Source organism: Salvelinus sp. IW2-2015, linkage group LG17, assembly GCF_002910315.2.
Source record: "Salvelinus sp. IW2-2015 linkage group LG17, ASM291031v2, whole genome shotgun sequence".
In the NCBI taxonomy this organism is placed as follows: domain Eukaryota; kingdom Metazoa; phylum Chordata; class Actinopteri; order Salmoniformes; family Salmonidae; genus Salvelinus; species Salvelinus sp. IW2-2015.
In genome coordinates, this window is record NC_036857.1 from 26095204 (window position 1) to 26167292 (window position 72089).

At 40.9% G+C, this 72089-nt stretch overlaps 3 protein-coding genes across 7 annotated transcripts in view; all 3 read left to right on the top strand.

The window, feature by feature from the left end:
- Positions 1-3923: 3923 nt before the first annotated feature.
- Positions 3924-23679, top strand: LOC111976279 (uncharacterized). Of its 3 annotated transcripts, XM_070448027.1 has the most exons (9): positions 10215-10785; positions 17406-17502; positions 18466-18567; positions 19191-19265; positions 19474-19647; positions 19891-20048; positions 20252-20425; positions 20826-21366; positions 21920-23679. In XM_070448027.1, the coding sequence occupies exons 2-9, from the start codon at positions 17482-17484 to the stop codon at positions 22091-22093; spliced, it is 1419 nt and encodes a 472-aa protein (XP_070304128.1). In that variant the 5' UTR covers positions 10215-10785; positions 17406-17481; the 3' UTR covers positions 22094-23679. The 3 variants fall into 3 exon arrangements, with proteins under 3 accessions (XP_023860834.1, XP_070304128.1, XP_023860835.1); XM_024005066.3 differs by lacking the exons at positions 10215-10785; positions 17406-17502 and adding an exon at positions 3924-4002; XM_024005067.3 differs by lacking the exon at positions 17406-17502.
- Positions 23680-28145: 4466 nt separating this feature from the next.
- Positions 28146-57836, top strand: LOC111976359 (formin-A-like). Of its 3 annotated transcripts, none has more exons than XM_024005143.2 (8): positions 28146-30567; positions 33497-33583; positions 42070-42222; positions 44245-44374; positions 44481-44513; positions 45162-45259; positions 45689-45769; positions 56888-57836. In XM_024005143.2, the coding sequence occupies exons 2-8, from the start codon at positions 33497-33499 to the stop codon at positions 56987-56989; spliced, it is 684 nt and encodes a 227-aa protein (XP_023860911.1). In that variant the 5' UTR covers positions 28146-30567; the 3' UTR covers positions 56990-57836. The 3 variants fall into 3 exon arrangements, with proteins under 3 accessions (XP_023860911.1, XP_070304130.1, XP_023860910.1); XM_070448029.1 differs by lacking the exon at positions 28146-30567 and adding an exon at positions 32492-33336; XM_024005142.2 differs by lacking the exon at positions 28146-30567 and having other exon boundaries at positions 32492-33583.
- An 11007-nt stretch (positions 57837-68843) lies between these two features.
- Positions 68844-72089, top strand: part of LOC111976479 (cerebellin-4-like) — an 8364-nt gene continuing 5118 nt past the window's right edge. The window contains exon 1 of the mRNA XM_024005325.1: positions 68844-69522. Coding sequence (XP_023861093.1) covers positions 69226-69522 — 297 coding nt within the window. The 5' untranslated portion in view covers positions 68844-69225. The remainder of the gene's footprint in view (positions 69523-72089) is intronic.

The following is a 72089-nucleotide window of genomic DNA, read 5'->3' on the forward strand; positions in this document are numbered from 1 at the left end:
ATATGATTCTCAATCAGAGGAGATGAAAACCACCTGCCTCTAATTGAGAACCATATCAGGTACCCATTAAACCAACATAGAAACACAAAACATAGACTGCCCACCCAAACTCACGTCCTGACCAACTAACACATACAAAACTAACAGAAAACAGGTCAGGAACGTGACAACATTTCTGTTAGTCATATGTCTGTAGAACTTGTTCAGTTTATGTATCAGTTGTTGAATCTTGTTATGTTCATACAAATATGTACACATTCCAGCCGGTGTCTATTCCACAAGTCACCACCGGCTAAATCTATGAGGTTGAAATGCCTATTTACTATGTTCCGTCTCACTGCGCAATCCACTGTCTCATCAACCCTGCCAGGAAATGTATAAACTGGGTCCAGTGGACCCAAACACCACATATGCAATTTAAATGTGTTGGGGGGTGCACAGTGTGCACTCAATGAAAATTTATTATTTTACATGTTCTTCACAGAAAATGAGCGAAGGCCAATGAGTCTCAGGTTGAAAATATTATGTATCATTTTTCTTTTAGTAATCATCGAAAATGTGTCCCACAATAATACCAAAACAATATCAGCATGTAACGTAGCTAGTTAGCTGTAACATCGCCTAAACAAACTGCACCATCAATTTAGGAGTCTACAATCTCACAGTGTTAAACCTGCAGATTGATGTGCCTCACAGAGTGGAGTCTAACATTCGTAACGGCAGATATATATTTGAGGAGATGGGAAACGTTGTCTATGCTATGTCAATGGGCCGCACGGTCCATTCTGCACGATTCTGTAACAAGGAACTCTCTCCTTCAAGGATTGAATTGGCATCTATTGGGTGCTAGCTCAAAAACACAACATTAGCACAAATTTCATCAACAAGGAATATAACATTACAAATCTTTTCCGAGATGTAAGATAATTAACTTGCTATCTGCTGTATCGTATAGCTTTGGAATCGTGACATTGCGTACTTTCGAGGAAAGGTACACTGACATTAAAAAGGGATTGCGTGACGATTTGCTTAGGAACCAAGTGACGTAGCATGCCAACTTGAACGTGATTGGTCATCAGCCTGCTGGGTGGGGCGTTATACGTTCCTTCTTTCATTGGATTCATAGCTATCTCCATTCTATAATATCTCTGGCAACTGCACCATGCAATGCACCCTGGATAAGTTGTAGACCACACTATCTACCTAGAGAGTTTATCTGTATTTTTCGTAGCTGTCTACATACCACCACAGACCAATGCTGGCACTAAGACCACACTCAGTGAGCTGTATTCCGCCATACGCAAACAGGAAAATGCTCATCCAGAGGCGGCCTCCTAGTGGTCAAGGGTCTTTAATGCAGGGAAACTTAAATCCGTTTTACCAAATTTCTACCAGCATGTTAAATGTGCAATCAGAAGGAAACAAACTCTAGACCACCTTTACTCCACACACAGAGACGTGTACAAAGTTCTCCCTCGCCATCCATTTGGCTAATATTTCCATAATTATATCCTCCAGCATCCTGACTGGTTGCATCACTGCCTGGTATGGCACTGCTCGGCCTCCGACCGCAAGGCACTACAGAGTGTAGTGCATACGGCCCAGTACATCACTGGGGCCAAGCTTCCTGCCGTCCAGGACCTCTATACCAGGCGGTGTCAGAGGAAGGCCCTACAAATTGTCAAAGACTCCAGCCACCCTAGTCATAGACTGTTCTCTTTGCTACCGCATGGCAAGTGGTACCGGAGCGCCAAGTCTAGGTCCAAGAGCCTTCTAAACAGCTTCAACCCCCAAGCCATAAGACACCTGAAAATCTAATCAAATGGCTAGCCAAACTATTTACATTTTTTTGTGGCTCATGTCTCTTTATTTTCATATAGCCTAGGACAGGGGTACTCAACTCTTACAATACGATGTCTGGAGCCTCCTGGTTTTCTGTTCTACCTGATGATTAATTGCACACACCTGGTGTCCCAGGTCTAAATCAGTCTCTGATTAGAGGGGAACAATGAAAAAAAGTAGTGGAACTGGCTTCAAGGTCCAGAGTTGAGTTTGAGGGGCCTTGGGGCTATGTACAGAATACCAAGAGTTTGCAAAGCTGTCATCAAGGCAAAGGGTGGCTATTTGAAGAATCTCAAATACAAAATATATTTTGATTTGTTTAACACTTTTTTGGTTACAACATGATTCCATATGTGTTATTTCATAGTTTCGATGTCTTCACTATTATTCTACAATGTAGAACATAGTAAAATATAAAGAAAAACTCTTGAATGAGTAGATGTTCTAACATTTTTGACTGGTAGTGTATGTGAATAAGGTATTTCAGTTTTTCTTTTTAATACATTTGCAAAAATCTTTACCATTATTGGGTAAATTCCTGCTGAGGATTTTTTATTTATTTAACCAGTTTTAGAATAAAGCTAAAACGTAACAAAATGTGAAAAAAGTCAAGGGGTCTGAATACTTTCCGAACTTTCCGCACTGTACTTTCTTTGGATGGTCTTAAACTGCAGTAATTTATGTCTGCAATTATATGAACATGATGGGGCATTCAAACCTATCTGTAAACATTCATCATCATCAATAGTCTCCCAGGTCTTTCTCACATTTTTGTTTGACTCTTTTTGTTTGATCGGGAAAAGCCCCTGTCAACCATTGATACGGTTTGAGCTCAGATGAGGCATGACAAATAATTAGGTTGGGTTTGTTCCAATCCTGTCCACATGCCCACAGCTGGCAGCACACAATTAATAATACATTCTGAGTGCAGCTTCACAAGACCAGATCGTAATGCCTGTGGTAAATTTGGGTTGACATTGGATTTCCCTATGAGTCTAGTTAGGGACCATTGGCAAATTACACAATGTACATCGGAAAATATGTAAAAATTCCAATAGTTCTAAATTTCTATGACTTAAAAACCCCAAACCAACTATAAATTGTAGAAATTCATATACAAGAATGTAAAGAATTTAATGAGAAAGCTAAAAGTTGTGCAACATAAATATTGTCTCATTTATATTGTGTAATTTATTCAAGACTGCATCCTGAACATGCGTTCCTACTTTTACAGGTAGGCTGATCAATGGTATCAGAGGACATCCATGCAAACACATAAATGCATTTTTTTAATGTGCTTTCTCATAAACTATACCATTTCCAATGTCTGGTAATTTAAGGCAAGTTAGAATATAATACGTCTGGGTATGGACTGACTCTAGGACTTTGATCTCATGAAGGTTTTTATATTTAGTTATATAAAATAAACTATATATTTTTATTTAAAAAAAAATCACTAAATGTTATGGTTTTATATATTTAGCTCCTTTATAAGCCTATTCTTTTGGACAAAACCACAAAATGAAAGAATGACTACCGGGCAAAAACTAATTGCAAAAGCACAGGTCTGTCACGACTTCCGCCGAAGTCGGTCCCTCTCTTTGTTCGGGTGACATTCGGCGGTCGATGTCATCGGCTTTCTAGCCATCGCCGATCCACTTTTCATTTTCCATTTGTTTTGTCTTTGTTTTACACACCTGGTTTCAATCCCCCAATTACTTGTTCATTATTTAACCCTCTGTTCCCCCATGGTTGTTTGTGAGTGAACGTTTGTCTTGTATACGGTCCGTTATTATGGGGTCGGTATATTGTGTTGTATTTGTGTATTCTTGAGTAAATACGTTGATTACTCATATCTGCTGTCCTGCGCCTGACTCTCTACACCAGCTACACACAGGCCCGATTACAAGGTCACAACATGAACTGATGCAAGATCTGACATGCAACGTTTGTTGAGCGTTGTAAACAATAGACCAGAGAGAAGTGAAATCTGACAAGTGGGCGGTGCATAGAGCCAGGTAAATCATTTTTCTTCCCCTTACCTCTTAGATGGCTTTTAAAGGAAGTGTTACTGTACATGACAAAAAAAACATGCATTCTAGACTGGAAAGTTTTGCTGAGATTTAGTTTGACAAAAAAGGTTCAATGGACGTGCCACAGGTAAGATTCTATCATTTCAGCGTGTGTACCAATCAAACTCATCCTCATTCCAAGCAATTGCATTATGATGAATGCTGTTATTTCAATGAAAAGGCAAATTCTCTGGTGTATTCTATGCTCTTTCTTGAACTCTTGATGACATGTTGACTGTAGTGTTGCTGTCATGTTTTGTAGAAATAGGTGTCATTCAATAGGCGTCTGTATGACTAATAGCATAGTCCTACAGTACTATACTAATACTGAAACAACTTGTGTGGGTGTTTTCGTCTGGGGATTCTACTTCCTCAATTCCAGAAATGCAGCCCTGCTATTCTCTCACTAAAGAGGAACTAAGATCATCATACATATATCAAGGGCTCGATTCAATCAGATTCGCTTCAGCCAACATCCGCATAGCAGTTGTTTTGGCTGTGTCGGAGAACTGTGTTAGAGCTGTCAAATCCACTAAGTGGCTCCCGGCTTTAAGAGAAATCCAATGCAGCCTTGTTTACAGTGGCATCATTGGGCCTGGGTTTCTGGGGCCTAACACTAACCTTGAATTAAGACCAAAAAGCTATTTTATTTGGCCAATTTTGACTTATCTAGTACAAACCCAGTAGTAGGCACTGCAAGAAGCTCCAGGAGTGATTCTGTAATTGCTGTGATTAGTCTGGATTTCACAACACAGTGGACCGCTCACGTCCCTTGACCCCACCCCTACAGCACCGGTTAGTTGTCAATGTCATCATTCAGCAAATCACCTGTCACTCACTTTGAGTCTGCAGTGTAGCACAGAGCAAATATGGATATTCTGAACTTCTTCCGTAAGAGAGGCAAAAAAAGCGAGCAGGTTGAGCATGAGCAGGCAGCAGTGAATGAAATGGAGAGGGCGGAACAGCCAGAAAGTTAGCCACAGGTTTGTGCAGAGTTGGTGGTAGCTAACTAGCTTGTCTCCCTCAGCATAACAGTTGGCTAATGCTAATAAGATAGCGTTAGCACTCAGCACCCTTAAGCTATTGGGTGTCAGTAAGAGTTATTTAACAGTATATTTAAGGATGTTGATATAAGTCATTACATTAGTTAAAGTGTTTATTTCTAGCGAGTGTATTTGATATGTTTCGTTTCTGTAGCTAGCTTGGCTGGCTAGCCACTTAGGTAGGTACTGGCTGACTAGCTAGCTGAGACCGAAGAGATTAGAGAACGTTTTTATGACTGAAGCACATATCTTCTGACAGTGACACAGTGCCTCACTGTAGTCTGAAGCTGAACTTTACTACGACTTGATATGAACCAATAGTGTGCAGTGCATTTGGAAAGTATTCAGACCCCTTCCGCTTTTCCACATTTTATTACGTTACAGCCTTATTCTAAAATGGATTAAATAAAACAAATCCTCATCAATCAGGCCTCACGAGTGGTGCAGCGGTCTAAGGCACTGCATCTCAGTGCTTGAGGTGTCACTACAGACACCCTGGTTCGACTCCAGGCTGTATCACAACCCGGCCGTGATTGGGAGTCCCATAGGGCGGTGCACAATTGATCCAGTGTAGGCTGTTGTAAATAATAATTTGTAATTAACTGACTTGCCTAGTTAATAAGGGTTAAATAAAATAAATAATTACAAAATGTATCTACAGACAATACGCCATAATGACAAAGCAAAAACAGTTGTTTGAAAATGTATTAAAATAAAAAACAGAAATAACTTATTTACATAAGTATTTGGATTCTTTGCTAAATTGAGCTCAGGTGTATCCTGTTTCCATTGATCATCCTTGAGATGTTTCTACAACTTGATTGGAGTCCACCAGTGGTAAATTCAATTGATTGGACATGATTTGGAAAGGCACACACCTGTCTATATAAGATCCCACCGTTGACAGTGCATGCCAGAGCAAAAATCAAGCCATGAGGTCGAAGGTATTGTCCGTAGAGCTCTGAGATAGGATTGTGTTGAGGCACAGATCTGGGGAAGGGTACCAAAAAATGTCTTCAGCATTGAAGGTCCCCAAGAACACTGTGCCCTCCATCAATCTTAAACAGAAGCAGTTTGAAACCAACTCTTCCTAGAGCTGGCCGCCCGGCCAAACTGAGCAATCGGGGGAGAAGGGCCTTGGTCAGGGAGGTGATGGTCACTCTGACAGAGCTCCAGAGTTCCTCTGTGGAGATGGGAGAACCTGCCAGAAGGACAACCATCTCTGCAGCACTCCACCAATCAGGTCTTTATGGTAGAGCAACTAAACATAGACAAGATCCCACAAACACAAATGAGGAAATGGCTACCTAAATATGATCCCCATCAGAGACAACGATAAACAGCTGCCTGTGATTGGGAACCATATCAGGCCACCATAGAAATACAAAAACACCTAGATTACCCACCCAAGTCACTATCACGCCCCAACCAACACATAGAAAAAACTGCTTATTATGGTCAAGGCGTGACAAATACAAAACAAAATGTTTAAGCACAGGCCAGTGTCTTCTGTAGTTCACATACAGTGCATTCGGAAGGTATTCAGACCAATTCACTTTTTCCACATTTGTTACATTACAGCCTTATTCTAAAATGGATAACATTGTTTATTTCTCCTCATCAATCTACACACAATACACCATGACAAAGCAAAAACAGTTTTTTAGAACTTTTTGCAAAATGTAAAAATAAACTTAAATATAACATTTACATAAGTATGCAGACCCTTTACTCAGTACTATTTTGAAGCACCTTTGGCATTGATTACAGCCTTGAGTCTTCTTGGGTATGACGCTACAAGCTTGGCACACCTGTATTGGGGAGTTTCTACCATTCTTCTCTGCAGATCCTCTCAAACTCAGTCAGGTTGGAAGGGGAGCGTCGTTGCACAGCTATTTTCAAGTCTTTCCAGGGATGTTAGATCGGGTTCAAGTCTGGGCTCTGGCTGGGCCAGTCAAGGACATTCAGAGACTTGTCCCAAAGCCACTCCTGTGTTGTCTTGGCTGTGTGCTTAGGGTCATTGTCCTGTTGGAAGGTGAACCTTCTCCCCAGTCTGAGGTCCTGAGCGCTCTGGAGCAGGTTTTCATCAAGGATCTCTTTGTACTTTGCTCCCTTCATCTTTACCCTCGATCCTGACTAGTCTCCCAGTCCCTGCCACTGAAAAACATCCCCACAGCATGGTGCTGCCGCCACCAAATCTAATCAAATTGTATTTGTCACATGCACCGAATACAACAGTTGCAGACCTTACAGTGAAATGCTTACTTACAAGCCCTTAACCAACAATGGAGTTAAGAAAAATAAATGTCCAGTAAAAAATTGATAAGTAAAAAATACAAAATAAAAGTAACAAATAATTAAAGAGCAGCAGTAAAATAACAGTAGCGAGGCTATATACAGGGGTTACCGGTACAGAGTCAATGTGCGGTGGCACCAGTTAGTTGAGGTAATTGAGGTAATATGTACATGTATCTAGAGTTATTAAAGTGACTATGCATAGATGATAACAGAGAAGCAGTAGCATAAGAGGGGGGGGGGGGGGGGGCAATGCAAATAGTCTGGGTAGGCATTTTATTAGCTGTTCAGGAGTCTTATGGCTTTGGGGTAGAAGCTGTTAAGAAGCCTCTTGGACCTAGACTTGGCGCTCTGATACCTCTTGCCGTGCGGTAGCAGAGAGAACAGTCTATGATTAGGATGGCTGGAGTCTTTGACAATTTTTAGGGCGTTCCTCTGACACCGCCTGGTATAGAGGTCCTGGATGGCAGGAAGCTTGGCCCCAATGATGTACGGGTCGTACGCACTACCCTCTCTAGTCCTTGCAGTCGAAGGATGAGCAGTTGTCATACCAGGCAGTGATGCAACCAGTCAGGGTGCTCTTCGATGGTGCAGTTGTAGAACTTTTCATGCTTCACCATAGGGATGGTATTGGTGATGAGCGGTGCCTGGTTTCCTCCAGACGTGACGCTTGGCATTCATGCCAAAGAGTTTAATCTTGGTTTCATCAGACCAGAGAATCTTGTTTCTCATGGTCTGAGAGTCCTTTAGGTGCTTTTTGGGCAAACTCCAAGCGGGTTGTCATGTGCCTTTTACTGAGGATTGGCTTCCATCTGGCCACTCTACCATAAAGGCCTGATTGGTGGAGTGCTGCAGAGATGGTTGTCCTTCTGGCAGGTTCTCCCATCTCCACAGAGGAACTCTGGAGCTATGTCAGTGTAAACATCGGGTTCTTGGTCACCTCCCTGACCAAGGCCCTTCTCCCCCGATTGCTCAGTTTGGCTGGGCAGCCAGCTCTAGGAAGAGCCCTCGTGATTCCAAACCTCTTCCATGTAAGATTGATGGAGGTCACCCTCAAGTGTTCTTGGGGACCTTCAATGCTGCAGACATTTTTTGGTACCCTTCCCCAGATCTATGCCTCGACACAATCCTGTCTCAGAGCTCTACGGACAATTCCTTTGACCTCATGGCTTGGTTTTTGCTCTGACATGCGCTGTCAACTGTGGGACCTTATATGTTTGCCTTTCCAAATCATGTCCAATCAATTGAATTTACCACAGGTGGACTCCAATCAAGTTGTAGAAACATCTCAAGGATGATCAATGGTAACAGGATGCACCTGAGCTCAATTTCGAGTGTCATAGCAAAGGGTCAGAATAGTATTTGTTTTTTATACATTTGCAAAAAATTCTAAACTGTTTTGCTTTGTCATTATTGGGTACTGTGTGTAGATTGAGGAAATGTGTTCATTTAATCAGTTTTAGAATAAGACTGTAACGTGACAATATGTGGAAAAAGGGAAGGGGTCCAGATACTTTCCGAATCCACTGTAGGCCCCAGTGTATATTATATACTACATATATATTATATATACAGTATATATTTCCTTAATTATTTTTGCCGTGCTGGCACCTACTACCATATCAGTTTCAAAGGCACTTACATATTTTGCCTTGCCCATTCTGTAATGGCTGTTTGAAGTAGAGGACCAAGGTGCAGCATGGTACGTGTGCATGATTTTTAATACAGCTGAACACTAGAACAAAAAATAACAAAGCGGAACAAACGAAACAGTTCTGTCTGGTGCAGACACACAAAACAGATAATAACTACCCACTAAACCCATGTGGGCAAGAGCTACCTAAGTATTGTTCTCAGAGACAACGATTGACAGCTGCCTTTGATTGAGAACCACACCGGCCAAACAACAAAGAAATACAAAACATAGAATGCCCACCCCAACCCACGCCCTGAACAAACCAAAATAGAGACATAAAAAGGATCTCTAAGGTCAGGGCGTAACACATTCAACCTCTGAATGGCACACATACACAATCCATGTCTCAACGCTTAAAAATCCTTCTTTAACCTATCTCCTCCCCTTCATCTACACACTGTCAATGTTTTGTCTACTCAGAGTATATGACATTAGAATTATGCCTTAATCAATTGACTTGATGGATCAGCTTCTCACATGAGCTTTAAATCGACAGGTTAGTGGTTATAGATATTTTTATGATTCTGTGGTTTAATTAGCTCATGGAAATGTGAAGCATAATGAGTTTGCCATTTGTGAAGAGAATAAAGACGTTTATTCTGTTAAGACAAAAGGAGCGCGTATGATTGGTAGGTCTAAGTATTGATAGTGATTAAAAATGGTGGAAAACATCTACTACATTCCAATTAAAGTGAGATGAGAAAACGATGGTTAATATAGCTATAATGTGATCCATTTTAGTCCGATTTAATATTGTAAGGCAAAATATTGTGCTTGCGCAACATTAAGATGTTGACACATGGTTCATTTTCAAAAATATTTTACCTATAGCATTAATTATTCAAATTGACACAAACATGGCTGATAGTAAATTTGTTGAAAGTAACCAGCATTATAAACCAGAAACATGGAGATAAAACAGATATTGTGCACTTCTTGCCAGCTGTTACTTTCATCCCAAGGCTGTATTACTCCTGCCCTGCTGCAGGTACAGAAGTAACATTAGGGTAATTCTGTTCTCATCTATTTAATTTAAATTAATTTACCCTACAAATAAAATTACAGTTGCTAATGGTAGATGACATATATACGTTGTTTGTCATAAAATATGGTGTCTAGCTCTATCAATCTCTGAGTAATTAGGGAAAAAACAAACTGTTACTTTTGTCCATGTTCTTCCTCTTGTTCGTTTCATGTCTCAGGCCCTTCGCCTGTGCAGCGAGAGGGCGGAGTTATCTGTTTAAGAGATCGGTGAATGTGCTGCTAAAAAAGGCAAACCTGGGAGGCAGGCGAACATATCAAACAAACCCCTGTTCACGATTCCACTCGTTTTCAAAGAGGCATGCGCGATTAGAACTCAGTCAGATCAAGGGCTCCGCTCTACAGCGTGATTGAAATTTAAGGCAATGATCCCTCTTTAGCGGAGGCCGCATTCACGGTAAACGCTGCATATGTCGGCTCAATCGGAAATGACCTTTACATTTATATTGCGAAATCTCTTTACGCTTCAGCTTTACAGATTGAATAGAACCCTAATAATATAATTGTTCTGAGCTTTGATAAACGCTGGGAGCAATATCTAGATGTTGACCCATATTTTATTGAATTTATTGTGTAAAATAAAATCTAATAAGAGAAAATTACGGAGGTCCGGACCTCGGTGTCCTCATAAGTAGCTATAGCCATCCAACGGAAGAGTAGGATATGATGGAGAGAGACACCAGAAGAACAGGCCACACCAGAAGAGGATAGACAAAGGAGAGTAACTAACAATAACCTAAGACAGTAAAAGACAAGACACAGAGAAAGTGACAGAAGAGATGGAGAGAGATCGGAGGTGGGTATCACTTCAAGCTGCTCTATAGATTCGATTTAGTTTGATTTATTTGCACAAATTATAACGGTTGAAATACAGACAGTGAAAAAGAAACAGGGTAAATAAAGAATTAGCATGTGAGGTGAAAAAGCCTGTGAAATTACTATTAAAACAATTATTTATTTTTTATACATTTTACAACCAGGCCAGGCTTAGAGAGGAGGAGACGTCATTGGTCTCCGTAGTGGCACCGTGGTCTAAGACACTGCATATTAGTGCTAGAGGCGTCACTACAGACCCTGGTTCGACTCCAGGCTGTATCACAACCGGCCGATATTGGGAGTCCCATAGGGCGGCGCACAATTGTTTGACCGGGGTAGGCCGTCATTGTAAATAAGAATTCGATCATAACTGACTTGCCTAGTTAAATAAAAAAAGGCAACGCTTGAGTTTCAAGTTTGGGGAAGCACATTTTTACCATAAAAAGGCACCTTTATAATAAAGCATTCCATGCATCATCGCATTTGTAGACTTATGTACGATAGCCTACTATTCGTAATGTGAGGAGTAGATTGGATAGTCAGAATTTAGGATAATAATATAACTCAATCACTGTTTACAAAAAAGACAGTTCAATGCATAGGTGGGCGCGCATTGCGTAGAGTTCTTCAGATACGTTTCTTCTTTGCACTGCAAAATGTGGCTTTTTATAAATACGCTACATTTCATGCACTTCTACTACACTTGACTGGCAACATTAGCAGCATCTGTTTTAATATGATAGGCCTATGAGAAGGGGCAACACAGTCTCACATTCAATTCGCGCATATATGTACAAAATGTATTTCAGCAGATTTCGTGCGTTTTTGTGCATTTTTGGGGTGTTTTGGGGTGGTTCAATTCGTTTGAAAATACACGAATTTCTGTGCTACTTAATTCGTGCGAAAATACACAAATTTAACCAGTAGGTGACACACAAGCCGTTGCAACAACCATGTAGACGCGATAATTTGTATTTCATTTTTGTTCTTCTTAATGACTAATTCAACGTCATGAATATACAGAAATGTTGTCTTTGTTTAACCATGTTTTAAAATGTGTCGTTGTATGCCTATATGTACTGTTTTAGACTTGCTGAACAGAATTTTTGAGAAAAGACGCACATTTACCTGCGACTTAATTCGTGGGAAATATTGTTTTATTAATGCCAATGCTGTTTTCTGTGCTTGATTTCGCTTAATACTTTGGATACTGGTGCACTTGTAATCAGAACGCCTTTTTGTCATGTAGGCAACCATACACGATTTTCTTCATAACCCATTTCATATTTCGTGGAGCCTAAATTACACCATTTTCTTCATAATGATGTATTACATGTTAATGTAAAATAATGAATTATGTTGGCTTACACTTATGGCCTTTCCAAGGCCTTTCCATACCTTAAGGGAACATTTTAGCACTCGCCATATGGTAGTGAGAAACGCCACATTGCAAATGTAAGGTCCCTTACTAGACGTCCTGCAACGGTTCTAAAATTCGCGGACGGCGTCGGGCCGTGCGCGGGGGAGAGATCTTTCAGGAAGTCATCAAACTAAATCTCTCGGACGTTCGGTTTCCGTTTTATAAAAATAACACATTTTGGTCATTTTCCGCAGTCTAGGAAATTCCCACCAGAGGGAAAATAAATAATCAAAAAGAAAGGAGGACCAAGGCACTCTTCATATAATTAATTAAAATGCCTTTATAGTATGGCATGTTCAATAGAAACAAAGTTGTTTAAAAACCGACGCGTTTCGGCTGCATGGCCTTCGTCAGGGAGTACAGAAAAAGGAAATACAAAATAAATAATATTGCAAATGCACAAGCACATTGCAAATGCATGTGGCCTTTTCTCCTAAACGGAAAATATTTCGAAAGACGTAATGGACAGTTGGCCCCGAACAAGATGGCGTTGAGGCCTCAAAAACGTAAAGTAGGGTGCTAATTTGACCGCTTCACGTCAAAGTACATAAGCATACGGTGTCAGGAAAAAAAGAACCAGCCATTTATCTATCGTAATTTAAGATAAATCGTACCTTGACAAATTGGTCATGTTCACAAAAAGGAGTTAAAAAAATAAAAAAGTTACAGATCCAGTTGCAGTGTGTTCAGACGAACATTTTTTAAGTGGGTCTCGAAGCTCTGCCACTGCATCGCAGTGCTAGCTGCGGCACCAGAGTCTCTGGGTTCCCGCCCAGGCTCTGCCGCAGCCGGCCGCGACCGGGAGGTCCGTTGGGCTAGCGTGTCCGCGTTAGGGAGGGTTTGGCCGGTAGGGATATCCTTGTCTCATCGCGCTCCAGCGACTCCTGTGGCGGGCCGGGGGCAGTGCGCGCTAGCCAAGGGGGCCATGTGCACGGTGTTTCCTCCGACACATTGGTGCGGCTGGCTTCCGGGTTGGAGGCGCGCTGTGTTAAGAAGCAGTGCGGCTTGGTTGGGTTGTGCTTCGGAGGACGCGTGGCTTTCGACGTTCGTCTCTCCTGAGCCCATACGGGAGTTGTAGCGATGAGACAAGATAGTATTACTAGCGATTGGATACCACGAAGAAAAGGGGATAAAAGGATGGAGTGAAAAAGTACGGTGCTTAAAGACACACAAAGCCTGCAATGGCAATGCCATTATCTCCAGGCCGTGCCGAGTTCAACGAGATGCCCCGCTTGACCGTAGCTAGCTCGGTCTGAGTGCAGCGACAGGGACAAGAAGAAGGACCCAAATGACCCTTTGACCTCAATTTCATATTTTTTTGCTTTTGGGAGACAGAGAGAGAACCGTTTAAGGTTAGAAGCACAATTTGACCTCAGGAACGTTCCTAAGGTCCTCCCGATCTGTGCAAGCCTAACATTGACCATGTGGCATTAACCCTTAATAGTTAAAAGAAGGTGTTTACATCAAACAGTTTACAATGGCATGTCTCCCCATAGGAATACATTGCCTGCTCCCCTAAATTCAACCTGAAGCCTATGTGGGTTAATAATGCCTTATGAACCTGCTTCGATGACAATCCATCAGGCCACTATGAGGTCTACCTGTGTCGATTCTAAGCTTCCTGGAGCAACCGGAAGTGGTTAAATCACCCTAAAAGTGTTTGCCATACCCACCTGCAGTTTGAGAGAAATAGTGGCATTCAACCCTATGTAAATCAGTGAGTTCTTAACGTATAGACTTAAAACTCAGGATTCTGTAAAAGCCCACTCCAATGAGGATATGTGTTTACTTTCAGCTTCCTGTGCCAACCGGAAGTGCCATAATTGGTGTCAAAAGGCTGTTTCGAAGGGTTAAAAAAGTCAAATCTTTCCAAAACTTAATATATGTGAATAGGCAACCCTCATGAACTGTAAATCGTCATTCATCCCATCAGATTTCAAGGAAAAATTTACACACCCACACAGAAAGGATGGAGTGACACACTGAGGGGCTTAGAGGCAGACAGTGCCTGCAATAGCTACTTTTGTTAGAACTTTTAAAGAACCGTCATACCTAGAGTCTTGAAACTTTACAAACCTGTTCTAGAGCTCAGGTCGATTAAGCACGGTGAGTTATGTGGCTCTAGAAGGTTCTCGGACCGATAAAAAGCCTCGGTGCATTTGCATTGACTTCAATTCATTTTGAGCATTACAAAATGGTGACATTTAGAAAAGTCCCAGAGTTGCAAGACTAGGTGCATTGAAACCGGCTCGGCCCATAGAGATGGACCCCGACATTTCTGTCCGATAGCTCATTCAAGGACCCCGTAGCAAGGCATGGAAAAAAGTGGAATTTCAGCACCAATTAAGGTTTTGCTCGGGCACCGAATGACCTATCGAGCCGAAACTTGGATTCGAGGTCGCCTCACATAGGGCTAAACATAAGTGAAAACTGGACCCGCAGCTAGAACATAACTACGTATTATTTGTTTTATTATAAATGGAAGGCGCTGGTGAATTTTGGGTCTGCTCTGAAATATGTGATAGTTGGCTTCTAAACGAGTTGGAAAAAGTGAGTTTGGAGTCAGATGGTATCAGTTTGTGTCTGAAAATATCTAATTGGCTGATGGACACTGACTTGCTAGTTGACTTTTGTGCATTTGCAATATGTTTCAACAGTGAAAAAACACCAAAATAGCATTCTGAAATCACCACTAAAAATGACATCACCATAGCCGTGCCGAGTTCAACGAGATGCCCCGCTTGACCATAGCTTGCTCGGTCTGAGCGCAGCGACAGTGACAAGAAGATGACCCTTGACCTACATTTCAAGTCTTTTGCTTTTGGGAGACAGAGAGAGAACTGTAAGGTTTAGAAGCACAATTTGACCTCAGGAACGTTCCTAAGGTCTCTGTGCAAGCCTAACATTGACCGTGTGGCATTAACCCTTAACAGTTAAAAGAAGGTGTTTACATCAAACAGTTTACAATGACATCTCACCCCATAGGAACACATTGCCTGCACCCCTAAATTCAACCTGAAGCCTATGTGGGTTATGAATGTCTTATGAACCTGTCTTCAATGACAATCCATCAAGCCACTATGAGGTCTACCTGTGTTGATTCTAAGCTTCCTGGAGCAACCGGAAGTGATAAAATCACCCTAAAAGTGTTTTGCCATACCCAACCAGCAGTTTGTGATATATAGTGCATTCAACCCTGTGTAAATCAGTCAGTTCTTAACGTATAGACTTAAAACTCAGGATTCTGTAAAAGCACCCGATCAGGATATGTATTTACTTATAGCTTCCTGTGCCAACCGGAAGTGCCTTAAAATGGGGTCATAGGTGCTGTTTCGAAGGTTTAAAAAAGTCAGATCTTTCCAAAACTTTAAATGTGTGAATCGGTCAACCCTCATGAACTGTAAATCAGTAATTTCGCTAAACAGATGTCAAAGAAAAGCACACACACACACACACACACACACAACACACACACACAACACACACACACACACACACACACACACACACACCACACACACACACACACAACACAGCAAGGATGGAGTGAAAAAGTATGGTGCTTAAAGACACACAGAGCCTTAAATGCTTTTGGGGGGATTCCAGACTTCCATACCCGCTCTGGGAGCGCTATACTACCGCCCCAAATCAATGGGTGCTGGCCTGAGTGATTTATGGAGGTTTTCAAAAAATATTCTGTTTTTTCTTCTGGAAAATATTTTATGTTTTTTCTTCTCGAGTCAATGGCCTGAGTGATTTATGGAGGTTTTCAAAAAATATTCTAAGTCCAAACTTTTCATGCACCTGGTATTTTTTTGGGGTTACCAGGCGTCATTTTTCAAAACGGTTGAAATTGCTTTTTCTTTTTTTTTCCGCACTGACGGTAATTTGAACACAAGAACGTTTCTAGTGAAAAGGTGCTTACACTCAGAGCCATGTATTTACACTCAGCCACCCTAGCCTTATTACGGGTTAACGTTTTGGTAATTTTGGTTGGCCAACAAAATGTAAGACTACAATGACTGCATACGTTTCCCCAAATGTTATACGAAAAAAAAATGTTTTGTTATTGATGGACAATGGCAAGGCTGCCATTGTATTTTCAGTTACATTCTGTTCAATAAAAATGGTTTACACGTTTATTTTTTAAGAAATACATGGAACTACAACCGAATAAAACACCATTAACCATCATGCATTGCTTACATTCATTCTATCCTGAAAAGTCTGTTCAGAAAAATCGAACACAGTACATATAGGCATAAAACCACAATGTTTTAATAGGGATTAAATAAAGACAATATATATATAACCTCTTATGGTTAAATGGTTAAAAAAAGACAAAATATCTATATATTCATAACGTAAAATAAATAAATACAGGCGATCGCGTCTATGGTTGTTGCAACGGCTTGTGTGTCGCCTACTGGTTAAATTCGTGTCTTATCGCACAAATTAAGTAGCACAGAAATTCGTGTATTTTCGCACGAATTAAGTAGCACAGAAATTCGTGTATTTTCAAACGAATTGAACCACCCCAAAAATGCACAAAAACGCACGAAATCTGCTGAAATACATTTTGTACATATATGCGCAAATTGAATGTGAGGCTGGGCTGGAAGGGGAGACACAAACAGTTGACTCCATCTAAAATGGAAGAGGAAATTATTGTTTAATACCAGACTTAAGTGGCAACGACCGACCCAACAATGATCAAGAGTGACTATGCACAGTGCGCACTCACCGGGGATATTGCCTATGTGCTGGTGCCAATAAAATAGGCCACAAGGCCTGCTGTTGTTCACTCAATTAAGTTGAGCATTTTGATAACTAAAAGACAGATTAGTATTTTCATTGTCTTCTCTTTACAGCAATAACCATTTGCATTCTAAACTATGTTTCCCCCACGATTTGTATTTTGAAATATTGCAATATGCCAGGCTGCGCCTCTACTTTTCATTGACAGTTGCAACTCAACAACCATGTATTTGACATTTGCCACAGGGGCTTCCCAAATTGCACAGGCTGCCTGTCCTTCTGACTGTTAGCAATGCGATTTAAAACAAAAAAAAGTGAATGATCCTCTGTGGCCAAATCATGCTTTAGTAGCCTATTTTGAATGATTGTATTTATTTCTGTATAGACAGGATTAGTATAATTAGGCTACATAATTTCCCTAGCCTTACTGACGGCCACCTATGAGAGACCACAACATAGAAGACTAAGAGACAGCAACAGAAGAGGGCAGAGAAAGTGATGGAGAAAGGAAGCGGAGGGGTGAGCACACAGTAGACTGTATCACTTAAAGCTGCTCTATGGAATCTAATTACTGCAGTTTGAGTGTGTGTGTGTGAGAGAGGGGGTGTTTGGATACTGTGGGATTCTTTAATCAGTTTCACTCATTGGACAGGTCAGAGTCTATGTTTGAAGTTGTTGAGTGGTTTTTGGCAATACACTGTGTTCACAGTAGCAACTATAATTTAGTACTGGCAGTGTCTGCTGTGGCAGGTGGGCAATTAAAAGTTTCCTGAAAAATATCTATTCTCTCAATGTTCATCTCAAAGTGCACCAATACCACGAATTTAGCTGTTGAAAGGATGCCCCCGGACCCCCCAACTGGCTTTGGACTAAGCCCCCAATCTTTCCAAATCCTAGAAACCGCCCTGCTTGTTTACAAGTTGGAACGATGGAATGTACGACGTAAACTACACCTCCATTAGGAAGATAGAAATCCTAATTGACCTTTTTTCTATTTGACTGTAATTTATTTTTATATAGCGTACACTTTCTTGTTCTGAACTTCTAACGCGACTGAGGCGGTTGTGGCTTCGTGACCGTGATCACAAGAGCAGCTGCTCACCAATTTGACGGCTCCAACACAGTTCCACCTTCGACACCGCCAAAACATCCTCTGTGTGGGTGTCTGCTATCGCTGCTTAATGCTTGATCTGACTGAATCTAGGCCCAAATGTTTGGTACTAAGCCAAATCAGGATGTTTTTTCTGTTGTGACACATTCGTTTTAAAGGTGCATTTGTAGGTTGCTCTATGAACAGTGAAGTTTTCCGTTAAAGATCCTCAACTGGAATTTCAGAACACACCAGCTATCATTTCTCTGCATTCGGAACACATGCTATCATTTCTGTACATTTAGAGCACTTAGCTTGTATGCTGTGTGCACAGATATTATACTATCATTTCTGGACATTGCTCATCTGTGATCTTTGTCCTCCTTGTCCAGCTGAGCAATGAGATGCAGCTGAGCATTATGATGAAGGTGAAGAGTGGGGAGCTGACCATCGAGGATGCCCTGAACCAGGCCAGGAGAGACAACCAAGAGCAGGTAAAGCAAAACCTGGCCACGGAGGTATTGTAGCCTGGTACCAGATCTGTTTGTGCTATCTTGCCAAGGACCTGTAGTATAATACCTCCACAACCTGGTCCCAGATGTGTTTGTGTCGTCTTGCCAACTCGTATGGTCATGTTACTCATTGGCCTTAATGCAAGCTTTCACCAACAATGAATTCAGCAGGAGAAATTCTTCCCCAATTCATTTTCAATGAGGGCACGCAGAGAAATGTGCAGGGGAATGTGGGAAGGTGAGCGGCGAGAATCCTGCTAGCGGAGCGGTAGAAAAATTTAAAGCGAAGGAAAGCATTGGAGCGAAGCACCGCCTCTGGTCAAAACCCTAAGGAGTTGGCATGGCAGCACAAAGAGATCTGGGACCAGGTTAGAGGTAAAAGTATTGTACTACCGGGCCTCGAAATCAGCACAGGAAACCATGGCAACAACAAAGCCTGGGTTTAACCTTGGACGGTCTTTGCACACACATAATGAACTTCATCGACACACGACACGGTACATGTCGTCCATGTTATTCTGTCATTCACTATCAACTTCGAAGGTACGCTGTTCTTCTGATCTGTTCCTGCATCATTGTCATTGGTTTATTGGTCTCCATTGCAGGAACAGCTAGCTTCCCAGTACAACTTCAGTGTTTACAAGTACAACCGCTACAGATGGCAGAAGCGCATTCTTCAGGTGAGTCAGATATAGGGCATCTTTTGACATTGAGTTAAGTGTTATAATAACTGGTATTACAACGCCTAGAAACAGTAAATCTTGAGTTGTGATAACAGCTGCCACACGATGAAAGCCTGTAGTGTGCTGGTAGAGATACCCTGTCATGCATCATTGAGTAAAAGCTGTGAAAATCTCAGTAATGTGCATCTCTATACTGTATGTTTAGATTGACTTCAACACTAAAATGGTGTGCAGCATAGAGAAAGGCACCGTAAAGCGGCAGCTGCCCTTCCTGTGTGTTAAGAGCTGCGATGACAGAGTTGGGGCCAAGTTCTCCGTCTCTTTCAGAGGAAGACATGACTATGAGCTGGAGGCCACCTCACTAGAGGACAAACACAAGGTAAGAGAGTCATCCCTGCCCCTAAACTCTAACCTGTTATAGAGGTGGACAGCAGCTTGGTTTGTGTAGAGCCATAGCAGATGGAAAAGAGTTCAATCACTGTCTCTGGCGCTACTTCCCTTGATCGGTTAATAGGGTGCCACTCAGCTTCTAGACATAAAGATTGAAGACATTTTAAGGAATTGTTATTTTCAATTAAGACTCACAATTTTTGATTGAGGCTTTTTGACACATGTTGTGTAGATGATGCAGCTTGTAAACAAGATCGTCTACAGAAACGTCTACAGCCATCCAGTAGAGGGCAGTGAAGAGAAGTGTGAACGGCCTCCAGCACCAAAGACCCTCATGGAGGGCCTGTTGTTCCTGCAAAGAGGAGGCTTGGCATCGTTTAAATGGGTGAAGTATGTGTGTGATCTGTACTACACTACTATTACTAGTACCGCTACTATTACACCACTACTGCTACTGCTGATACTACTACCACTACTACTGGTACTGTACTATGATTACTGCACAATGCTTTTACAAAGTTTAGAAGAGTCCTACATTGACTATGAATTATTTACTATCTACATCATGATGATATTTATACTTGTGTTCTTAGGTACGAGGCTCGCCTTCACCCTGGCCAGCTGAACCTGCTCCCCATCAGCCGACGGGCGGTAGATGGGGAGCAGTCCTTGCCATTTGTCATTAATTTCTCAGACGGGGACAACAGCTTTGAGAAGCAGCACAGCTGTGACACCTTCACTCTGCTGACACACAAGAATGAGTACCAGTGAGTGACCATGAAAAACCCATTCAGAGGCAGGTGTTTGGGACAGTTTTTTAGGAAAAGACAGTTTCTTAGGAAATTGTTTCTATTTTTGCAGTCGTTTTGTAAATGAGGCCTTCCCCAATGTCAGTCCATCTACATATTTAAATTAAATTCAGCAGTGATGTTGTAACTTTGTAACAAACTCTATTCTGACAAAGGATTCTTTCTGAAGAGTTGAGCATTGCTGCTGCTGTCTGACCTTTCTTATGACTGCATGCCTTGTATACCCTCCGTAAAACACTCCTATTTGACAACATAGAATGTCATACATCTAGATGGGAAATGTTTGCCCAGTGATAGTCATTGTTTGCTCACACAGCCAAGAGAGGAAGTTAAGACAAGTCATACTGATGTATTGCAGGTTCCGGGTACCTGTGAGAGACCATTCTAAGAGCACAGAAGCCATCCAGAGAGAGAGGGATGCCTGGGTCCAGGCCATAGATAAACTGTGCCTGGATTGGAAACGCAAGTCTCAATCTGAGCACATCTATGAGGATCCTAGGGTTACAGATCTAAGAATCTATGACAATATCAAATACATTATAGAGAAGAGCAAATCCACAGGCAGAGAAGGCTTCAGCGTATCAGATCCGGTGTTGGGTGCAGCAGATCAGATATCAGGGGGAGGGAAGGTGCCAAGAATTCCTACGACCTCTCCAGCAAAAGCTGTCCTGAAATCTCGCAGCCCTGTGAAGTCATCTGTGAATGTCCCTGTCCCTGGTTCTGTAGTTGTCCCTAGTCATGTGCCTGGTCCTGCCCCTGTCTCTGTTCCCACCACCCTTGTGATCCCAGCACCCTCCTTCATCCCTATGCCTCCTCCATTGACCTTTAATGAACCCAGTAGAAAACCCTTAACAGAGCGAACCAGAGCTTTTCATTGGGAGAAAGTTGGTTCGGATAAGGTACTACTACGGATGTGTTTGTTTATCCCTATTTATTACACTACATTTGTAAGCATGTAATATAGTCATGCACATTGACAATGTTATATGATATTGCATTATGTTATATTTCAGCAATAATGCACGAGTGGTGTGGTACATGGTCAATATACCACAAACCCCCAAGGTGCCTTAATGCTATTATAAACTGGTTATCAACGTAATTAGAGCTGTAAAAATAAATGTTTTGTCATACCAGTGGTATACGGTCTGATATACCACCGCTGTCAGCCAATCAGCATTCAGAGCTCCAACCACCCAGTTTATAATATGGTGTATTACCTCATATTACACTACACTAGAGTCTGATTCGTTCGAGGTTTTTGTCATGCTCATCAGATAGTTTGCAATTGTAAATAAGGAAGTACCTATTTTCCACTTCATAATTTCCTTAAACACTATAGGAAATTATTCTCTGCAGTGTCTGTCAGTGTCGTGTGCTTTCCCAGAGCATTGCATTTCATAGAGAATACAGCTTGTCTCAGTGCTGATTATGATTGGTCTCTCTCGGCAGATCGAGAAATCATTCTGGACACGGGGAAATGCTGGGAAGATTGAAATTGACACTTCACGCTTGTACGAGCAATTTGCAGTTCAAGATTTGGGAACATTCGGTGGGATCACCGAGCACAGCAATAGCTTCCACATCATGCTCAACACGAAGGTGGCGCACAACTTTAGTAAGTAGCTCCACAATTCCTTGAGGTGAGGTGATGGGCCAACTATATGCTCTTCATTTGAAATTGTTCTGGGGTTGCACACAAGTTATATATCGGACCCAACAACAGATTTCTTTGAAACGACTTGATTACTGTAATTGAGTTTTGGAAGAAGCAACACCTTTTGAAACCACCAGATGGTAGTACTTAACAGGAAAGTCAATGAGTTTAACATTGGCTGTAATGACTCACTCCATCTGATCTCTATATCACATGTATTTGCTTGAGAAAAGCTGCTAAACATTTCGAACAGTAGCTACGTAACAAGACGCGAGAAATAAACAACATCAAAGCCTTATTAGGTAAGTATCGGAATAGAAATAGGCTTCGGCTCAGACTCGCAGTATGCATAATGACAGTAATTTATTTAATCTTTCAGCCTTCTCTAAAATATTCATTTATTCTGGGGGAATACCTGAATGGGTTAATGCCATGTGCCCTTCATCCCTATTAACCCTCCTTATAGGCTAATGTTGCTAGTTTCAGTGTAGATACAGAGATGGGCTTTCCTTCAGTGTGTGTCTACAGGGGGCAGTCTCAGTCTATCAGGGCTTCGGTAAAGCTACAATCTTTTTTTCTTCTTAATTTAATGGCTTTGACTGTTCAGCGGGGCATCTATGACTTGGCGACCTGAGACCAATGGAGAAAGTGTGTGTGTGTGAGTGAGATCGAGGTAGAAAGATTTCAGAGTTCTCTTCTCGCGGGGCTTCAAAGTGACACAGAAAGCGTGACGTGATCCACAAGTGGTGCAGCATAAAGGGTTTTTAAACTACATCAGTACAAGTGTGCAGGCTGGCAACACAATTAGAGTACGCATGGCCATGAAATATGGAGCCCCCGTGCGACAGTCGCTAAGAGTGTCTGTCATAGGAATAGACAGGATAGGATAAACTCCAAGTGTGCTTCTCTCCTCTGTGCCCTGGAAAGTTGTGCTCTGACAGGGCCCTGTGCTTGGTAACTAACACCTGCGGGCAACTCCAGGCGATGCGGTTCTCTGCCCTCATGAGGGATAAGGGGGTTGAGGAACACACACACACACACACACACACACAGATTATGATTGTTTTTGACGAGCTCTGCATGTTTATCAGCAGGATCTCTGCTGACTAGCTGTTATCTATTATTTTCTTGTTGCATAGGGACAGTATGCATGACAGGATTTGCTCTGTTTATCCAAGGAGCTGTAGCTAATACTGTCTCTAGATACATTCAGTACATCTTCTGTTAGTGCCTTGTAAGTTACAATCAATAATTTAAAACAATAATTAATGGTTCTTACGGTAAAACAGTTATGTACTGTATTTGCAATCATAACACTCTTATCCATAATGACAAAGTACTATGCATATCAAATAACATTGTATTAGTCACTTGTGCCAAATACAACAGGTGTAGACCTCACAGTGAAATGCTTACTTACGAGCCCCTAACCAACAATGCAGTTTGAAAAAAATACGGATAAGAGATAAAAGTAACAAGTAATTAAAGAGCAGCAGTAAAATAACAATAGCTAGACTATATACAGAGGCGTACCGATACAGAGTCAATGTGCGAGGGCACCTAGTTGAGGTAGTATGACAGTAGGTAGAGTTATTAAATGACTATGCATAGATGATAACAGCAGAGAGTAGCAGCGGTGTAAAAGAGAGGGGGGGGGGGGGGTCAATGCAAGTAGTCTGGTAGCCATTTGATTAGGTGTTCGGAAGTCTTATGGCTTGGGGGTAGAAGCTGTTTAGAAGCCTCTTGGACCTAGACTTGGTGCTCCGGTACCGCTTGCCATGCGGTAGCAGAGAGAACAGTCTATGACTAGGGTGGTTGGAGTCTTTGACAATTTTTATGGCCTTCCTCTGACACCGCCTGGTATAGAGGTCCTGGATGTCAGGAAGCTTGGCCCCAGTGATGTACTGGGCCGTTCGCACTACCCTCTGTAGTGCCTTGCGGTAGGAGGGCCGAGCAGTTGCCATACCAGGCAGTGATGCGACCAGTAGGATGCTCTCGATGGTGCAGCTGGTGAACCTTTTGAGGATCTGAGGACCCATGCCAAATATTTTCAATGGCATCCTATATACAAAAGTATGTGGACACCCCTTCAAAATAGTGGATTCGGCTTTCAGACACACCTTTGCTGACAAGTTTATAAATGTTACGTTCCCCAGTTTCTGTGTTGTAGCTTTTGTATTGAGTGTGTTTCAGGACATTGCTTCCTGAGTTCTCCCCAACCAGCTGATTGGTCGACCCCAGGCTAATGATGATTGGAGCTGACTCCGCCCCCTCGTCAAGATACAGCTGACTCTAATCAGCTAATAGCCACCTGAAGATATAAAAGCCAGTTTCTGTTTAAGAGAAGCATACATTATTAGAGAGAGAGGATAGGCAGGGAGAGATCATTGAAGGCTGAGGAATGCAGAGAGTTTGATTGAAAGAGAGATATTTGCTGAGAGAGGAGGCTGATGGCTTTGGAGTAATTTACTGTGTTCGTTGTTGCTGGGAGTGGTTGGTATATTCTGGGGGAAGGGGAAGGCACCTAGGGAGTGCTTAGGCAAGAGGCCCGCGGGCATACATATACCCGTAGTATATTTACTGTCTAGGCACACTAGGTAAGACCTGGACGGACCACCCCCTGTATTTTGGTTAGGGCACCAGGTGGTGCTAAGTTAGGTAAGTTAAGTGGGTAGGCAGTTTAGATAGGAGAGGGGGATCTTTGATATTTACTTTCTTTGCTTTGGTTCCGTCCAGCCCCTTTTCCCCATATTACCGTGTAGGAAATAAATCCTAGTAAACGGTAAATTCTGCCTTTGTCGTCCTTTCTCCCACCTACAGTTCATACCTCTTTTGCTTCACMGGGAGTTGAGTTGCAGCAGGGTGTTGCGTTCCCTCTTCTCAGAGGCGTGCGTAACAATAAAATTGAGCACATAGCTATGCAATCTCCATAGACAAACATTGGCAGTAGAATGGCCTTACTGAAGAGCTCAGTGACTTTCAACGTGGCTCCGTCACAGGATGCCACCTTTCCAACAAGTCAGTTCGGCAAATTTCTGCCCTGCCCTGCTATTTCTATTTGCCATATATTTCAAACTGTGCTCTTTCAAAAAAAATCTTAACCTATATACGTTTTACAGACACAGTATGTTTTACATGAGTTATCTTGTTATTAGTACCAACCTTCAGCTCCCTTCAACCCCTCCCATCGATCTCTGAACACCATCCAGTTTTGATTTCTATTTGCCATATTTTTCAACTGTGCTGTGATGTTTCACAAAAGTTCTGAACCTTTCTATTCCCATTGTTTCTACAGATTGTACATTGAAAATATTTTTTTTTGCTAAAAGTATTATGTTACTGATGACTGACTAACTTTTCAGATCGCCCAGTAGTGCTATCTGCAGCGTTAGCGCCAGGTAAATATTGCAATTACGGCTAATTTACAGTTACGTCAAACAGTGAAGCCAGAATAACAGCAAAGTAACCGCATTTGCATTTGTTTAAGCTGTTTTCTACTTACATTTATTTGGATACATTTATAAGAATGAGCTAATGATGCACGATTTCACCTGGCATATAAAATGTGCACTCTTGTCAAGACACTGTTGTTCAGAGGAGCTAGCCAACAACACAGCTAACACAATCACTTCAAATTGAAGCTGGAAAGTCTGCAAACTAGCTGCATTTCATTTAGTTTTACCTGTTTTCTATTGACATTTCTTTGTATATGTCCATAAAAATTATGCTGATTCATGATTTCGACTGGCTGAGAAAAGCTGACTGCATGTCTGTCTCGCCCCGACTCCAGACCACTACACATTCATTACTATGGAACAGCTGGAGATCGAATTTTAAATATTGAAACAATGCTGCAAATGTCAGAGAAACTGACCGCAAGTTTTATACAAATCTGCGCTATTGAAAACCAATTGCTAGTCTAAAAGAAATGTCTAGATGCTTTTTACAGTGGAGATCGAGGTTATAAATTGTCTGGCTGGGCTGATGAGACAGCGGATTGCGCAGTGAGATGGAACAGAGTAAATAGGCATTTCAACATCATAGCTTTAGCCAGTGGTAACTTGTGGAATAGACACTGGCTGGAATGCGATTTTAACCAATCAGCATCCAGGATTAGACCCACCCGTTGTGTAAGTAGCCAATAACCACTGCTCAGGGCATGACCCGCTATTTTTCCAGCTATTACATAACAAACACACTGTGTTGGACTAAATTTATTAGAAAAATATGTCCCTATCAAAGCAACTTTGAGTGAAGCACATTTTATACAGCTAGTTAGCTTCCTGAAGTAGCAAGCAGATGATGTTTTGGGATTTAGCTTTAGCCAGTTGGATATGCTAGATCCTTTTATCTGTTTTATAGCTTATAAGGCTGTAAAGATCAGTTCTCTAATACAAGCAAAAGAGACTAGTTATCCTCATAGGATTATTCCATTAGATGTTTTACACAGAGAGAGCAACATCACCCAAGTCTCATATTCAAACACATCTCTCAGTTTTAAGAAGAAAAATTAGACTGTGCACTGTGTAGTGCCATCCCAGAGCTTGCCCTTCTTGTACTTTAAAATATGTGCTTAATTAATACGGTGATTGATTCGACACGAGAGCTCCCTAGTATGCTCTTATGTAAGTGTGTCTAATCAAGGTTGTGTTGAGAGCATTAATCTAGTTTGTCTAATTGATGACTGAGGATGTGTCCCAAATGGTACCCTGTTCCCTACAGCCCTATGGGCCCTAGCTAAAAGTAGTGCACTATGAAGTGATTAGGATGCCATTTGGGACGCACACTGAGAAATGACTGGATTTGTAATTCAAAAAACACCTGTGTCTCACTTCGCTCCCAGTGGGATACACTTTACATTTCCATATCCTAATTTGTCAGGATTAAAAAAAACTGTTTGGCGAAGAGCCAATAAACAAGCTAAATTCTCTGTTTCTAACACTTTCTGCTAAGGCTAAAGCCTCAATCACACCTACATCCTCATTGCGCATAATGGTACTCAGCATCACTTGGATATGTATGCTACCATTTCTGTCAAGCCGTCTACACATACAATTTGATGCATACGTTCGATAAATCCAATGTATACACCACACAGAAAGCACTGCAACTGCTGCGAGGCAAATGCAACGTTCCTTTGGAAATGTACTTCTGGTGTACCAAAACACAATGACGCTGTAGGTGTGATCGAGGCATAAGGCTAGGCAGGAACATAAACTCAGCAGAAAAAGAAARGTCCCTTTTTAGGACCCTGTCTTTCAAAGATAATTTGTAAAAATCCAAATAACTTCACAGATCTTCATTGTAAAGGGTTTCAACACTGTTTCCCATGCTTGTTCAATGAACCATAAACAATTAATGAACATGCACCTGTGGAACGGTCGTTAAGACACTTAACAGCATACAGACAGTAGGCAATTAAGGTCACAGTTATGAAAACTTAGGAAACAAAAGAGGCCTTTCTACTGACTCTGAAAAACACAAAAAGAAAGATGCCCAGTGTCCCTGCTCATCTGTGTGAACGTGCCTTAGGCATGCTGCAAGAAGGCATGAGGACTGCAGATGTGGCCAGGGCAATAAATTGCAATGTCCGTACTGTGAGACACTTAAGACAGCGCTACAGGGAGACAGGATGGACAGCTGATCATCCTCGCAGTGGCAGACCACGTGTAACAACACCTGCACAAGATCGGTATATCCGGACATCACACCTGTGGGACAGGTACAGGATGGCAACAACAACTGCCCGAGTTACACCAGGAACGCACAATCCCTCCATCAGTGCTCAGACTGTCCGCAATAGGCTGAAAGAGGCTGGACTGAGGGCTTTTAGGCCTGTTGGAAGGCAGGTGCTCACCAGACATCACCGGCAACAACATTGCCTATGGGCACAAACCCATGGTCTGGGGCGGTGTGTCACAGCATCATCGGACTGAGCTTGTTGTCATTGCAGGCAATCTCAACGCTGTGCGTTACAGGGAAGACATCCTCCTCCCTCATGACATGACCCTCCAGCATGACAATGCCACAAGCCAAACTGCTCGTTCTGTGTGTGATTTCCTGCAAGACAGGAATGTCAGTTTTCTGCCATGGCCAGCGAAGAGCCCGGATCTCAATCCCATTGAGACCTGGGACCTGTTGGATCAGAGGGTGAGGGCTAGGGCCATTCCCTCCAGAAATGTCCGGGAACTTGTGGATGCCTTGGTGGACGAGTGGAGTAACATCTCACAGCAAGAATGGGCAAATCTGGTGCAGTCCATGAGGAGGAGATGCACTGCAGTACTTAATGCAGCTGGTGGCCACACCAGAACCTGACTGTTGCTTTTGATTTTGACCCCCCCTTTGTTCAGGAACACATTATTCAATTTCTGTAAGCCACATGTTTGTGGAACTTGTTCAGTTTGTCTGTTGAATCATGTTCATACAAATATTTACACATGTTGAGTTTGCTGAAAATAAACGCAGTTGACAGTGAGAGGACGTTTCTTTTTTTGCTGAGTTTAGCAACATCAGGTCATGACTTTAAAGCGTAATATTTTATAGAACATCACCGCTCTTAAACACAATGTTGTAAGTGTAGTAATCATAAAATAAAGTTGAATGCTCTATTCATATTTTTAAAATGTCTTTATTTGTTTGGCATGTTCAATGGAATAAAGATTTTCAAACTCTTGATGCGTTTCGGATGCGTGGCCTTTGTCAAGGACGAAACGCGCCAGAGTTAAAATCTTTGTTCCATTGAACATGCCATACAAATGAAGGCATTTTAATTAATTATATGAAGAGTGCCTTGGTCCTCCGTTTATTTTTTATGACAAATTTAACCCTTTTACCAAAGAGKACCTTCTGTCTACAAAGACCTACCATTGTGTACCTTAGCAGGGCTTCCCTACCTTCTTTTTCTTGAACGCTGTATTATGTAATTTCGAATGTGACGTAAAAGCCTAGACCAAAACCCTCCGGTGAGGAATCATGTGTTATTTTGTGAAGGATTTTGTGAAGTCCATGAGCTGTAAGTGCTCTACCTTTTTAATGTAACAGTCGATTATCCTTTGTCATCACTGGATGTGACACATTTTGTCATGTTTAATTGCGACACAGACAGTGACATTTGAATAGAAAATAACTTCAGTCTTGATGTCACAAGACTTGACATATCAGTCCTGTCACATTACAGCCAAAGCAAATCGGTACATCAAGGGTCGTGACTGACTAACCACTATACTTGTACTTTTCAACATTTACTCAACATGTTCCATTTTCGTATTCAACGTTTCATCCAAGGTGTCACGTTCTGACCATAGTTCTTGTGTGTTTTCCTTGTTTTGTGTTGGTCAGGACGTGAGCTGGGTGGGCATTCTATGTTTTGTGTTTCTATGTGGGGATTGTTAATTGGCCTGATGTGGTTCTCAATCAGAGGCAGGTGTTTGTCATTGTCTCTGATTGGGAACCATATTAAGGTAGCCTGTTTCGTGTTGGGATTTGTGGGTGGTTYTTTCCTGTCTTTGTGTTTCTCTGCACCAGATAGCACTGTTTCGGTTTGCCACGTTTGTTATTTTGTATTTTTGTAAGTGTTCACGGTTTCGTCTATTAAACATGTTGAGCACTGGCTACGCTGCGTGTTGGTCCGATCCCTGCTACACCTCCTCTTCTCGTGAAGAGGAGGAAGGCTGCCGTTACACAAGGTGACATATTTAGGTGGGAAGAAAGGAAGGTAATAGAATATGTTTGTGGAGTGTTGTTTAGAACGGCCTTGTGATGTACAGTATGAAATACATATTATTTCTCCTTCCAGATGAGACCTCTTGCTTTGGAGCAGAATTATCCTCACGTAAAGAAGCGGAGTGCCGTGAGGACCCCGCACAACCGTGTCAGATTGGTGCTTTTTAATTCCTCCACTGACGGTCGACCTATCAAATTAAGACGAGGAGAATAGCATAGAAGCTCGCTGCCACATTACTTCTCAAACCCTAACCTTGAACTGGGTGTCACTCAATCAGTGCATGAATCCATCCCTGACTGCAGCATGTCACAACAATTCCATCCCATATGCTGTTTTTAGCATGGTAGTGTACTACTAATGAATTGTTTTCCTCCCAGGTAAAACAAAAATGTTCATTAGTTCAGATTTGATAGAATGCAAATGAGTGCACAACCCAAAGGCACTTGAGAGGAGAGAATTAATTCAAGCACCTTTTGTCTTCAAAATGCTTTTGTAGTTATTTAATTCCAAGTTTCAGGTAAAGTCAGAAAATCCATACATTTCTGACTGTCAAGAGAAAAGCTTTAATTTGTCATTGTTGATTTTGTTTATTTTTATTGCTCCCCCAGATATCTTCCTCAAAAGTTTCCCTGTGCAGCCAGGAGAACTGAAAGACAAACTGTTCTTGGTTAATGAGGTTGAGGGAGGCTTCTCTGATGAACAGATCACTTCCCTTAGGAGGTAAGAAGGGATTATGTCAGAAAAACACATCCATGTTGCAGATACATCTCGAATTTGGATACAACCGCAGTTGTCTGCACTGAGGAAAACAAAATATTCAGACCTGATGCAGGGATTTATCAAGTCCAATGCAGGGCACTAGTAAAACATTTTGCATGGTAGCCTACATGCACAAGCCCAGTAAGGGGTGTAGTTGGTAAAACATTAGGTTGTGTAACATCAAGTGTTATAAATGCAGGGTACATAAAGGGAACATACATGTACATACAGCAATGGATCCTAGTGAGACATGGCAAGTTAAGTTAGTGCCAGAACCTTTTTACCAGAGCAGACTACTAATGAAATTTTCATTAGCGAGGTTTTTGAGGAGATGGGCACTATTGAGTTTCTCTCAGCTGTTATACCGCTGGGTAAAATGCTTGTGTCGTGGGTCTCGGTCTTACGTCCTACCAGTTTACTCACTCAGTGCTTTATTTTGTGAGCTGCTGATCTGCTCAAGGAACGCTGATCTAATGTACCGCATAGAGGATTATATTTATTCTATGAAAACGTAATATCAATTTTAATGTGGCATGGCATGGGCCTCAGGAATACAATCTCTGACAGAAACCACTCCCCACTGGGCCTGCAGTATTAATGATCTGTGGCTATAGCTCTATAGATCTACTTCAACGACACAACCCTAGGCTCACGAAAAAGTACATCTTTGGTTTGGAGTTGAAACACACTCAAATGACAGAGGAAGCGAGGAGAAGAGAGTCCATTTTGGAAGATTCCCAGGCCTGGATCTGGGTTCAAACTCAGTGCAAGTGAATGAATGGATGGCTGTGGCCAGCATCAACGGTCATGCTGCTTTATAGGAGCTGACAGAGGCCATCTGAGCTACTTGGCTTTTAATCACTCCCCTTTCTCCAGGCCACTGGAAATCAGCTTAGCATATGGCTCTCAGACAAAGCCAGAGAGAGGGGGCATCACATAGCATGATCTTAAATGACACCCTGGCTTATTTTGTATGAAGCAGAGTGTGGTTTGTGAAAAAGTGTTTGTTGTATTTCACTTTAATTTATGCCTTATAAGTACAAAAGTGACTACTTTTATTCAATTGCCAAAGCCTCACTGCCATTCTGACTATGTATCACCACTATACTGACTGACTGAGGAATTATATTTTGCATAAATTATTATTTGATGTTGAAGAAGGATGAAATGCCACACTATAGATATCAGCCACTGTTTCGGTCTGAAGCAAAGCAGACCTACTCAACCCTGACATTGCTTATTGACTTATGACACAATCAAGTGGGACCTCTCTTATGACATGAAAGGGATTTATGTAGTGATTTATGTGTTAACAAAGAACTCCCACAGTGAAATGTTCCATTTATAGATGTCTACCTACGTCAGACGATGTGGAAATGTATAAATCCTATAAGGGGTCTGTGTCAGATCTGCATGTTGAGAAATGCTCACTAACAGGGATGTAAACAAATTTGTGCTCAACTTGAGAGAAATAATATTTTTGTGCGTGTGGAACATTTCTGGGATCTTTTTTTTTTTTCAGCTCATGAAACATAGGACCAACACTATTTACATGTTGTGTTTTTATTTATTTATTTATTTATGATGGAGGTAAGTGCCTTCGCATGCCATGCTTTCCATGACTCATGCTTTAATATACCTACTTATCACCTGCATCCTGGAAAAACCTTAATGTTGGCTAATTTTGATTTTGTTGACATAAATTGAAAGAAGCTCTTACTGTTCATGTGCTGTGCATGCTTCATGAGTCGAGGACCAATTTAATGATTCACAATACCCTGTGAATGTTTGAGGGGATATGATGGATCTACAAAATTAACCATATTTAACATTACTGGGAAAGTTTAAGGTTTTTCCAGGACGTTGATGTTATGTCATTTCGGCATCTACAATTTGCATGGTAATAATATGCACTTTCCTCTGACTCTCCTTGTCCTGCTGGATTGCTGCTGTGTCCTCAGTAACCTTTATCCTCCTCTCACACATACTATATGATGAGGGTTCTCACCTCTAGATACACTGTAAAAGTATCCCATGTGGTTGATGATGGGCAGAAGAGATGACAGGTGCTCCAGGGAGCAGGGTCAGCCAGCCATGTCCTTCTGGAGGTCTGATATGTTAGGAGGCATTGTGACAGTAACACCTCCCATGGTGAAACAGCTTAGCATTACAGTATGTGGATACCCTAGGCTCTATGGGAATGATGGGTAGTAGTGAGTCCCATTGCCATCCTTAGGATAACAGAAATGCTAAAAGTTGATCTTTCAAAACACACATTTAAACTCTTTTGTAAACATTTTGGAAGTATAGATCAGATTTTAGACAGCCAGCCTTTTAGACATCGAGCCTTGAAAAATATAATTCCTGATATATAGCTACATTTAGTCTGCCCTAAAACAGTAGATGAACAATCACAGACATAAAGAAGTAACCCCAACCCTAGCATATTTCACACATCCCCCATCAGACCAAGGCCCTTTGGCTTCTGAAGCCTTATGCACTTGAGCATGAGCTAGACGGTCGGCGTGACAACCCAGATGATTTATTAGAGGTTAGCAACTAAACCAAAGGTCGACGAGGCAGATCAGCCAATCATTTCAAAGTGTCAAGCATTCAGCCTCTGCTGAATCAGACTGAAGACGAGACGTCCCACAGCATTCCCACTAGCAGCCCAGGGGATCTTAGCTCTTAGATATAGCTGCTCTCCATGTCAAAGAAGACTTGAGGAGAGTATGTAAATAGGATGTGGGATATTGTGTTAGTGTGTGTGTGTGCGCGCTTGTTCGTGTGTATTTTTGTGTGGTGTGTGCGCGCATGCATGCGTGTGTGTGTGTGTACATTATGTGACTGTAATTTACTCATACTGTATAACTGCTTCAACCCATTACAGATGTGTAACATTCCTTACCTGAGCACCAGACTGGATCTGCTGACGACTCTGAGAGAGCTTCCCATAAGCATGGAGGATCTGCAGCCAGTGAGTTCACTTTGGCTCTGTCCCAATATCAACATTAGCATATCAAAACTAGCATGCTACTAAAGCAATGTATTGGACACAAGGTTCTCCCCAGGATTTTTTAACAAGGTGATGCTGCCATGTATGGCCTGGGGGAGGCCCTTTGAACGTTGTGTTTTTGAACACTTGTAACTGCCATTTCCTGCAATCTAGAGCAAAACATGGCTGTATTGGATAACAAATAGTGGCACAGCGCCTCTCTTACATTCTTTGAGGAGAACCCTGGGATTAATAACTCACTGTGACCGTTTGCTGTAGATGCAGATAGGTAGTGCATTCATTAGTGAATAGAGGTAGTGCATTCATTAGTGAATAGAGGTAGACTAGACTTGAGTAGAAGCAAAATACCTGCAGTACTTTCAGAAAGTATTCACACCCCTTGATTTTTTCCACATTTTGTTGTGTTCAGCCTGAATATAAAATGTATTACATTTAGATTTAGTTTCACTGATACCCCATAATGACAAAGTGGAATTTTGTTTTTAKATTTTTTGACAAATTGATTACAAATGAAAAGCTGAAATGTCTTTAGTCAATAAGCATTCACCCCCTTTGTTAAGGAAAGCCTAAATAAGTACAGGAGTAAAAATGTCAGTCACATAATAATTGTATGAACTCACTCTGTGTGCAATACTCGTGTTTACCATGATTTTTTTTATGACTCCCCTATCTCTTTACCACACATAAKATGATCTGTAAGGTCCCTCAGTTGATAAGTGAATTTCAAACACAGATTCAACCACAAAGACCAGGCAAATCCAACACAACACATCACTGAGTACTACTCTTCATATTTTCAAGCATGGTGGTGTCTGCATTATGTTATGGGTATGCTTGTCATTGGCAAGAAGTAGGGAGTTATTTGGGAATAAAGAAATGGAATAGAGCTAAGCACAGGCAAAGTCCTAAAATAAATCCTGGTTCAGTCTGCTTTCCAATGACACTGGGAGACAAATTCACCTTTCAGCAGGACAATAATTTTAAAAAAAACAAGGCCAAATATACACTGGAGTTGCTTACCAAGATGGTATTGAATGTCCCTGAGTGGCTGAGTGACTCAGAGGTATGAATACTTATGTAAATTAAATATTTCCATATTTCATTTTCAGGAATAGTTACAGTATCTAATCAAGATATATTCGTGTTTTATTTTAATAAAAAATATATAATTTTTCTTCCACTTTGACATTACAAGGTATTGTGTGTGGATCGTTCACAGAAAGTACTATTAAATCAAATTTAGTTCCACTTTAACATGACAAAATTTGTAAAAAGTCAAGGGGTGTGAATACTTTTTGAAGCCACTGTAAAAATGATTGGATGGGTGTATAAGATATTATCAGTACAATGTATTACATGGTATATATCATGTTGGCCTTTCAAAGATCCCCTGAAAGTTGAACTTTCCCCCACACATCATCACTCTCCCATCACTGGCACAACTTTCAACTGCAATTATTTTCTTTGTTGATCGTTTCCTCTGAAATGATCATGCCTTAACTTAACTGAATTGTGTTTCATCAAGAAGTTGCATTGTATGACAATTTATTTCAGCAATGCAGCTGGAATAGGTTAACAGCGCAATATATACAAAATATATACAGTGGGGKAAAAAAGTATTTAGTCAGCCACCAATTGTGCAAGTTCTCCCACTTAAAAAGATGAGAGAGGCCTGTAATTTTCATCATAGGTACACTTCAACTATGACAGACAAAATGAGAAAAAAGAATCCAGAAAATCACATTGTAGGATTTTTTATGAATTTATTTGCAAATTATGGTGGAAAATAAGTATTTGGTGAATAACAAAAGTTTATCTCAATACTCTTTGTTAGCAATGACAGAGGTCAAACGTTTTCTGTAAATCTTCACAAGGTTTTCACACACTGTTGCTGGTATTTTGGCCCATTCCTCCATGCAGATCTCCTCTAGAGCAGTGATGTTTTGGGGCTGTTGCTGGGCAACACGGACTTTCAACTCCCTCCAAAGATTTATGGGGTTGAGATCTGGAGACTGGCTAGCCCTCCAGACCTTGAAATGTTTCTTACGAAGCCACTCCTTCGTTGCCCGGGCGGTGTGTTTGGGATCATTGTCATACTGAAAGACCCAGCCACGTTTCATCTTCAATGCCCTTGCTGATGGAAGGAGGTTTTCACTCAAAATCTCACGATACATGGCCCATTCATTCTGTCCTTTCACGATCAGTCGTCCTGGTCCTTTGCAGAAAAACAGCCCCAAAGCATGATGTTTCCACCCCCATGCTTCACAGTAGGTATGGTGTTCTTTGGATGCAACTCAGCATTCTTTGTCCTCAAACACGACGAGTTGAGTTTACCAAAAAGTTATATTTTGGTTTCATCTGACCATATGACATTCTCCCAATTCTTCTTCTGGATCATCCAAATGCTCTCTGCAAACTTCAGATGGGCTGGACATGTACTGGTTCAGTGATACCCATCCCAGATCCGGGAGCATCCCTCAATCAAAAAAGCTGACTAGCATAGCCTAGCCTAACGGGACAGGGATATCATATAATATAATTTTCATGAAATCACAAGTCCAATACAGCAAATGAAAGATAAACATCTTGTGAATCCAGCTATCATTTCCGATTTTTAAAATGTTTTACAGCGAAAACACTATGTATTTCTATTAGCTAACCACAATAGCCAAAGACTCAACCGCATATTTTCACCATGTTTCTACCGCATAGGTAGCTATCACAAAACCGACCAAATACAGATATAATTAGTCACTAACCAAGAAACAACTTCATCAGATGACGGTCTTATAACATGTTATACAATACATTTATGTTTTGTTCGAAAAATGTGCATATTTGAGGTATAAATCATAGTTTTACATTGCAGCTACCATCACAAATAGCACCGAAGCAGCCAGAATAATTACAGAGAGCAACGTGAAATACCTAAATACTCATCATAAAACATTTATGAAAATTACATGGTGTACAGCAAATGAAAGATAAACATCTTGTGAATCCATCCAATATTTCCGATTTTTTAAGTGTTTTACAACGAAAACACAATATATATTTCTATTAGCTCACTACAGTAGCCAAACACACAATGCAATTTACTCCCCGCCAAAATAGCTTGCACAAAACTGACAAAATAGAGATCAAATTAATCACTAACCTTGAACAAATTCATCAGATGACAGTTTGTTTTGACAGTATGTTTTGTTCGAAAATGTGCATATTTAGAGCTACAAATCCTGATTATACATTGTGAATACGTAGCATTGATTCACCAGAATCTCCAGAGATATTTTGGACACTCACCTAATCTGACCAAAGAACTCATCATAAACTTTACATAAAAATACCGGTTGTATGGCAAATGAAAGATACACTGGTTCTTAATGCAACCGCCGTGTTAGATTAAAAAAAATAACTTTACCATAACAAACAGCTTGCGTTATTGCGAGACAGCGCTCGCCAAAACGGCAGAGAATAGGAATCAACATTTTCCACAGAAATACGAAATAACATCATAAATTGTTCTTACTTTTGCTGAGCTTCCATCAGAATCTTGTACAAGGAGTCCTTGGTCCAGAATAAATCGTTGTTTGGTTTTAGAATGTCCTTTTCTTCTGTCGAATTCGCGCCACAATGCTAGCCAAGATTGATAACGTTCCCATCTTCTCTCTATGCAAAGAACGGAAAAGTCCCAATAAACGTTGAATAATCTGATAAAACTCGGTTGAAAAAACATACTTTACGATGTTATTATCACATGTATCAAATAAAATCAGAGCCGGAGATATTCGCCGTGTAAACCGAACGCTTATCAGAAGACAATATCGAGGTGCTACGCGTGCCTTGGTAGAGAAAGGAAATTCCTGACCTGCCACTCCAAAAGCTCTTGTTCGACCTCAGATCAAGCTAGACACCCCATTCCACCTTCCACTGCCTGTTGACATCTAGTGGAAGGCGTATGAAGTGCATGTATATCGATAAATATAAGRCAGTTGAATAGGCAAAATGGGTTAGGGTTAGGGTTTTCAGAATTTTCACTTCCTGTCTGGAAGTTTGCTGCCAAATGAGTTCTGTTTTACTCACAGATATAATTCAAACAGTTTTAGAAACTTTAGTGTTTTCTATCCAATAGTATAATAATATGCATATTGTATGATCTAGAAATAGAGAAAGGCCGTTTAAATTGGGCACGATTTTTTCCAAGTGAAAATAGCGTCCCCTATTGACAAGAATTGTTTAAACAGGGGAACATGTCTGGCACTGCAGGATTTGAGTCCCTGGCGGCGTAGTGTGTTACTGATGGTAGGCTTTGTTACTTTGGTCCCAGCTCTCTGCAAGTCATTCACTAGGTCCCCCCGTGTGGTTCTGGGATTTTTGCTCACGTTCTTCTTGTGATCATTTTGACCCACGGGGTGAGATCTTGCGTGGAGCCCCAGATCGAGGGAGATTATCAGTGGTCTTGTATGTCTTCCATTTCCTAATAATTGCTGCACAGTTTGATTTCTTCAAACCAAGCTGCTTCCCTATTGCAGATTCAGTCTTCCCAGCCTGGGACAGGTCTACAACTTTGACAGCTCTTTGGTCTTGGCCATAGTGGAGTTTGGAGTGTGACTGTTTGAGGTTGTGGACAGGTGTCTTTTATACTGATAACAAGTTCAAACAGGTGCCATCAATACAGGTAACGAGTGGAGGACAGAGGAGCCTCTTAAAGAAGAAGTTACAGGTCTGTGAGAGCCAGAAACCTTGCTTGTTTGTAGGTGACCAAATACTTATTTTCCACAGGCCTCTCATCTTTTTAAGTGGGAGAACTTGCACAATTGGTGGCTGACTAAATKTTTTTTTGCCCCACTGTATATATACTAAAAACGTTAATAAAATAAGAATATAAATCAATTCTCTATGCAAAATGTCATCTTAATACATGTTTTTTTAATGAAAAAGATGTAAGACATACACAAAGGCTTTACCCCATTTCAAAGTATTTTTTTGTTCCATTAATTTGTTGCTGGATGGTTAAATTCCACTGAAAGAATGTCCTGAGAGACACTTTTACATGCCTCTTTATATTTGTGAAAAGCAAAGCATTTTCTATTGGCTTAATTCAACAAATAAATGCCTCACCTCACACCCTAATAAATTAAATATCTCAAGACATTTGAAAAACTAATGACGTCTCCAAATAGTGTTTGAAAACTTGTTTCACCCCTCTACCATTCAAAAATACTGAAAGAAATTCTGTTTCTGAAGTTAAAATTCATGGACCGTAGCACAGTGGTAGTTGCACATGGTTAACACTTATAAAATGGTGTCTGTACGGCATACTGTGTTTACTGCATCAAGGTTCCATATAATACTGTGAGACACCAACACCTGCTTGTGCCCTGTTTTGTTTGTTGCTGGAATCTTGGTTAGTTGTCACATTGTACGCTTGACCTCTACTGTAGGTCTGTTCTGTACCTCTGAACAAATAGGACAATGTATAGGCTCTTATGAGCCCAGCAGTTTTGTCATTGTCTGTCAGACTACTCTTTACACAGTTCAACTTAAATTTCATCAGGATCACCAATGTATTATTGGATTTGTCTCTCCTCTTCTCTTCCCCTTCACGCTTTCTCTTACTCATATTATAGTTGAAAACTATTGGAGGGAATTGGGCTTATTGTTGTAGGATGCATATGAGTTTGGTGCCCAGGTGTTCGTGTCTTGAAAGGTGGGAGGCAGGTAATCCCTCAGATGAAGCATCTCGGAGCTGAACACAATGTGTCCATAAACAAGGAGAAGTCTGGGTTCTTCTCTGAACAGTTTAAGTCGTTGGGATTCTGTGACATGACAGACTTTTTAAGCCTATAACATTGAGGATTTGGCTGCCATCTGACTGGCAGGGCACTTGGATGGAAAATAGAGAACTCACCGCCCAGGGAGGGAAGGGGAACGCTTTTACACTCAAGGTGCGCTTTGTGTCTGCTCAACACCGAATGATGAATTTCATCCGGCATTGTAGGCGCTTCCTTATACATATAAATTGTTAATGCCTAAGCAGCTGTTATTTGTGGATTAAGATTGATAGAGGAGGAAATAAAATGTGGATATAACAACAAACGCCTAAGGCAACAGGGACCTTGTGCTAAGGAAGCCTTGATTTACTTGTGATCCTTGCAAATCATGTTGCTAGGAGTGCAGTACAAGGTTGCCCCCTTGAAGACCTGATTTGCATACTCCGATATGTGTTTGCTGCTCTGAGAAGGCTTGAGGAGGTCCCACTGGTGTGCTATGGGAAGTTACTCTGTAAACTTGAGCATATGGTTGGGTGTTGTATCAGACACCCACCTTTGCTAAGTGGGGTAGTTTTTCCAGAGGGCTTCTCTGTTTCCACACAACCTCCCCACCTCACTTCCGTCCTTAACTCACTAGCAGACATGGAAATTCTATCTTGTTGAGAGAGATTGCAAACATAATGTAATATTTATCCTATTTTTCTATATAGCTGCCGTTCTATGGATATTGTGCAGTGTGCACCCTGTTTCTTAGAATGWTTGTGGATATAAGATACAATCGCTTACAGGATGGTCAAAACCTATGTAGTATGAATGATAACAAATAATGTAATCTGAAAAACATAATATGATGAAAATATAATTACTTTTGCAATGTACCCAAGAAAGCGAAGGTAACTGAACTAAATGACTATCACCCCGTAGCACTCACTTCTGTCACCATGAAGTGCTTTGAGAGGCTAGTTAAGGATCATCTTACCTCACCCGACACCCTAGACCCACTGCAATTTGCATACCGCCCCAATAGATCCACGGATGATGCATTCGCCATCGCACTGRACACTGCCCTATCCCATCTGGATAAGAGGAATGCCTATGTAAGAATGCTGATCATTGACAACAGCGCAGCCTTCAACACCATCATTAAGCCTGGGTCTGAACCCCGACCTGTGCAACTGGGTCCTGTACTTCCTGACGGGCCTCCCCCAGGTGGTGAAGGTAAGCAACAACACCCCCACTATGCTGATCCTCAACACAGGGGCCCCACAAGGGTGCGTGTTAAGCCCCTTCCTGTACTCCTTGTTAACCCATGACTACGTGGACACGCAGGCCTCCAACTCAATCATCAAGTTTACAGACAACACGAGTGGTAGTCCTGATTACCAACAATGACAAGACAGCCTACAGGGAGTAGATGAGGGCCCTGGCAGYGTGATGCCAGGAAAATAACTTCTCCTTCAACGTCAACAGAACTAAGGAGCTGATTTTTMGGATTTCAGGAGACAGCGGACGGAGCACGCCCCCATCCATATCGACGGGCCACAGTGGAGAAGTTGAAAAGCTTCAAGTTCCTCTGTGTACACATCACTGACAATCTGAAATTGTCCACCACACAGACAGTGTGGTGAAGAAGGCGGAAGACCTCTTCAACCACAGGAGGCTGAAGAAATTTGGCTGGGGCCACTAAGACCCTCACAAACTTTTACAGATGCACCATTGAGAGCATCCTGTCGGGCTGTATCACCACCTGGAACAGCAACTGCACTGTCCGCTACCGCAGGGCTCTCCAGAGGGTGGTGTCTGCCCAACGCATCACCGGGGGCACACTACCTGCCCTCCATGAGATCTACAGCACACAGTGTTACAGGAAGGCCAAGAAGATAATCAAGAACCTCAGCCACCCGAGCCAAGGCCTGTTCACCCCGCTATCATCCAGAATGTGAGGTCAGTACAGGTGAATTAAAGCTGGGACCGAGAGACTGAAAAACAGCCTCTACTCAGTACCCTGCCCTGAACTTAGTCACTGTCWCTAGCCGGRTACCACCCAGTTACTCAWCCCTGCACCTTAGAGGCTGCTGCCCTATGTACATAGACATGGAACACTGGTCACTTRAATAATGTTTACATTCTATTTTACCCGTTTCATATGTATAGTATATACTGTAGTCAAGGCCATCCTATTCARCTATTGCTGTARATACTGTGTACTATTCTACATATTCCATCCATATACTGTCCATAATGTCTATACATCCCATCAAATACACTACACGACCAAAAGCGTGTGTGTGTGTGCCAGCACAGTACCAGTCAAAAGTCTGGACACACCTACTCATTCAAGGGATTCCTTAATTCCATTCTTTCACTTTTAGATTAGTTTGTATTGTTAGATATTACTGCACTGTTGGCGCTAGGAACACTACACCCGCAATAACATCTGCTAAATATGTGTATGAGACCAATAAAATGTTACTTGATTTGAACATACAAGCCTATATAACCCAAAAGAAATGTGTGCTACTACTCTGACTGCAAATGGACTTGAAAATCAAAAGGATTTCACCTGGGGTTACTCAATTCTCATAAGCCCCTGATTCAGCACAAAACAAGAGACTGACTATGCAGTTAGATTAGAGTGAAATGACCTGTCCTGAACCGTTGTTTGTCTTTCAGCTGATTAACCAGAAGATCAGGATGTGCACGCAGTTATACGGCTCCAGGTRGTTCGTCTCCGTGCTGGAGTACCTGCTGTCCATCGGCAATTACCTCAAKGAGAACGCAGGGAAGGGAAAGGCCAAGGGATTCCGCCTCTCCTCTTTAACTAAAGTAGGTTCTCCTCTTCTCCGTTGTCGTCTGACCTGTGGTGGAGTGTCTAGCACTAGGCTAATAAGACTTCTCGTTGATATACACAGTGGGATCTACCTCCTCCATCTCCCTTCAATTTCACCTGTTTACTCTCTTTCAATTTATTCCTAGTTATATGTAAATATTTCTACCTCAATTACCTTGTACCCCTGCATATCGACTCAGTACTGGTACCCCGTGTATATAGCCAAGTTGTCAATACTCATTGTGTATCTAATATCACTTTTGTTATTATGTGTTTTACTTTTCTATTATTTCAGTAATAATAGAAAAGTAAGCATTTCACTGTTATTCCACACCTGTTTACGAAGCATGTGACYAATACAATTTTATTCAAATTTCTTCCGTCCATCCTCTGCCTGGTCATCTGAGTCCAACTCAGCTAGGGTCATTCCTCCTAGTGTGTCTGATACGAAGGTGATTGTATCACCGCCTGGCTTCACAAATCAATTGGAACATCTCACCATMGCTCAGACACTGGACCCGTAGACATTGGACAAGTCGACCGCTAGGTGCCCCACAGTGGCAGTCACAACAGCAACTTTAATTGCTGGACCTTTTCGTCAACTCTCAATTTTGAAAGTCTTTGTTTTGGGATTAGACTCATTGTTTATTAGACATGTGGATTTCCAAGTTTTGTCAATTTGTATAGGATGATTTAAGATCTCCCTGAGCTATTAGCATCTGGTCTTAGAGGATATCGGCAGTTTCTATAGATTTCCTCCGGAACTGCTGCTGTGCTGCACTGGTCTCTTGATGGGATGATATAAGGGCACTTTGCCACAGATGTAAAATGCTTCCTCTCCTTCTAACGAGACTGCAGTCTCTTACACCCATACTCCCACAGAAGGTTTGAATGTGAAACAGAGCGGYCTAAATTCACACAAACACATTCTTAGGGTTCTCTGTGAAATCAATGGCTGGATAGGAATGTTGATATAGTAATTGTAAGATAAGAAAAGGCCATAGAGGTTGTGTTGGATTAGTGGTTGTTGTTTCTATCTTCATTTACTGCTCCATGCATCTCTTCTAGCCTGGCCCTCAGGGGAATGCCCTGGACCTGAAATTGGTAAAACAACGCAACCTAGAAAAGACTTTGGAATAAATCCCATCACATGATTCGAGAGAGGGGTCCCCCTTCCATTTCAATTAAGACAGAAGGCACAAGCCACTGTTGTGCAGCAAGGCTTGCATTTGTAAAAAGATCATTAACATTTTAAATAAACAGGTTTAAAATGGATGCGTTTTATAGGTTTTGTTCCATTCATTTTCAGGAAACTTAACACTCCAAGTATTTCATTCACAGAAAAAGCTCACCACGGTCTAAGTAAGGAAACAACGTATTACGGCTCTACTGAAGGTGATACGGACTCTGCATGTAACATGGAAGCTTTTATGACGTGATGTTTTTGTTATGAAACAGTGTTTTGTTTCAATTTGTTTTGAACTCAGATTGATAAGAAACACAGACAATATATGAGTAACAAATGTATTGCCAATACCACAACAATTGGTTGACCTTGTGAGCATAGTACCCACATTCTTCCCCAACAGAAACACACAGAATTGTAAGGGTTAACGCTGGATTGTTGGATTGTTGATACATGGCTCCAGTAACACAGTGCCTCAATATAAGTGTAGAGTGAAATTCATTTTTGTCTGGTAAGGTTAACAGAAGCTGCACCTTGACCAACTATTGTTTYGTTGGCCTTGGGGAAAGGCACTTTCTTTCGTGAATGCAGCATACATGAATTTGTAAATTCTTCTGCTGTGCATCTCAAGGCCTTATAGGAACAGTAGTTGTGTGGCTCAGGCAGGACTGCTGCAGTTGTACCTGCATGCCCTTCTCTCACATTCTCTGAAGGTCTCTGTGTAGACTGAAACGGCACAGTATGTTTTTTAATATTTGATTCATCCAACTTTTTTTTTTTATAATGGAGAGAGTGTCACCTCACCTTTCAATGTTCCTCTTCAACCCCACAGCTCTCCCAGCTCCATGGGACAGACAGGAAGTTCACCTTGCTGCATGCCCTTGTGGAGCAGATCATGTTGCACGAAGCCGGCTTGGCCACTTTTCCCCAAGAGTTGGCGGAATTCGAAACTGTCCCTGGAGGTAAGTCATCAAGATTTTGGTCAATGCCCTGAATCTGTACAGTAGATTTCAATTGGATCAGTTTAGTTAAAACKTTTTTGGTGTTCTTGTGTGTGTTTCTGGTCAGCTTCCATTAAAGGTCTCACTGCTGAAGTGGATGGTGAGTCTATCACATTTCTTATCCTGTTCAATTATGTATAGATAAAAAACAAGTGTTGCTCTTTACAGTGCGGAGATCTAATGATACAATGTGCAACAAAGACTGTAGTTTATACACACCTATGAATGGTCTTGTCTAAGATAGTATGATCTACTGTAGCTACAGATGTAGYGTCTTAATTTAACCAGTTTCTCACAGCAGGAAGATAATCCTGCAGCAATAGGAAATGTGATTTATTGTGTGGATWAAAATTAATGGACATTTTTTGGGTTGATACATTTCTTGTTAGGGCTAATCAGGTCTGACATTTTAAAGTGTAAATTACAAACTTTAGATGCCTTTTTAATTTAAAACATGAAATACACTACAAGTTTGCATTTCCTGCTGTTCAGAGTTCAAAGAGATGACTGGCTTTATGGCGTAGTTAAACGTAAAGAGGAAAGACGTGTAGGTCTAATATCAACTTCATGTATGGTCATTTATGATGACTTTTGGCTGTTGAATTGTGATGAAAAGTTGGCATAAGTGCAGATCAGCTACTTGGCTGGAACCAGGCAGCAGAAAGGAGAAAATTGTGATTTTAAAGTAGAAATTTACTTCAGTGATCATATATGATGAATGATGACCACAATGTGTCCTTCCCTCCAGTCCTCAAGAATGAGTTACAAAAGGTCATTCAGTACAGGAAAACCTACAAGAGAAGAAACCAAGGCGAGCAATACCCAAAGTTTTCCAAAGACCTGAAGGTAACAACTTTTGTTTTTCTTTTCATAACTTTTCATTATTCTGATAAGCCTATTTTCTCTCTTCAGTTATTATTCAGACAGAAAGATACAAGATTCAGACAATATACAAGTAAAACCTTGACACATTGAATAAACGACCGGCAGGTGCATTGAACCTTTACACTTATCTTATACAGTGCTTGTCCCTAGATGAGCGCATCATAGTGTGGCGGGGAAGGGAATTTCTATTTGTCAGGCATACTGTAAGTGTTGCTTCATATTGCATAATGTTCCTCTGATGGTGTCTGCTGTCAGTTAGCAGTGATCGTTTTGTGATGCAACCAACCACAGGTGTTCTGATATTAGATATATCAAATAACGAATAAGTTTAGGCCAGTACCCCTCTTCACTCTTCACCTCCCCAAGCCCCCCCCCCCCCCCCCCCACCAGATGACAATTGAGAAGTACAACACAGATCTCTCCCTGCTGACAAAGAGGTTGAGAATGAAGAAACTCTACACTGACATATTGGTAATGCCTGAGTTTTTTTCTATATGTTCTGTTGTGCAGCCCTCCAGAGATAGATGGTTCCTCTGGTCCTGAAATGTCGAGATGACCCTTTCCACTGTTTTTCATGTTATCTATCCCTCTGCACTGTGTGAGGGGGAGTAGTGGAGATATTATCCAGCATACATTTAGCGAAAATTCTTCTTCAACGTTACAACTTCTGCAGCAGATGCTTGTGCCCTTCATATTTTGAGGGGTGGGCAAACTTCAAATATGTACCGTAGGCCATAGTCAATATAAACTCAGCAAAAAAAAAATGTCCTCTCACTGTCAAACTGAGTTTATTTTCAGAAAACTTAACTGTAAATATTTGTATGAACATAACAAGATTCAACAACTGAGACATAAACTGAACAAGTTCCACAGACATGTGACGAACAGAAATTGAATAATGTGTCCCTGAACAAAGGGGGTGTCAAAATCAAAAGTAACAGTCAGTATCTTGTGTGGCCACCAGCTGCATTAAGTACTGCAGTGCATCTCCTCTCATGGACTGCACCAGATTGCCAGTTCTTACTGTACGATGTTACCCCACTCTTCCACCGAGACCCCTGCAAGTTCCTGGATATTTTGGGGGAATGGCCCTAGCCCTCACCCTCCGATCCAACAGGTCCCAGACGTGCTCATGGGATTGAGATCCGGCTCGACGCTGGCCATGGCAGAACACTGACATTCCTTTCTTGCAGGAAATCATGCACAGAACGAGCAGTATGGCTGGTAGAATTGTCATGCTGGAGGGTCATGTCAGGATGAGCCMGCAGGAAGGGTACCACATGAGGGAGGAGGATGTCTTCCCTGTAACACACAGCGTTGAGATTGCCTGCAATGACAACAAGCTCAGTCCGATGATGCTGTGTCACACTGCCCCAGACCYTGACGGACTCTCCACCTCCAAATCGATCCCGCTCCAGAGTACAGGCCTCGGTGTAACGCTCATTCCTTTGACGATAAACGCAAATCCGACCATCACCKCTGGTGAGAAAAAAACGCGACTCGTCAGTGAAGAGCACTTTTTGCCAGTCCTGTCTGGTCCAGCGACAGTGGGTTTGTGACTATAGGCGACGTTGTTGCCGCTGATGTCTGGTTAGCACCTGCCTTACAACAGGTCTACAAGCCCTCAGTCCAGCCTCTCTCAACCTATTGCAGACAGTCTGAGCACTGATGGAGGGATTGTGCGTTCCTGGTGTAACTTGGGCAGTTGTTGTTGCCTTCCTGTACCTGTCCCGCAGGTGTGATGTTTGGATGTACCGATCCTGTGCAGGTGTTGTTACACGTGGTCTGCCACTGCGAGGACGATCAGCTGTCCGTCCTGTCTCCCTGTAGCTCTGTCTTAGGCGTCTAACAGTACGGACATTGCAATTTATTYCCCTGGCCACATCTGCATTCCTCATGCTTCCTTGCAGCATGCCTAAGGCACGTTCACGCACATAAGTAGGGACCCTGGGCATCTTTCTTTTGGTGTTTTTCAGAGTCAGTAGAAAGGCCTCTTTAGTATCCTAAGTTTTCATAACTGTGACCTTAATTGCCTACCGTCTGTAAGCTGTTAGTGTTTTAACGACCGTTCCACAGGTGCATGTTTATTAATTGTTTATGGTTCATTGAACAAGCATGGGAAACAGTGTTTAAACCCTTTACAATGAAGATCTTTGAAGTTATTTGGATTTTTGCTAATTATCTTTGAAAGACAGGGTCCTGAAAAAGGGATGTTTCTTTTTTTGATTAGTTTATGTACAGTGCCTTCAGAAAGTATTCACACCCCTTGACTTGTTCCACATTTTGTTGTGTTACAGCCTGAATTTTAAATGTATTAACTTGTGATTGTGTGTCACTGACCTACACGTAATACCCTATAATGTTAAAGTGGAATTATGTTTTTAGAAAMGTTTCCAAATGAATAAAAAATMAAAAGCTGAAATGTCTTGAGTCAATAAGTATTCAACCACTTTGTTATGTCAAGCCTAAAAAAGTTCAGGAGTAAAAATATGCTTAACAACTCACATAATTTGCATGGACTTAATACTAGTGTTTAACATGATTTTTGAATGACTACTTCATCTCTGTACCACACACATGCAATCATCTGTAAGGTGGTTTTCCAATGCCTCACAAAGAAGGGCACCTATTGGCAGATGGGTAAAAAATATATAGATAATGAATACCCCTSTGAGCATGGTGAAGATATTAATTGCACTGTGGATGGTGTATCAATACACCCAGTCACTACAAAGATGCAYGCYTCCTTCCAAACTCAGTTGCCGGAGAGGAAGTAAACCGCTCAGGGATTTCACCATGAGGCCAATGGTGACTTTAAAACAGTTACCGAGTGTAATGGCTATGARWGGASAAAACTGAGGATGGATTAACAACATTGTAGTTACTCCACAATAATAACCTAAATGACAGAGTAAAAAGAAGGAAGCCTGTACAGAATAAAAATATTCCAAAACATGCATCCTGTTTGCAATAAGGCACTAAAGTAAAACTGCTAACAACTCGTTATGTTGGGGGCAAACACAARACATCACTGAGAACCACTCTTCATATTTTCAAGCATGATGGGGGCTGCATCATATTATGGGTGTGTTTGTCATCGGCAAGGACTAGGGMTTTTTTTGTGGATAAAAATGAAAGGAATAAAGCTAAGCACAGGCAAAATCCTAGACACTGGGAGACAAATTCACCTTTCAGCAGGACGATAACCTAAAACACAAGGCCAAATCTACTCTTACGTTGCTTTCCAAGATGACATTGGATGTTCCTGGTGGCCTCTTACAATTTGGACTTAAATGCACTTGAAACTCTACGGCAAGAATTGAACTGTCGCGTAATGATCAACAACCAACTTGACAGAGCTTGAAGAATTTTAAAATGAATAGTGTGCAAATATTTTACAATCCTGTTCTGCAAAGCTCTTTTAGAAACTTACCCAGAACGACTCCAAAGGTGATTCTAACATGTTTTGACTCAGGGGTATGAYTACTTATGTAAATGAGATATTGCAAACATTTCTAAAAACATGTTTTCACATTGTTATTATGGGGTATTGTGTGTAGATTGGTCAGAAAAATCAGTATAATCAATTTTTAATTCAGGCTGTAACACAACAGAATGTGGAATAAGTCAAGGGGTATGAATACTTTCTGAAGGCACTGTATATATCTAAGGAAGTACTCAGTGGTTTGTAAGGAAAGAAATACAGCATCACACTTGTTGATAAATAGATAAAATAATATTGAACAGGAAGATATGCCTCAGGATATTTACCAACTTTTGGAAACTTAGTTCCCACTCTTTGTTCTGTGTCTAGTTTGGCATCAGCCTAGTTGCTGATTGCATAAAGAGAAACCTTTCCACAACAATATATTTTCAAAGAAAGTAAATCCCATTTTCCAACCTCCCCTATTTCCAGAAGGATGATCCATCATCACAAAGAATCCACCTGACTTTGCTCTGTGTTTGAGTTGTGAGCCTTGACAGGGTGAGGGGCTTGCCTAGGGCTTGCCAGGGAATTGTGTAATATTAGATTCCACCTATTACATTCCTGCGGACTCCAAACTTGATTCAACACACACTGGACACGCGCACACACACACAGAGGCGCATGCACACACACACACAGGCGGGCACAAACACGTCGAGGTACGCGCACCACACACACACACACACACACACCACACCGAGGCGTGCGCACACACACACACACACACGACGCGCACACACACACACACACAGAGAGGCGCGCGCACACACACCCAGAGGCGCACGCACACACCGAGACACACACAGAGACACACCACACAGAGACACACACACACACATAGAGACACACACACACACACACACACACACAGAGACACACACGCACACACACAGACACACAGACACCCTCTCACACAGCTTATATCTGTGACATTATCAAAACCTTCCCTCTGCTCTCCAGGGGAAGGTTTTGCAGTCAGATGCAGAAGCAATGGTAGTAGCCTATACTGCAGGAGTCTCAGAGGTGAAAGTATTTAGCAAATGTTGCTCTCCCTCTGTTACTGTAACTTTGGGCATGTTTATATAGGCGGAAATGCATAAACATACTTTAAAGTAACTTTTTTTAATCGCTTTGATGTGCCTCAGGTTCCTGCTGAGGCACGGGAACCTGTCGTGCCAGCTGAGGCATGATTGGCGGTTTCGGCTGTGGCATTTGGACCCGAAGTCACCAGAAAATCTCTATTGCTTCCATTTGTCGAGGCAGTATTCTGTAACGCGGACGCTGGGAGTCGAGAAGCAAGTGCAGGGGGTGAATTTAATAATACAATAAACATGGAACAATCTATAACAAGAGTAGCGTCTGGACATGAAAAACATAACTATCACTGCCTGGGGAAAGAACCAAAGGGAGTGACAGATATASGGGAGGTAATCATAGAAGCAATGGAGTCCAGGTGTCTTTGGCGCAGGTGCACGTAACGATGGTGGCAGGTGTGCGTAACGATGGTGGCAGGTGTGCGTAATGATAAGTATACTGGCGAAGTCGAGCGCCAGAGAGGGGGAGCGGGAGTAGACATGACATTATTACATGTATGTGGTACATTTTCATAACTGTTAGTACAAAGCTCAAAACGGATAATAAAAAGGCAGTTGTTTCAAAACTCAAAGCACATTTTCAATTGACTAAATACAACACACAAAATCATAGTCACTTTTTCACCCAACTTAATCAGTGTTTCATCTAGAAATACATGTTTCACATTACAATAGATGTTCACATAAAGTAATTGCCATTCACAATGAAATGCTCACATTTTTTTTGATATAATTCTCTTCTGTTGTGTTAAAATACATTTTATTATTACTTAATCTGACTGTTCTTAATTGATGATCACTTAAACGTTTGGTAAACCAATAGATTTGACATGTACACCGGTTTGTCTAGTGCAGATTCTGAGAACCACATAATGGACATGTTTGTCTTTGAAAGTAGAAACACAAAGTACAATATTTACTTGAATGTACTACTATGACGACAACTATTATGATTTTACTAACAGTAAGTTAGAGAAAATAGAAGAATCCTGCACACTGCTCTTGATAGTACCATTGCTCTTTAATGAGCTTTGCGTATCGGCCTCAAGGTGTTGTGGTTTCGATTCAAGGCCTTGAGGCCGATACGTAAAGATTATTAAAGAGCAGTGATACTAGCAAGAGCAGTGTGCTGGTTTCTTATTTTWTTCAACTGTTACCAGGCACCTGCAAAACAGATAGCTCAGATGTGCGAGTGCCTTTTCAATTTTGACTTACAGTAAGTAAAAAAATATCTGATATTGACAAGATCAGAAAGGTACAGTGACAAATCCAACCAAATCAAAGTTTATTGGTCACGTGCACAGATTAGCAGATGTTACAGCAGGTGCAGCGAAATGCTTCTTTTTCTAGCTACTAAAGTGCAGTAATACAATACCAATACGTAAAAAGTCCAAAACAAGAAGGATATGCATCCCCTATACAGTACATGGGAAGGGGGTGGGGGTTCACACTGCTTTACTAAAATTGCATTGGCAAATACAGTAATACCTTAATATATGCCATTTACTTAGCAGACACTTACATCCAGTGAAAACAGACTAAACATTTTGGTGTGTGACCTGAGTGGAAATCGATCCCACAGCACTGGTGTTGCTAGTGGCATGCTCTTATGAACTGAGCCACATACAGGACCACTATAATACACAAGTGCAATACGATACATACACAATTAGAATACAGGTGGAAGATGTATGATTGTCATCCCCATGAGCATACCACCCTCTTTCAGGCTATGGATGAGGCATGCAATGATTTCAATCCAGACCTACAGTATGTCAGGCTTGGATTCACCATACCAAAAGGTTTTTTCCCAGGTGCATGAACAATGAGGATATTTACTGGGATTCCGATAAGACCCTATGGTCAAATGCTCAAGACAGGACTGATGCGTGCTCAAGACAGGACTGATGCAAACTAATGCCTGCTAAACATGTTTCTTTCATTTGATTTACATTGTGAAACATGTCTTCAATGTTTTCAATGTCTTCAACACTTTTCATAAAACATCGGCTAGAAATTATGGAAATGTGATATTCAGTCAATTTGAATGGGTACTGCAAGTGTATTGCCTAATGTGCAAACAGTGCAATGTACTGTAATATACAGCACTGTGGAATACTACATTCAAAGGGCAGTTTTGAAACATGTATCCTCATTTTTTTTTCTATTGGATTAACTAGCTGTTAAAGTAACTAAATTGAGAAGATATTATTCTGATGTGTTTTGGTGATTAAACCGATATACTCATTATATTTCACAGTGGACTTACATTTTGGATCAATGGTTGTATGGCGAAAGATGTCTACAAACAAAATGAATGCACAATGAAAGGTTTTGAATGTAAGAATTGGCTGCGTTACAAGTGTTAGCCGATTGGAGATTTGTACGAAGAGTTGTGAAAATTCGCCATACGTATACTGTAATTATAGCGATAGAAAAGAACTGTAATAGCTTGGACTTTGAACTGTAATAGTTTAAGTTCAGAGTTCAATATCTGCTGCAGTGATATTTATCTTCTCAGAGTGATGTGGTTGTATAGCAGAATTGAGCTGTGTTTGCTTGATATTAGATATTACTCTTGACAGGGTTGGGTACCTTACTTTCTAAATGTAATCCGTTACATTTACTAGTAACCTGTCCAAAATCGTAATGTAATTTTCTGATTACCCAAATTCAGTAACATAATCTGATTACTTTCATATTACTTTCCCTTTAAGAGGTGCAGGTTAGCGTTTTTTGACCTGAATCTTGTTCTGGAGGCAGCTCTGCAGAGGTAACAAGCTGGCACAGCCACCAAGTCATTGAATCAGATTTGAAACCTAACCCTAACCACACTGCTAACTCTAATACATAATCCTAACCTTGACATGATGAATCTTTTCTATAAGTTATTGTGATAGTCATCATCTCTCTCGCTCTCTCTTGCTCGCTCTCTCACACAACACACAGCTAGCATAACAATGTTTTCTAAAGTTATTGTGATCATCATCTCTCGCTGTCTCCCTCTCTCTCTTACAAGCGCACACACACGAGAGAGAGAGAACACACATTTACTGTCATTAACTAAACATATCAAAATGGCATAACGTTAGCTAGCTAGCAACAACCAACAGCTACAATAGGTAAAAATGAAAACTTACCATMTCCATGAGGATAAACCAGAGAGCTAATGTTAGCTAGCTAAAATTAGCCAGCTAATATTTTCCTTGATGTTCTCCCCAACAAACTGCCAATTTACTTAAGAAAATAAAACAAGAATGCAGGAGAACAGAGACTACCACTTAGCAGTCAAATCTTTTCAAATGTTTTTGTGTAAATTTAGAGAAACTGTCYTTGTTTTCCAGCTGTGTTGTTGTGTAACCTACCGGGCACTCTGTCTCAATTGCCATATGGAATGTTGACCGATGCGCTCGAGCAAGCACAAAGATCTATTGCTGCGTGTGAAGCACAGATTCCAATCCAAGTTTTAGCTGGAACGGACYTGGCTACCTCCTTTTTAACTAAAATTTTATTTTTAAATAACTGCACACATTATAATAATTGATTAAAAGCTTTAAGGGACAATATAATAGTCATATTTTCAGGGTCAAGTTCAAGTGCAATAGTTTTGGACTAATTTGATATTGATGGAACTAAATGTGATTGAAAACAGGGCTTTGTAAATCCTGGTGGATTGTAGTAGGTTATTGAAATAAAATGCATATGCTTATGTGTTTTCTTAAATTCTGAAACATATTTAGTTAGTCATAATATAACATTGAACAGCATTCAGTGGAACAGAACAAAATGTGCAGCACAATAAACAGTGCAATTAGCTAACACAGACAAAATATTACCAAATAGCCAAATTACCAAATAGAACACACACAGCAAGCTACCAGATATCATTAATTAAACAACCATTATTCCATTGCACTTCAGTTTTACTACATTTTAACAGCAGTGKATTTTTGTAAGGGTATCCTGTTTTATTGTGCATGTTTATCTTTATATACTGGTAGCCTATATATTTTTTTATGGAAGTGAATGGGTGGATTGCAACTATGAAATTCACTGCACACATAGGTTCTCTAAATTAGGGACCATCTCTGATAGCTATAGGACCGCGGAGACTGTCACACATTTTTGCTTTCAATGACCTAGCAAATTTGATGACTTGGAGGTGAAATATATATTTGTTTGAAAATATATATTTAATCACCTGCTGAATAAAAACCTCAAGTGGCCCTACTCCTGAAAAATGTATCGGGCCGGACAAGCTGAAGTGACTCAGGCCGTGTACCATTAGCCAGAGCCTAGCGTAATATGATTCTGCAGGATTCGGGAAGAACTTGGCCCACATGAAGCCCCCCCGAGACTGAGTCCACGCCGAGTCCCCCTAATCTCAAATGGAACATGCCCGCATTCAAGCGTGTTGACTGGGTACAGTATGCCAGGAGACCCTAACCCAGTTTGGTGCACTCTGCCAGCTGTTGTTGGCCAAGTGTGCTAAGATGAATCATGCAAACCCTGCTGAAAAAGAACATTGCTCCATGTTTAATAATTGTAAAGGTTCTAATGTCTTATATGCAATGGGTGCATGGCCCACAAACACTATGCTCATGTTTTTATAGATTGGTGTCTATTAATTGGTAGCATTTAGATTWAAAAAACTCTTTGGAATTCAAGTAATTGAACTGACGCCGGTCAATTAGTTGGATAATAACCGAAACCCCCCAATAATGTTGGTTAATCACTCAGCACTAATCAGATTTCAACCAAAAAACGAATATCAACCAAAATAAGACTTATTTTTCATCTTAATCGGATTGTGATCTGGTTATAAGACATTCCGACCAGATTTCAACCAGTAAAGTACGTCTTTATCATGTTGTATGCCCACTGGGAAGTGATATCCTTATCACTTGTAGGCTACACCACTGCTGTCGTCCTTTCTTCCAGGAGTTTATTCAAGTTAGATAATCTTTGGATGTCGACAGTAGTCACACCATTGGAAGACATAATTTAGCTTAGAAGGTAGTCTACAAAAGCCTATTCTTACTCTTTTCCCGCCATCCATCAAACTCCTTTTTTCAATGCGGATTTGAATTTCATTGAGAAAACAAAGGTGTTAAAAAAATGTTTTTCGCAAACCTCCTTTCTGAGTTTAAAAGTAATCTTAGAAGTAATCATCTAGTTTCTCAAAAGTAGTTTCTCTGTTATAATTTCCCGACTATAACTCTTCAGATATTTTTATATCTTATCAATTAGTCTTCCATTGATGATTATCAATTGCCTCATCAGTTCTCATTACTGAACGTCGCAAACCCTTGGATATCTGCACGAACCCTAGTTAAAATCATGAATCAGCGATATGCAAATTGGCAAAATTATTTATTTACTAACTAACTAAATAATCACACAGAATTATATAACAAACAAACAGTAGATATTGGTTACTAACAATGATGGAAATGTCCCTAGTGGGCTAAGCCGATATGACGGCTTGGTAGACAAAGGAAAGGGGTGGGGACTGAGAGCGGGAAAGACTAAATGGATTCACTACACACAGTCTATAATTATATTKATTGAAATGCTAATCCTTTGCACATGAACGGCCGCTCATTCGAGAATAATTGCAATGTATATATTTACGCCCGTATGCCGTTGTTGTCTCTCTGTTGAAAACACTCGATCGTCCTGTAGAGTTCATCAGAGTCTCTGGTTAACATTCCCAGAAGATGGTTAGAATGGTTACTTCAGAGTACCATTCGGAAATGTTCTCATAGAATAGGTGCTTCGGCAGTTGTCGGTATTCTCGTACTAGGTTTACGTGATTTCTAGCTGCAGACTAGTAATTTGTGTCATCTAAAATTTGAGCGATAGTCTCAGAGTTTAACCATTTCCAGCCGTATAGCCAAAACTATAGCTGTATGGTCTAATGGTCTATATAATTGTAACTATTCCAACGTGGGGACTCTGTCCCGGCGTTCTATGACTTGTCCTTTGGTAGAGTTGTAATTTAAACCATTTCACATGAAGCGTCAGCTGCATGTTTTCTAGTCTAATGTGAATTTCGTCAGGAGTGGGTTTTATACACTTCAGAGAAAAGGGCGGTCCATGAGGCCGACGTAATGTCTATGCTCACGTGTGCGTGGCTACTGACTTGGTTAACTTTATATGAAAACCCATATTTTCTCATTTAGAAGGTTAACATCACAATACACCTTTTCACAAATAGTTTCATGTTTAATCACATACGTTTCACAATATTTAGATGTAAACCTGACAGCCGGGAAATGTACACTTTAAGAGATACAGTTATGTGTGTTTCCTGTCATTCATGAGATCACCAAATGAAACACACTCGTCATGACTGTCGCTTAAGTGTTCAACGATTTCCACATTCTCAAAAGTAGAAATGTTGTTTAGTTCTCCCATTTTGTGGATTAGAAGTTTTGACCTAAGAGAAGCTCTTTGTTCTGGTAGACTCTCCCTCAATACTGTGTGTCAGTTTCTACCAGGTATTTACGACCTGTCGTAAAGTCATAAAACTGCGGAGAGGGGGGGGGCATTGATCCTCCCCCCAGGGCACGTCATGGCAGGCATTATCACCATTTTCACAATTGACAGTATTATTCCAACCTCATAGTATGGGAATACTATATACTTGTTTTTGACTGCACTGTATTAGTTGGTGACCCTTTAGTGAGTTAAGTGTAGGCATGGATTCATGCCATGGCCACCCGTCTGTCTCACTTAAGATATTTAGGTCTAGTAATTGCTTCCATGCTCACGCAGTTTATCAGCTRATTATTAAAAAAGGAGTTGTAATGAACTGCAGTTACATTATGCATCCCAACCAAACCAGAGACATCAGTTAACCCCATTAATTAGAAAAAAAATATATTAATACCTGTGGGTTGCCATGTATTGCAGATTATAATCTCTGAAAGAATGATAGCAAATTAAGTGCTTGTGCCTTGCAATGTCAAAAATAATGGCAAATGTTTTCTTTTCTTCTCAAAGGTTAAATTCGGAGAGCCAATGGATCAAGATTCTCAGGAGCTGTTTGGATTGGTGTGCCAGTTTGTCAACGACTTCAAGAGGACACATGCTGAAATCAGATAACAATATTTGCTGTCCTTGAGATACTATCTATGTAAATTCAGCCAGTCTGAATAGAATTGAGTTATAATTTGTGTACCACACAAGCTGTGCTATTTCAGTAGTAACAAAACCCTGGCATTCTACTGAGAAACATAACTCACAGCTGTGACTAATATTGTGATCAGGCGGCTAGACTTGAGTATTGCAATTTCAGTAGGAAAACATTTTAGTGTATAGTACTGCTGAAATTAGAACAAGTCTACACTGAGTGTACAAAACATGCTCTTACTATGACATAGACTTACCAGGTGAATCCCAGGGGAAAGCTCTGATCCTTTATTGATGTCACTTGTTAAATCCACTTCAATCAGTGTAGATGAAAGGGAGGAGACAGGTTAAAGAAGGATTTTTCAACCTTGAGACATGGATTGTGTATGTGTGCCATTAAGAGGGTGAATGGGCAAGACAACAGATTTAAGCGCCTTTTGAACGGGGTATGGTAGTGGGTGCCAGGCGCACCAGTTTTTGTCAAGAACTGCAACGCTGCTGGGTTTTTCATGCTCAACAGTTTCCCATGTGTATCAAGAATGATCCATCACCCAAAGCACATCCAGCCAACTTGACACAACTGTGGGAAGCATTGGCGTCAACATGTGTCAGCATCCCTATGGAACGCTTTCGATACCTTGTAGAGTCCATTCCCAGACAAATTGAGGCTGTTCTTAGGGCAAAAGGGGGTGTTTTGTACACTCAGTGTATAACAGCTATGTGGTTGGAGACCGTAGACTAACTGTTAGTTGGGATTCATTGTGACAAATTGTCTGAAATCGATTGAAATAATTAATTAAATTAAACTTATGAGACAGTTCGGGGAATGCCAGCACTTGATTTTTCACAGCTGTCTGTCTGCTGGCAAGGGAACCTAATCACAAAAAACACTCACACACTAGCCTTCTGAAAACAGTCCATTTGATTACCTAATTTTTCTTGTGTTGGTTGGGGACACAGAGATTTCATATTCCAGTACCTCAGGAATGGCTCCAAGACCCTTCTCTGATTCAAGACAACATCTGGTGCTGTTTGCCATTTAAAATATTTCCCCCTGTCCCTTTTCTCTTGTAATTGGTATTGCAGCAGCAAAATGGGTGCTGTTAGCAACAGCTTGAAAATATTTTAGATTGATTTTGAGAGAGAGAGAGAGAGAGAGAGAGAGAGATTGTCTGTGTCTTGACATTTTAATTAGAGGACAGGAAAAAAAAGCAGCATTGGTTAGTTAGTCTAACTGTGAACCAACAATATAATGATCCAGGACCCCATGCTGGGGTGTTTAATTCATAAAGCCGTACATGTAAAACAAAAAATATTAAAATTCAATCAACTAGTTATATAAAAAATGCTGGTGAATGATTTCAGTTAGAAAATGGAGAGAGAACATTTCAGAGAGAGAGAGAGAGAGATTGTCTGTGTCTTGACATTTTAATTAGAGGACAGGAAAAAAAAGCAGCATTGGTTAGTTAGTCTAACTGTGAACCAACAATATAATGATCCAGGACCCCATGCTGGGGTGTTTAATTCATAAAGCCGTACATGTAAAACAAAAAATATTAAAATTCAATCAACTAGTTATATAAAAAATGCTGGTGAATGATTTCAGTTAGAAAATGGAGAGAGAACATTTCATTAAATGTGACCTTCACTCACAAGATGATTACTTACTTTTTTTATGATATTACATATTTACCAAGACTGGGTTCTTTTGCCCTCGTTTCTGAAACAAATTTGTTCCGATTTGGTACAATTTAATTTAGAGAAAAATGTAATTAATACATCTCTTGATGCTCCTGGACACATCCTTAGTGACGTAACTTAGGGTCATTGGTTGTTTTGCATCATCAAACACCCTCGCCCAGGCGACCCAGCAGAGGTTGATCAGACCTCCAATTGTGTCCAGGTGGCATTACTCTGCTCCCGATGGATTTCCTCATGATCCAGAGCCATCTTGAGGCTCTATCAGCTGCCTTGACGGTGTTGCTGATTGTTCTCCTGGTGAGAGGGATGGTCCAGCAAAACTTACCTTGATAGGCATGCACCTAGCCTTCCAACCCTCCCTACCTCATGCAGTCGATGAGCAGTCCCTCATACTTGGCCCTCTTCCTCTCGCACGCCTCCTCCAGAAGATCTCCCAAGGGATTGGCAGCTCCAGAATGATAATGGTCTTTGGGGAATCCGAGACCAGGGTGATGTCTGGGCTCAGAGTTGTCTTGACAATGTGCTACGGGAACTTGAGCTGCTTCTACAAGTCTGAAAAGATAGATTACATGTTTTTATTAATATATCTGTTTATCATAGCCCTTAGCAAATAACAAGCATCTTAAAACTTCATTCAGTTTATTAGGTACACCACCCAGTTCACGAAAATGGATCGCTCTCTTCAGACAGTTAGTCACATGGCCATGGTTTACTACAGTGTATAAAGCAGGCAGATAGGCATCGAGGTATTCAGTTACTGTTCGACTGAATGTTAGAATGTGACTCACCACCTGGATTCGGTCTTATGTAGCAAAATGTGAAAGTGTTTTTTATATTGGATAAAAGTAGAGACGSAGAGCTACAAAATGGCATATCATACACTACAGTTGAGGAACAATGGGAAAATAATTCTGCTTTGAAAGTTGATCAGCTTGTAAACTCACTTTTGAGAAAATTGCCTTTAAATGTTTTGGTATCTAGTGAAGAGCTTTTCTTCCATTCAACAATGTTCACACCCTCTTAAGCTTTAGCCCCACCCATCTCATTTCACTCTCGGAGTGCACACTTGACGCTCTGGCCGATGATTTGTTTACCTCTGGAAAACATGAAAACAGCCTAACCAGCTCTGCTGGAAACAACTTCATTACGCTTTTTTGCAGATGTTTACTGACACCGGCCATATTCAACGGGTGTTGTACACACATCACGTAACGTTAGCTAACGAGCCAGCCAGCTAATGTTAGCTAGTTAAACAACAATGAACAATGTGCCAACAATGCCACAGTGCTGGGAGCTAACCAACAATGCTCAATGTTATCTAGCTAAAATTAGTCTCTAAATAGAAAAGCCAACAGCTCTGGGAAACGAATAATAATGTCCGCTAGGGAGCCAGCCAGCTAACTTTAGCCTGCTAGCTAACAGTACACTTCAGCTTAAGACATATAGCTAGTTAGCTAGGTAAACAATGAATCTAGCTATGTAAACAATGTTTAAGATCACACACGTCACGTAACGTTAGCTAACGAGCCAGCCAGCTAATGTTAGCTAGCTAGTTAGCTAACAGTACACTTTAGCTTGAAATGAAAACACTTTCTGTCAAAATTAGAAATATCTGGAAATGTAGCTAGCTAACACTAGACTATCTTACCTGTATACATCATCATGCATGATGGATGCGTCTCCCTGTCAGGAATGCCATACCATGGTTGCACTTAGTTTGAAGATGTAATCTGGAGACAGGTGTTTTCTCCATCTCTTTAGCTATCATACTCTAATTCCACTGATTTCAGAAAGTGGAGAGCAACACTTACGCAGCTCCACTACACAATACCTAAAAAAAGCCGCATTTGACAGAATTACCAACACAGACTGACAAGCTCAAATAGACAGAAGCCTTCAACATGGCAGACCAATCCGAACTACTCTCTCGGCATGTCCAGCCCACTCATTATCTCAGCCAATCATGGCTAGTGGGAAGGTTGCTCACTTTTTCTGTGGCTTAACCAACAAGGCTCGTAATTTAACAATTGTGTTTGTATTTACAGATGCCATACAAGTTTGTTATTAAGGCACATGAAAGTTCACATGTTTGAGAATTTGGAATAAAAAAAATGTTTTACGTTCAAACGGCTCTCCTGTGAAGTCGTGACTTGCGACATACGCCTAGTTTCCTGAATGGGCAAAAGTGACTTTGAGCATGGTAGGATTGTCGGTGCCAGGCAAGCCAGATACAGTATCTCAGACATGGCCGCCCTCCTGGGCTTTTCACACACGATAGTGTCTAGGGTTCGAGAATGGTGAGACAAACAAAAAACATCCAGTCAGCGGCAGTCCTGTGGGCGAAAACAGCTCATTGATGAGAGGTTGAAGAAGAATGGCAAGAAACATGCATGCTAACAGGCGGGCCACAAACAGACAAATAATGGCGCAGTACAACAGTGGTGTGCAGAACGACATTTCGGAAAACGTCAATCCTTGTCAGAGATGGGCTATTGAAGCAGACGACTACCAACACTGGTCAATTGAGGAGTGGAAAAACTTTGCCTGGTCTGTCGAATCTCGGTTCCTGTTGCGTCATGCTGATGGCAGAGTCAGGATTTGGCGTAAGCAGCATGAGTCCATGGACCCACCCTGCCTGGTGTCAACGGTACATGTTGGTGTACCGCCATCCAATCTGTAGCAACTGCGTGATGCCATCACGTCAGCATGGACCAACATCCCTGTGAACGTTTCTGACTTGTAGAATCCATGCCCCAAATAATTCAGGATGTTCTGGAGGCAAAAGGGACCCGGTACTAGATGGATGTACCTAATAAACCTACTGGTGAGTGTATGTTCAATATAAATGACCTTGACACCGCAACTAAAATACACAGCAAAATTGGCCCATGTTTCAGTTTGTGCAGGACCTAGAAACCTACATCCAGTGCAAATATTATGCTTGAAAGTTTCTGAGAAAATTATACCCTATTTTCATCCTGCCTATGTGTGCTTGCTATGCTATCATTTTATTTCATTGAGTACACTTTTCCTGTCATAGGCTTGGGTCTTGAAGCATATATCCTTTTCACTTCATATCCATGACTTCAAATACTTGGTCATGTCAAGTGTGAAACCTCAAAGCAGGTTGTTTTTATGTAAGATGCAGATATGTGTATGGCACCTCGACTCCCACTACCACTCCGTGTTAAAAACACCTAGAGTAGGTGATGTGTTTGACCTATATGTTAGATATGAGTGTGAGTGGCAGACAGTTCTAGTGCTCCGATTCAAGCTACCAAGCCCACGGTCTGTTAACCATCACTCTGTTAACAAGCGTTACCTAACATTGCTACTATCTTATCTTATGAGATACCATACGCGGTCACAGAGATAGATAACTCTTGAAATGTATTCTGTCACTACAAAGTTTTTTGCACCTCACATATGGAACAATCTTCAGAATACCCTTCAGTTGGATGCATTGGTGCCTTTTGGGCATTTCAGATTGTTGGTAGAGGACCTCCACTAAAGAACTAATAGTGAAGACGACTCTTCCTAGAGCTGGCCGCCCAGCCAAACTGAGCAATTGGGGGAGAAGGGCCGTGGTCAGGGAGGTGACCAAGTACCCAATGATCACTCTGACAGAGCTCCAGAGTTCCTCTGTGGAGATGGGAATACCTTCCAGAAGGACAACCATCTCTGTAGCACTCCACCAATCAGGCCTTTATGGTAGAGTGGCCAGATGGAAGCCACTCCTCAGTAAAGGTACATGAGAGCCCGCTTGGAGTTTGCCAAAAGGCAGCTAAAAGATTCAGACCATGAGAAACAAGATTATCTGGTCTGAAGAAACCAAGATCAAACTCTTTGGCATGAATGCCAAGGGGATTGCACCATCCCTACGGTGTAGCACAGTTATGGCTGCTTTGCGTGATGTATTGTTATCTCTACCTTCTTGCCCTTTGTGCTCTTGTCTGTGCCCAATAATGTTTGTACCATGTTTTGTGCTGCTACCATGTTGTGTTGTTACCATGCTATGTTGTTGTCTTAGGTCTCTCTTTATGTAGTGTTGTGTTGTCTCGTTGTGATGTGTGTTTTGTCCTATATTTTTATATTTTTATTTGAAAGGCCTTTTGGTAGGCCGTCATTGTAAATAGGAATTTGTTCTTAACTGATTTGCCTAGTTAAATAATAAAAAATGGAGGCGGCAGCATCACGCTGTGGGGATGTTTTTCAGCGGCAAGGACTGGGAGACTAGTCAGGATTGAGGGGAGGGATGAACAGAGCAAAGTACAGAGAGATCCTAGATGAAAACCTGCTCCAGAGCTCTCAGGACCGCAGACTAGGGTGAAGGTTTACCTTCCAACAGGACAACGACCCTAAGCACACAGCCAAGACAATGCAGGAATGGCTAGATATACAGTATATGTTTTTTTTTTTTTTTTTTTTTTACAAATTAATAAAAAATGAAAAGCTGAAATGTCTTGAGTCAATAAGTATTCAACCAATTTATTATGGCCAGCCTAAATAAGTTCTGAAGTAAATATTTGCTTAACAAGTCACATAAGTTGCATGGATTCACTCTGTGTGCAATAATAGTGTTTATCATGATTTTTGAATGACTACCTCATCTCTGTACCCCACACATACAATTAACTGTAAGGTCCCTCAGTCAAGCCACAAAGACCAAGGAGGTTCTCCAATCCCTCGCAAAGGCATTTACTCCCTAAATATATTCGTAGATGGGTAAGAAAAAGAAAAGAAAAGCAGATATTGAATATCCCTTTGAGCATTGTGAAGTTATTAATTACACTTTGGATGTTGTATCAATACACCCAGTCACTACAAAAATACAGACATCCTTCCTAACTCAACAACATTGTAGTTACTCCACAATACTAACCTAATTGACAGAGTGAAAAGAAGGAATCCTGTGCTGAATAGAAAATATTCCAAAACATGCATCCTGTTTGCAACAAGGCACTAAAGTAATACTGCAAAAAATGTGGCGACGCAATTCACTTTTTGTCCTGAAAACAAAGTGTTATGTTTGAGGCAAATCCAATTCAACATATTACTGAGTAACACTCTCCATATTTTCAAGCATAGTGGTGGCTGCATTGTGTTGTGGGTATGCTTGTAATCATTAAGGACTAGGGAGTTTTTGAGAATAAAAAAAATAGATGGAATAGAGCTATGCTAAAACCTGGTTCAGTATACTTTCCATCAGACACTGGGAGATGAATTCACCTTTCAGCAGGACAATAACCTAAAACACAAGTCCAAATCTACACCGGAGTTTCTTACCAAGAAGACGGTGATGTTCCCGAGTGGCCGAGTTACAGTTTTGGCTTAAATCATGAAAATCTATGGCATGAACTGAAAATGTAATWAAAAAAAAAAGAATCATGGGCAATTGTTGAACAAGATGTGGAACGCTCTTAGAGACTTACCTAGAAAGACTCACAGCTGTAATCGCTGCCAAAGGAGCTTCTACAAAGTATGGACTCAGGGGTGTGAATATTTAAGTAAATTAGATATTTCTGCATTTCATTAAAAAAAACATATTTTCACTTTGTCATTATGGGGTATTGTGTGTAGATTGTGTATTGGCTGTAACACAACAAAATGTGGAATAAGTCAAGGGGTATGAATACTTTCTGAAGGCACTATACCTTGTACTTACTGTAAGTTGACATTCACAAGAGAGAAACCTTGTTTGTGCCTCTGTGACAAATACTTATTCCCAGCCCTAGATAGTTATCCTCTTAAAGTGTCGACTGCTGACCGTATTGTGATGGTCCAAGCTTGAACACTCTCCCAAAGTCTTACATGTTTCCCTCCCACTGATCATACAACTGTCTGAGGTGAAAGCAACAGCAAGTCAATCTCATATCATAACACGTGCTTTTCTATGATGGTCTCTGTTTAACCATCTCTCTCTAGGATCTCTACTTTGACCATTGTTACAGTGTGTGCTATATGTGGCTAGTCAGTTTACAGTGCATTGTGTAGGCCTATAAATGGGCTATGCAGCATTGCCATTGTATAAAACATCTACGTCCTCTCATTTCTTTCTTTATCAAGCTCCAAAATGTGTTATTTTGACAACAAAACAGTTTTTTTTCATTTATTTAAAATTAATGAATTGCTTCGGGGCTGCTGGTAGAATATTAATGTGATGTGTGCTCTTGTTTCAAAGTCAGAAGCTGAGCAATTTTATAGAGGCATGTCTTCACCTACACAGCAGAGGAGGGAGGTTACAGCAGCAAGTCTTAAAGGGGAATATCAATAAAAAATAATTGGCAAGTTATGTTGTTGCTCACCTCTATTCAGGGGAATTGATTTCAACCAAAGAGTTTTAATATATCTCAAGAAACACAAAAGGTTATAGAATAGTGTTTATATAACAGATGTTATACCCATAGATCAGGTAGAGCACTGATGTTTGAATCCCACACATACCCCACATATACAATTATCTGTAAGGTCCTTTAGCCGAGCAGTGAATTTCAAACACAGATTCAACCACAAAGACCAGGGAGGTTTTCCAATGCTTCCTCAAGAAGGGCATCTATTTCTAGTGTGCAAAGCTCTTAGAGACTTAGACAGAAAGACACAGCTGTAATCACTGCCAAAGATGAGTCTTAACATTTATTGACTCTGGGATTTGAATACGTATGTAAATTCATTATTTCTGTATTTAATTTAATATATTTGCAAAATGTCTAAAAACATATTTTGACTTTGTCATTATGTGGTATTGTGTGTAGATGGGTGAGAAGAAAAATATATTTAATACATTTTGAATTCAGGCTGTAACACAACAAAATGTGGAAGAAGTCAAGGGGTATGCATAGTTTCTGAAGTATTCAACAGGTTGAATCATTGAATCATTATTTGTGGTTCTCTACAATAAGTTGTACTCATCAGTCTCACACTCATCCAGGAATAGATTTCTGGCCCAGCTTCTCCAGTGGCTGTTGTGCCAAATCTACATTTGATTACAGTTCATTACCAGAAAATGGATTCTTTATCATTTTCAAGTTAAAACGTTTCATTTCCACTTACTAAAAGTTGCATAAAATAGTGACATTTTACATGATTTGATTTAACATTTAATGCCGGAATCCGTACTGGTGAATCAGCCACTTTCGTTTGGGATATTACAACAACAAAGAAGTTACTGCAAACAACTAACGCAGTTTTTCCCCCTCGGATAATCATTGCAAGCCCGATAGAAGAGCGCTCTACTGCAATCATTTTTTACCATGCTGCGCGACGCGCCTTAGCTTGGCAACAAAAACATTAACAATGGTGCTGGGACGGCCAGTGGCGCTGTTTCCCCCTACAGCGGAATCCATCTTTAATGATACATTTTGTATGAACAGTAAAAAAGCCACTTTCCCACAATCATCAACTTGCTGTAACAACAAGTTAATTGTTTATGTATTTGATCAAAGGAGAAAGTGTGGATAGTGACGGATCTGGAACTCAGGGATTTGATATGACATTCCAAATCACAGTTTATCATTAAGTCATCATCATACTGCACAACAAGTGTCAAGACATCATTTCAGATGCATTATACATCCATGTATATGCCCTGTGTGTAGCTCATAAGTAAAGTGGAATGTTGAGAGCTGCAGATGTATTGCATGCTGTCAGAATGTTCTATGACCCATTTAGTAACATGTAAGATATTGTACCGTGACCATCTATACCCCATAGCACTCTTGAATGCTTGTTCTTCTTTACTGTAGCTATGGGGTCAAAACGGTTACAGTAGGATACTATATATATGTTATATGTAGGGTACTACTGTATAGTAGGTAACCTCTTGACACCATAGCACCTGCGAACACCCACTCCACTGTAGAACAAAGTTACAATACATGTTAGGTAGGATGGCCATTCTAATGTGGCAATGTTGCATTCAGTATCTAGTAGTGATTCACAATGTCCTGTGTGGGCAACATCACGACAAGACCAGTCCCAAAAAACATGCTTTAGCCTCATCTTACAAAAATATGTCATTTCTGCCTTCATGCAAGTAGCCATACTTCTCTCATTGATATACACCAGGCACACATGCCACAAAGGTTATAGCACACAAGGATACATGGTCCTTTTTCAATCACAGCCCCTGAGCTCGGAAATTCCTATTGCCATGGAAACATATTGGCAATGCACAATGCATCAGGTATTGTTGTCAAAGCTGTGTGAGTTGTACAAATCACTCATATTGCAATGACAGCACTTCAGATTGGCATGGTGGTACCCCCTTGCCCTCCATTTTGTGATGCTTATATAACACAGCAGAGCATCATATTTTTGACAAATTGAAATATTCACATGCAGAGGGGTCTAAAACTTTGTAATTCCATTTAGTGTGGGACAGGGGTCTAAGGCACTGCATCTCAGTGCAAGAGGCGTCACTACAGTCCCTGGTTCGAATCTAGGCTGTATCACATCCCATAGCGCGGGGCACAATTGTCAATTTGTTCTTAACTGACTTGTCTAGTTAAATAAAGGTTAAATAAATAAAAAAAATAGTGGATTCCATTACATTTAATGGTTCCATTTAGTTTGTTTCCATTTAAGGGACCCTTTGTGGAGTGTTGGGTGTATACATTGTTTATACATTGTTTTGTGTTAAACGCTCTACAACAAAGCTTTCTTAGTGTCCAACAAGCTTTCTCTACCCTTAACCTTATTCGGAACACCTCCAAAACAAAGATCATGTGGTTTGGTAAGAAGAATGCCCCTCTCCCCACAGGTGTGATTAATACCTCTGACGGTTTAGAGCTTGAGGTAGTCACCTCATAGTCACCTCATACAAGTACTTGGGAGTATGGCTAGACGGTACACTGTGCTTCTCTCAGCGCATATTAAAGCTGCAGGCTAAAGTTAGATCTAGACTTGGTTTCCTCTATCATCATCGCTCCTCTTTCACCCCAGCTGGCAAACTAACCCTGATTCAGATGGCCGTCCTACCCATGCTAGATTACAGAGACATAATTTATAGATCAGCAGGTAAGGGTGCTCTCGAGTGGCTAGATGTTCTTTACCATTCGGCCATCAGATTTGCCACCAATGCTCCTTATAGGACACATCACTGCACTCTATWCTCRTKMGTAAACTYMTCATCTCTGTATACCCGTCGCAAGACCCACTGGTTGATGCTTATTTATAAAACCCTCTTAGGCCTCACTCCCCCCTATCTGAGATATCTACTGCAGCCCTCATCCTCCACATACAACACCCATTTTGCCAGTCACATTCTGTTAAAGGTCCCCAAAGCACACACATCCCTGGGTCGCTCCTCTTTTCAGTTTGCTGCAGCTAGCGACTGGAACAAGCTGCAACAAACACTCAAACTGGACAGTTTTATCTCAATCTCTTCTTTCAAAGACTCAATCATGGCCACTCTTACTGACAGTTGTGGCTGCTTCGCGTGATGGATTGTTGTCTCTACCTTCTTGCCCCTTGTGCTGTTGTCTGTGACCAATAATGTTAGTACCATGTTTTGTGCTGCTACCATGTTGTGTTGCTATCATGTTATTGTCATGTTGTGTTGCTACCATGCTGTGTTGTCATGTGTTGCTGCCTTGCTATGTTGTTGTCTTAGGTCTTTCTTTATGTAGTGTTGTGTTGTCTCTCTTGTCATGATGTGTGTTTTGTCCTATATTTATGTTTTTTAATTTTTTAATTTTTTAAATCCCAGCCCCCTCCCGCCTTTTGCCTTTTGGTAGGCCATCATTGTAAATAGGACGAATTTGTACTTAACTGATTTGCCTAGTTAAATAATGATTAAATACAAAATATAAATATATTGTTTATTATATGTTTATGGTAAATAAAATACCAAATATCTACTGTTCTTAACAAAATGCTTGGTTTAGTCTCCAAACAGTAATGCTTATCGCCAAAGATGAATTGATTAATAGTCCATGTGCTTTACATCCATTATGTATCCAATCTCATCATTCTAACTTTCCTGAACAGCGGTCTGGTACAGAAAGACTGAAATACTCAAAGATTTAAAACGGGATAAAATATTCATAATAGGGGCAAAACTAAAATGTAAGCTACAAATGAAGACATTGTTTTATGTGCGGGAAATATTTACGCATACGTTGCTAAATGGACGTGTCTGGATCGTGGGCATATCACAACTGGGACTAACAGTCAACACGCGTAATTTGGAGAGTCGCAGAGCACTAGTCAGAAAAATGTTATTGCGCTTCTTCTCAGACTGAACCCTTCATGCCAGCCTCATGCAGCCATCTATTTTGTATTTTTATTTCAATCACAAACATAATCTAAATGATGAAAATGAGACAAAGAGAAAATAATCGGGATTTTCATTTCCATCAGTTGTTGTCAACATTTGAAGTCGTCGGTTTCTTTCATCAATATAGCATACTGCTGGATCCAAGGAAATAATCTTATAGCGTCAGAAGCGTCTGCGACCGGGGACCAAAGAGGAGGACGTGGAATTTGATACAGAGAGGGTATTTTTTAAAATGGTGCTGTTAGGGTTGTTGGACAATGCGATGGTAAAATATATTGTTCTTATGTTTAGTTTGGCGTTGATCTCTGAGTTTGTGGGAGCTCAGAATGACACGGAGCCTATAGTCCTGGAGGGCAAATGTCTTGTGGTTTGCGACTCTAATCCGACTACGGATTGGAAGGGCTCGTCCTCTCCTCTAGGCATTTCGGTGCGCGCGGCAAACTCCAAGGTGGCTTTTTCTGCGGTCCGGAGCAACAATCACGAACCGTCGGAGATGAGCAATAAAACAAGAATCATATACTTCGACCAAGTAAGACTGTTTACGTTGTTTTTGATATAGGGCTGTTTTATTTTACCTCAACTTTATAACATCAAAGTTGCAATGCTGTTTAAGAACAACGTTTTACATAGCTAATTGACCCCACAGTGACAGGTTATGCCCCCAAAAGTATAACTAAATACAAATAATCTTTAAAAAATTGTTGTTCTGGAAGAGTCTAACATTGGTTTAGAGAGCAACCTACATGTATCAATAATAGCTCGCCTAATGATTGATTGAATGATTAATAAATAATAATGGGCATAGCTCAAATGTGATAAAGCAGCAGCAATGTGTTTATCACTGAGAATAGAGCATCTCTCTCTCTCTCTCTCTCTCTCTCTCTCTTCCCCCTCTCTCTCATCTCTCGTTCTCATCTCTACATCTCCATCTCTCCTCTCTCTCTCTCTCTCTCTCTCTCTCTCTTCTCTCTCTCTCTTCTCTCTCTTCTCTCTCTCTCTCTCTCTCTCTCTCTCTCTCTCTCTCTCTCTCTCTTCTCACACACACACACACTGGAGATGTTTGGCTTCATCAATTTGATTGGGTGGTACTTGCACCTTGTGTACGCAAGCTCTGAATTGAGATTGTGCCATTTTTTATGGAGTAAATGCAGTGCATTTAACTTTTGTTCCCTGTTTGAATTAACCTAAAATCACTGTTTTATATCACCTCCTGGTGGCATCTCAACTGGCATAACCAACACCTTACATAAATCACTGGCTGAATCTGCCTAATTGGGAGACAGACTATTGGAGAAGAGTGCAGCTCCTGTGTCAAGTAGTTGCTGCTGGACTAGTAGGCTGCATTTACACAGGCAGACAAAGTCTCATATTTTTTCCACTAATTGGTCTTTTGACCAAAGATCGGAATTGGGCTGTCTGTGTAAACGCAGCCTTATAGTGGTGTAAAAGTTCACACTTGCAAATCAAGGCTGCATTCACAAAGGCAGCCCAATTCTAGTGCTGAGTAATTAACCAAAATGCCAGTTATTTTTCAGTTTTTAAACAACTAATGGACTGAGGTCGGGTCAAATATTTGAATTGCATTTTGTAAAAAAAAGATTGTGAGCTCAATGTGCTCATTGCACTGCAGTTTTTCTAGAGATAAATTAGATCATGCCCGAACTGTGGGATGTAGTAGGGAATTATAGCTTCCAACAGGCCAATGTTCTACATAGTTTAGCGCCAGTAAATGTGATAATTAACTACAATGATCATAATCCATTGCATGGCTGCTTGTCTGGTCTGTGTACTTTTGTGCCTGCTACAAAAGATACAGAAGAATACACAATCAAGAGGGGATACATAGAGAGCAGTTTCTTCGTGAGGTATCTCTACCTGAAAATACATGATCTAAGTCAGGGTTTCCCAAACTTGGTCCTGGGGCCCCCCTGGGTACATATTTTGGATTTTACCCTAGCACTACACAGCTGATTCAAATAACCAACTCATCATCAAGCTTTGATTATTTGAATAAGCTGTGTAGTGCTTGGCCAAAAACCAAATCGTGCACCAAAACTCTGATCTAAGTGATTGATAGTTGGTATTCAACCGTCATAAAAGTATGCCTTATTTACTTCGAAGAACTACTAAAATAGTAATTTTGTCAGACAGCATAGGCAGCAGCTCAATAAACATTAGATGACGACTAGGAATGAAATAAAGTCGTCAAATAAAACAAATGTAATATACACAACAACTGAAATATTTGATTAAAGTAAAGTAATGTGAATAACTGATGGTTAATAAGTGATAAGCAGTAATGGGCCGTCACTACCATCATCTGACTTTTATTCATTGTTTTGTTCTGTGTTGTTACAGCATTCAACCTACATAATGCATACATTTAAATGCATAGTGCACTTCATTATTTTTTTTAAATATTGAAACCGAACCGACCTCAAAGAGTACTAAAGGCTCAGCACTACCCAATTCAGATCTTTTTCAGGACTGATCAGATTGGTCAAAAGACCAATTAGTGAAAAAAAAGATCACTGCTTGTGATGTCAAATCACAGGATTAAAACTCAGTACATTTTCTCTAAGGAGTTGAGGTGTCTACAACTACTGAAATATCCCAGATTTAACACTATAGTCTTGTCACCATAGTTGTGTCAGCAGAAGAAAAGCTGGTCGTTAACGCTGGTCGTTAAAAAAACACACAAAAATAGTTTATTAGCATAAGGCAATTTCTCAAGCAAGAATTTTGCTAGGTCTGTCTGGGAGTGGTCTGAGTGGGGAGGGGAAACAGAAAATTAGCTGTTATTGGAAAAGACGTTTGGAACTCTCTTAATGGTCGATTAACTCATTTACCACATGGTGATATTAGCATGGTGGCCAAAACTCCCTCTCACCAAAAAAGTCTGAAATTTCAGGCATTTCAAACAGCTCTTATACTAAAAGGGCATCATAATTTTCACAATTTCACAGTATTATTCCAACCTTATAGTGTGGAAATACAGTGGGGCAAAAAAGTATTTAGTCAGCCACCAATTGTGCAAGTCCTCCCACTTAAAAAGATGAGAGAGGCCTGTAATTTTCATCATAGGTACACTTCAAC

Coding starts and splice junctions, on each gene's coding strand:
- LOC111976279 (XM_070448027.1), top strand. CDS start 17,482: ATGGAGAAAGGAAGCGGAGGG. Junction 19,648..19,890: donor CACTAGAGGACAAACACAAG/GTAAGAGAGTCA, acceptor CATGTTGTGTAG/ATGATGCAGCTTGTAAACAA. Junction 21,367..21,919: donor AGAAAGTTGGTTCGGATAAG/GTACTACTACGG, acceptor CTCTCTCGGCAG/ATCGAGAAATCATTCTGGAC.